This window comes from Lathyrus oleraceus, chromosome 6 (assembly GCF_024323335.1).
Source record: "Lathyrus oleraceus cultivar Zhongwan6 chromosome 6, CAAS_Psat_ZW6_1.0, whole genome shotgun sequence".
Classification (NCBI taxonomy): domain Eukaryota; kingdom Viridiplantae; phylum Streptophyta; class Magnoliopsida; order Fabales; family Fabaceae; genus Lathyrus; species Lathyrus oleraceus.
This window is the reverse complement of record NC_066584.1, coordinates 173,217,891-173,289,979: the sequence shown is the minus strand read 5'-3', so window position 1 is coordinate 173,289,979 and position 72,089 is coordinate 173,217,891. Positions and strand designations below refer to the sequence as shown.

Genomic DNA, 72,089 nt, shown 5'->3' with positions numbered 1-72,089 from the left:
GACTAACTAAATTTATAAGGTTAGAATGTAAGAATCGTAATTGAACCGATAATCCGTACAATTGTTCGTAGAAACACTTAAGGGCTATTTTAACTTTCAACTTAAGTTTTTCCGCACTTCAATTCCGTTGGGTAAGATCGAAAGTCGTCCAACGTCTATCTAAACTTAATTGTTTTTAACTATTTCAAAAACAGCGAAAGCGCTTTGTTTAGTTTATTAGGAGTTTTTAACTTAAGAAGAAAAGAGATTTTAAAACTATTTTCGGACGCGTTTATAAGTTTAGAGTCTGGTTCGTGAGAACCTCTTTTGGTTAAGAAATCCAGGTTATAATACTTTTCAACTTAGTCAAGATACTATATTTCTTAAAAATAGGTTTACTACTCTAATGCAATGCGCGCCTTTTTATAAGTGAAAATAAGAGGGTTTGATTAGGGAGTACAACTCGGTTCTGAATACGCGAAAGCGACAGTTCCTGTTAAATTAGTTCTTTTCAAAGTAGGAAACACTGCCCATAAGTAGCTCTATTAGCAAGTACTTGGGTTATTAATTGATAACGTGAATTACATTCGACCCTGTCTTTATTAATTAATCTTTATTCAACATTTTACTTTTCATTGCACACTCCAAAAACACTTATTTTGATTGCCTTTGATAAACACCATAACAATAGATAACGATAGATTGACACTTGGTCTCTGTACTCTGACGCGTTCGTATACCTGCGAAACACCGCATCAATAGTATCAATGATGGTTATGGAACCCATGAGAGTTTGGAGCGACAATCACTCACCTTTTGATTTTGTTTGCAGTCACACAGGTTTGCTCTTGCTGAGGAATTTATTATTGCTCCTCTTATTATTTTGTCTTTTGCTTCCTTTATTTTTTCTTGGACTGATCATTTTGAATTTACAGTCCACCAGGATGCCCTAACTTTTGCCTAAGTCAATCTTGTTTTCAAGCTTTTGACTTAGCGGGATTTTCTTTTGCTTTTAATTTTTCATTTCTCATATTCATTTCTTTTTTGTATTGGAGAAAATCCTGTGACATTTTCTTGCTTGATTTGTTGCAAGGGTCGTGATTGTCTCACTCCTTTTGTTGGTAAAGGATAACCATTGTGAATCTGTGATTCTCCACCTCTTGAGAGGGATATGATATGACTGATCCTTTGATGGAATGCCCTCCTTTTCGAAATTTAAACGCAAAGTCAAGATGACTGAAGACTACCTTACCCCCTGGTTATAATTTAGGGTTTTATATATAGAAAGAAGCTCCTACTCCATGGCCCAAAGGGGTTGACTAGGGATTATCTTCCTTATACCTCTAGTGTTTAGGGATTTGAAACAATACCTTACATCATCAGCAAGGTTTTGTTCAAAAGCATACAGATAACGATCTCACGCATTTTATTTCATCATTCTACTTTTATTTTGCTTAAGAAAAAGTTTTATACTCATAAATCAAAATATGAGTGAACACTAATGAATTTAATCAAAACATGCACATTTATTTTATTATCATCATCATCTGAAAATCAGACAAGTTTTACAAATGAACAACAAATAACAAACAAGAAAAGATTACAAATGAGACATGATTGAATAATATGATATTGCTGATATGACTAAAACTGATATTCATCCATGGAGGTAACCGAATCTAAACATTCTCCACCAATAACTGCATTCACCACCTGTCCATTGTAATCTGGCAACAGGTTAGTCCTGACATTGGGTCGTGCCTCAGAGAAAGACAAAATGTCTTGGTCAATGAGCTTTTGTACCCTATATTTGAGAGGCCAATAATCCTCGGTAGAATTTCCTATATTCCCGGTATGGTAGGCACACAAGGCATTAGGATTATGCTTTGCATGATTAGAGAAAATGTCATGTGGGATTTCTTTTGGCACAATTGCCCATACCTGGACAAGATATGGCACAAACTATGAATAAGGTATAGGAATCTGATCATACTGATGTTTCCCATTCCAATTATTATTCCCACGACGATTTTGACATTAACCCTTATTCTTCTGAGGTTGCTGATTCAGAGGAGCTTGAGCATGTGGAGGTTGCTGGCACTGAGGTTGGTACGATGGTTGTTGATATTGGGCAGCGATAATGTACGGATAAGGGTAGTATGACACATAAGCCATAGGAGTTTGAACTTAAGCATAAGCACTTGCTATCACAACACTTCCCTCAACCTCCTTCTTCTTAGAAAAACCTTGAGATTTCTTGGTCATTGTTTGATTATCAACGCTAGCAATCTTCCCCATTTTCATCCCATTCTCAATACGTTCTCCAATGGTTACTATATCGACAAAGTTGGACGATGAACTACTAAACATCTTCTCATAGTACATACCTTGAAGAGTGTTCATGAATATATCAACCAATTCAGCATCTGTCAGTGTAGGTCTAACTCGGGAAACCATTTCACGCCACCTCTGAGTATATTCTTTGAATGTTTCGTTGCTCTTGCAGGCTTGATTTTGCAGCTGTAACCTAGTGGGAGCCATATCTAGGTTATACTTATATTGCTTTAGGAAAGCTTCAGATAAGCCCTTCCATGATCTGATTTTACTACGCTCCAAGCTCATGTACCAATCTAAGGATGCCCCAGATAGGCTGTCCAAAAAGCAATGCATAAAAAGCTCATCATTGTCAATGTAGGATGTCATCTTCCTACAATACATGATAACATGTCTTCTGGGACAGCTCAAACCCTTTTATTTTGGCAAGTCTAGTGCTTTGAACTTCTGTAGGAACTAAGCATAAATCCTTAACATCCATACTAAAAGTGGAGAAACCCTTAATGGCTCTTATCCTTTCATCCAATAACTGATAGTCTTCTTATTTGCTCTGATCTATACCAAGAGCATTCTGACTAGTAGGCTGATGATTAGTCTAATGATTGGGGAGTTGAACACCCTGAGAAGTTTCCTGAGCAAGGACTAGAGGAGAAGTAAATTGGGGATACATCATTCCCGGATTAACTATTTGACCAACAATATGACCATATTGACCCCCATATGGAGCATAAGGTGCCCCCAAGATAAACAAGTGGAGGTGCAACAACATAAGATACCCCAGGATAAGAAGGAGGTATCTAAACACCTTGGTTCAAATTCTAAACAGTAGGTCGAGCAACCTGAGGAGGAACATGAAAAATCAAGGTGAGGGCATGTGTACTCATCTTCGTTATCATCGGGAGTTTCCACAGTAACTGGCACAGAGCTCTGAAGAGCCTGCCCCTGGTTAGCATCAACCACCTGAGAGGAGTGAGTAGTCATGCCCTAAGGATAAGCAACGAAATTCCCATTGGCAGTAGGCACAACAAAAGGTTGATATGGCATACAAGCATTCCCATTAGTAAATTTGGGAGTAAAATTTGGAGGCAACCCCCAGGGGTAGACTGCAGTATGCCTGCTAGGATCAGGCTGACAGATTGGCTGACTCACCACAGGTTGGATCATAGTATCAATAATAGTAGTGACAACAATAATAACATCAACATTAAGATTGGCAGAGGTGGCATAGTAGTAGCTTTTTGAGTTTGAGGGTACTCCATTATAGTGTTCATATTACCCTGGAAAAGATCCATGTTGCCTTGTAACTGAGCCAAGGTCTCCATGTATGTAGCATTCTCCTGTTCCATATCTTCCATAATTCTTGATTTATTAGCCTGCATGAAGTACTAGTGTCGAAGAGTCATCGTCTTTCTGGTTAAGGGAAGGACAGGGTGAGTTTTTTCTGGTTGATAGGCATGAGATGAAAATGAATAAGTGCACATGTTATGGATGGAATGAAAATAATAATGCAACATCCATATATTCAAAGCATTATTGGTGCGATAACTCAGGTTCAAAAGTCCAGCATAAATATAACAATGCAATAATGATATGCAATAATGTATGATAAATGCCCCAATAAAACAGATAGGAAAACTGCAAAATCTTCATGATACTCCAGATAATATGTCCATACTTCTCGCCGTAGGTTCAAAGGTCTGACATTATGCGAGAACAAAGGTATGTAGAGTTTATGGTTTCTTGCAGAAAAACCCATATCCCCCTCACAGGTGTGTACTATCCTTCAAAGGTGATCCTAAAAAGGTTCCTAGAGTCAATGAACCATTTTGAGATACCATTGCTTGAGACGACTGACTCATCAGACAATGATGCTCTCAAAAGGATCTACTCTAGGTGTGATGTCTCATGTTAACCATAATCGAGGACTAACTTCAAGGAGGTCAAAACACGATTGTAGTTACATAACTATCCCGTGTTTGGGCTCAAGCTTGGGTATAAAGCTTTTCTCTAATATAACATAGCCCAAACCCAACAGAGAGTATAACAGGTAATATCCAGAGTATATAGAATATAAATATAATGATAAAGCGAGTAAAACATAAAGATAAACACCTAAGGCAAGCAAATAAAGAAATTAAAACTAGGCTCGACTCCTACTTGCAACGAAGAAGTATCCCAAGAAGCAAGCAATTCCTAGCAGAGTCGCTAGTTGAAGCTAGAAGAAGCACAACCAAACGTATCGCACGCTCGAAGATACAACAAAGTCGCCATCGAACTTTATTTATTCTCGAAGGAAAGGGAAATCATTGATAAAACTCGGGGGAAGAGAAAATGGGTAAGAAATTCAGTTATGCAAGGGGAAAGTATTAGCATCCCTCACATATGTTATACTTAACGGGAACCGTTTTGATTGTTCTATGCTCGAATGGGTGTTACTATCTAAAGATTACTCGCAAAAGAATGAAGGGAAAAAGAAAGAAATAGATAGAGTGCTCGGTGAGGATTAGGGCCCTCATGCCTACGTATCCTTATAGTGAAATAAGGAATTCAGAGCTCTGTAGTTCATATAACTCTAGGTGGCAGACGAAAGAAGAGTGATAACGAATATGGTTTGAACTATAAAATAGTATTGTTTGAACCCATATGGTAAGTATATCTGAACCAATGAGAAAAAACTGGCATCAAGCCAAAACAAAGGGTATTTTCCTATTTAAGGACTTATAAGGACACAAAATAAAATGTATGTCTATACAACATACACAACTCTTGGATCAGAGGTTCGAATTGTTTATTAGCCCAAAAGTATGTATGGAACTCAAAGAAATAGTGTATTTGGTTTAAAAAGAAAGTATATCACTAGGGATGAATGATTCAAGGTATTGAAGGATGGATGATGAAAGGTTTGGATGATGCCATAAGGAAGAAGAAGAAATAATAATAAATATGGATGAAAGGAGAATTTATAATTAATATGCTCGCCAAGGATTTGAACCCTTGTGTCTACGTATTCTCATCATACAATGAGAAAGTTAGAGCTCCGTAGTTCGTGAAACTAAGACGGAACAAAGAAAAAAGTAAATTTCCAGGGTATACAACCCTATAAGGCAAAAAAAGGAGTGTCGGGGTCTATAACCTTACATGGAAATATGAAAGATTGTCAGATTCTATAACTCTACAGGCAAGAAGGAGTTTGCCAAGGTCTACAACCCTATAAGGCAAAGAAAATGGATGCCAAAGTCTATAACTCTATAGGCATAATGAAGGGTTCCTAGAGTCTATAACTCTATAGGCAAGATAGATTTTTCCAAGGTCTACAACCTTATGGGGTAAAGAAAATGGATGCTGTCGCTCCCCGGATTTCCCGAATCCAAGTACAAACGCGAAAAGAGGTGGCGAGGAAAAAGAGTAGAGTCGCCAGCTATGTACTTTTATCCCAAGAGGAGGGAAAGGTAGTACTGCATAACCAAGAGGGAACGGATAAAACAAAGTCTCGAACCAAAGAAAACTGAGTAAGGGGGCCGGTTACGTGAAGGGAAGGTTATCGCACCCCTTCACGCCTGTGGTACTCCACATGATCCACGATTGCTATTTATGTCTAAAGTGTGTGTATAAAAAGTCCTATATGCGATGCGAAAGAGAGAAAATCAAAGTCGGGAAAAGAAAGAGTTATTGCTCGCACAGGCCCTACCCTGCTGCATACGTATCTCAAGAAGGATTGAGAATCAGAGCACCGTAGCCCGGCTAACCTATTTTTGTTTTTTTTTGTGATGAATGACGTTACTACACAATCTACCGGATGCTCGACCTTTGGAGACTTACTCACCTGTAGTAGAAGGAGTTAACGGGTTCTTAGGAGAAGAAAAATCAATGAGTTTGTTTGTGTTTTAGGAATGCTCATGCAAAAAGGAAGTCCTAGACGAAGGAACCGTGCTACCTTAATTGACATGCAAACGAGAGACTATATGAAGCCTAGCAATCCTATGGGGAGACGATCACACCATACAAAACAAACATGCATAAAATAAACACGCCAACAAGAGGGGTCATATCAACCTTGACAAACAAGCCATGGAAAGGTAATCAAATGGGCTCTTAACCACTGACATTGAACGTCAGGGTGAGCAGATCAAGCGGGTAATGAGGATAAGACCTCATAGCTCTTAACCCTGGACAGGGTGAGCTCATGACAAAAAATGGGGATTCAGAAAGGTGGAACCCTCTCCACTGACTGACCGGACAAAAGATCTTGGGCTTTTGTTCTGAAGCATCGACACGTAGTGTGATCTTAAAGAACGACACACTGAATAACTGGGGATTGACTACTAATCCCTTTTATCCGTCAATTGCCTCTTCATGGAGGTCTTTAGCACTGGTGCCTCTTCTTGGAGGTCTTTGGGCACAAAAGTAAACAGACAAAAACATTGCCTCCTATCGAGGTCTTCCAGCTAAGAAAGCGGTAAAATACGGGAAATATGTAAAAGGGATCAAGAGATCTACCACACGGATAAAGATCCGAAGTAACAACAACTAAAGAAATAAGAAACCCAGAGATCTCTCAGGCTAGCACCATCAAAGAAAACAAGTCAGCAAAGCAATCAGAATAAATCTCCAAATGGTATCCCACAAATAAAGTGGAATACCAAGCAAGCTATCTCTTCAAGAGTCATGTGAGCCCTCACAAAAAAAACTCAACAAACAGGTTAGAGAAACAAGATGGGGTGCAATCAAGAGTTGCACCAAATAAGAGAATCACATGAATCATGCCATTAAAGTTCACAAAAAGCTCACAAAAAGCAACCAAGGGTAGGAGGCCTAAACCTCTTGTCAAACAAATGCATTAAAAGGGTATCAAAACTCAAAGTCAGGGGGCAATGACCCACACATCAAGACATGACATACCTACTGATTGGAGAGATCGATTGAAATTGAATTGCACCGTTGGCTTTGCAGAACAATCTTAGGGTTTATATGAGAGGGAATTGGTTCTTTGCAGATGAGTTCCCTTCAGTCTCTGGAGGTTGCTCTGAATTAGTTAAAATCTCTCTAGGATTTTGTTCCAAGGAAACCTCAGAGTGTTTCCAGCTTTCACCAATTCTCCTCCTCCTCTTTTTTCTTTACTGAAATTTCAGAATTTATAACTTGATTGTGGGCTCAAATGAGAGAGGTCCAAGTCCAAGATTTTTCTGTTATATATTTATTTTTTATTATTTTTTATTTATTTTTTATTTTTGTTTATTTATTATTTTCTTTTTCGTTTTTTTTTATTTTATTTATTTTTTTTCGTTTTTTTTTTTTTTTTTTTTGTTTTTTTTGTTTTTTTTTTCTCTTTATTTTTTTTTCTCTTTATTTTTTTTTTCTTTTTTTATTTTCAAAACGCGTGGGCTTCGCCTGGCGAGCATGACAGTTCAGGAAATTCCTCTGAGCGCAGGTGATTCTGGTGGCTTTTCTTGGGACTCGCTAGGCGACCCATTCTGCTCGCCTAGCGAGCATGACAGCTCATGAACAAACTTTTGCTCCTTCAAGATTAACGTTTTGAAAGTAACTCAAGTTATTCCCTAGCCATTTCCTCTTTAGTTGACCAACAATTGACTTCTGGCTTCATAGTTGAATTTTGAATCGTACTGAGCCCATTAAGCTTGATCCTTTAAAGAAAACCTCTAGTTGATGCGCAATCTCCCTTGTGTTGACTGATCCTTCAGATAGAACCCACAAAGTGACTTGGATAATATCCAAGCTTCTTGGACGACAAACTCTTGGAGCTAATTCTGATTGACATGGTGAAATGCAATATGAAATGTTAAATGACCTAAAATGAATGCATGAATGAGGAGGGCAAATTTGAGGTGCTACAGCTGCCCCTATTCAATCAACTGTGAACCTGAACGGATGAAAGCAGCGACTATCAGACTTTCAAGGTAAACGAAGATTGAATACCAAAAGAACCGGAGAATTTGCACTCTGTAGGTGACGAATCAAGGAAAGCGAGGCCATTTACTGATGGCGGCTTCAAAATAAAATTTGATATTTACCGATATCAAGGAAAGCGAGGCCATTTACCGATGGCGGCTTCAAAATAAAATTTGATATTTACCGATATCAAGGAAAGCGAGGCCATTTACCGATGGCGGCTTCAAAATAAAATTTGATATTTACCGATATCAAGGAAAGAGAGGCCATTTACCGATGGCGGCTTCAAAACAAAATTTGATATTTACCGATATCAAAGAAAGCGAGGCCATTTACCGATGGCGACTTCAAAAGCAAATTGATATTTACCGATATCAAGGAAAGCGAGGCCATTTACCGATGGCGGCTTCAAAACAAAATTTGATATTTACCGATATCAAAGAAAGTGAGGCCATTTACCGAAGGCGGCTTCAACAAAATTTGATATTTACCGATATCAAAGAAAGCGAGGCCATTTACCGATGGCGACTTCACTGGGGAGGAGCAAGTGAAACAAGACCATACATTTACCGATGACTGGGACGGAACTCGATGTTTACCGACATCGAACAAGGATGTTTATAAGTGAAACAAGACCAGACATTTACCGATGACTGGGAAGGAACTCGATGTTTACCGACATCGAACAAGGATGTTTATAAGTGAAACAAGACCAGACATTTACCGATGACTGGGAAAGCGTTACACGACCAGGCATTTACCGATGACTGGGAAGGAACTCGATGTTTACTAACATCGAACAAGGATGTTTACCGACACCAAAGAAAAAATACGCTTATGAAACGAAACCATTTACCGATGGCGAAAATGAAACACTCGATATTTACGGATATCGAATCTGCTGGGGAATCTTAAATGACAAAACCATTTACCGATGGTTAACAAGCGGCTGATGTTTACTGACATTGAATCAATGATGTTTACCGACACCAAAAAGGGAAAGGACACACACGGGTGTTGACAGAACGATTTTTTGTAGACATCGTGAGAGACATCCCATTTACTGATGGCCACCGATTGGAATTCGACGTTTACCGACATCGAAAGATGATGTTTACCGACATCAAAGAAAATCACAGACATTTACGGGGATCAACACGACACTTACCGGTATCGCAAGGATGATATTTACATATGTCAAAGTAAGGCAGACACTTACTGGTGACTAGATCGGAAGAGAATCAAACTTTCCTTTCATGGACTGGTGAGAAAATAAACCTCACTGGGATTATTGATTCTGAATGTTGCCAAGAGCAACTGCTGCAAATGTGCTACACTAATGTTGAAAAATGATCCGTCTCTTCCGGAGATATGATCCAATCTGGTTTAATACATGTATGCATATGTTTGAGTTTTCTATGGCGTAATGCTCCATACTGAATGGAAATGCTACGCGATTTGAGAATGCGAATGCAAATGATGATTACTACATGCAAGATGCAAAGGGAGGAAAACTCCTGCTGGGAAAGCAAATGATCACTTTACTGAGCACACAATTTCTGATACGATCTTCCAACTCTGTGGGGACATACAACAATTCTGCTGAGGATACCATTCTCGGAACGGTAGAGAAACCAACTCAACTGGGGAGTCACTTGTTGGGAAAACACCAAACTCTCAACCATGCTGGGGAAACAAATTCTGAGCTCGACTTAGACGACCCAACTTCTTACACGACTGGACAGTGTTGAAACAACAGGGTCTTCCTTCGAACAAAGATAGTAACCTGCAAAACTCTCAACCATGCTGGGGAAACATCTGCTTTAGCCATCAACCAAAGATAGTAACCTGCAAAACGGCAAGACATACATGCCCCAGGGGATCGTATGGACAAAATATACTCAAGTGTACTCAACATTCAAATGATTTTCAGATGTTTTATCTTTCTGCACGTCATTGTCTAGCCTTCATGTTATTCGATGCAATGTTTATCAAAAATTCGGACGTTTTTTGCAAACAAAACAGTAAAAATAAAAACAAGAGAGCAATTTGACTGAATAACGACTTTTATTGATTGAAAATGACCTATAAAGGCGAATACATCAGGAAGCAATTCCTAGGAAGAGGTAATTACGCCAAAAGAGAAAATAAACTATCCTATTGGCAATGTGAACACGGCATTCCACTATTTTCCAATTCTGTTATGACTCATAGATCTTCAATTTCCCCCAAATTCTTCGCTTTCTGAGAAGAGTGATTGGACCGATCATATCCTTCTAGATGGTAGACACTGAAACGCGATGAAGTACAGATAACTCAGACTATAGTCTTCGCTTTAATCCCTCTTTTGCCTAGACCGCCTTTTCAGGTTTTCAATCCACCGGGATACCCATTTTTGCCTAAGCCGCCTTTGCAGGTTTTCGACTTACCGGGTGTACATATTATTTTTATTCTTTATCCTTAACTTTTGCCCGAACCTTTTTCTTTTCTTTTTCTCTTGGTTCGCCGGGATGCCCTTTTTTGCCTGGACTCTCTTTCTTTGTCCAGCGGGTCAGTTTATGCGAAGTATTTTTTGACTACATCTGAGTTCACAGGAGACAGAAAATCTTCACCATCCATAGTTGTAAGCATCAAGGCTCCACCATAAAAGACCTTTTTAACAACATATGGACCTTCATGATTCGGAGTCCACTTGCCCCTGTTATCTGTACCGGGAGGAAGGATCCTCTTCAAAACTAAGTCACCTATCTGATAGCTTCGGGCACGCACTTTCTGATCAAAGGCCTTCTTCATCCTTCTCTGATATAGTTGTCCATGGCACACAGCTGCTAATCGCTTTTCCTCAATTAAATTTAACTCATCAAACCTGGCTTGAACCCACTCAGCCTCGTCGAGTTTTACATCCATTATCACCCTCAAAGAAGGGATTTCAACTTTTACTGGCAAGACTGCCTCCATGCCATACACAAGTGAAAACGGAGTTGCCCCGGTTGACGTACGCACTGAGGTACGATACCCATGCAAAGCGAAAGGCAACATATCATGCCAATCCTTGTACGTCACAACCATCTTTTGCACAATCTTCTTAATGTTCTTGTTTACCGCCTCTACAGCACCATTCATATTTGGTCTGTAAGGAGAAGAATTATGGTGTTCGATCTCAAAGTCTTTGCAAAGCTCTTTCATCATCTTGTTATTGAGATTCGAACCATTATCAGTGATGATTCTCTCAGGAACCCCATAACGACAGATAATTTCTTTCTTAATGAATTGAGCAACCACTTGTCTGGTAACATTGGGATAGGAAGCTGCTTCCACCCACTTGGTAAAGTAATCAATCGCAACTAGGATGAAGCGGTGTCCATTAGAAGCAGTAGGTTCAATCTTTCCAATCATATCGATGCCCCACATCGCGAATGGCCAAGGAGAATTCATAATATTCAGAGGGTTTGGTGGTACATGCACTTTATCTGCATAGATCTGACATTTGTGGCACTTCCGAGCATATTTGAAACAATCAGATTCCATGGTTATCCAGTAATAACCGGCTCTTAACAACTTCTTGGCCATTGCATGACCACCAACATGGGTACCAAAAGATCCCTCGTGTACTTCCTGCATTAACATGTCTGCTTCGTGTCTAACCACGCATCTGAGTAGAACCATGTCAAAGTTCCTCTTGTACAACACATCATCCTTGTTCAAGTAAAAGCTTCCAGCTAGCCTTCTCAATGTCTTCTTGTCATTCTTTGACGCCCCTTCAGGATACTCTTGGCTTTTGAGGAAATTCATAATATCATAAAACCACGACTTCTCATCAATAACAGACTCGGCTGCAAACACATACGGAGGCCTCTCGAGTCGATTCACAGTAACGTGTGGCACATGATTCTGCCAATGGACTTTAATCATGGAAGACAATGTGGCTAAGGCATCAACCATTTGATTTTCATCTCGGGGTACATGATACAACTTTACTGTCTTGAAGAAAGTCAGGGGGATCTCTTGAGTGGTATACTAAATTGAGGTCATCAGATGTCAAGAGCTGGCAGGATCTGGGGGATGCGTTCTTTAAACAGTACCAGTTCAATGCTGACATGGCTCCTAGTCGTACCCAGCTGCAGGATATGTCTCAGAAGCCGAATGAAGGGTTTAAAGAATATGCACAGAGATGGAGGGAGTTGGCTGCCCGAGTTCAACCTCCGTTAGTAGATCGGGAGATGTCTGATCTGTTCATGGGTACCCTTCAGGGGACCTTTGCTGAGAGAATGGTGGGTTGTCCCGTCACGGGCTTTACAGATATAGTGGTGGCTGGTGAAAGAATCGAAAGCTGGCTGAAAATGGGGAAAATACAGGGAGATGCTTCGTCGTCTGAATCGAAGAAACCCTTTGGTAACGGTCAACGAAAGAAGAAGGGTGACGCGAGCGCTGTGTATGCCCAGAGGGGACACGGTAGGGATCGTTACTACCAGCACACTACTGTGGTAACAATTCCTGCTGATAATCAACAACAGCAACAACAACAACCGCAACAACAATGACAGCCATTTTAACAGAGGGCACAACGGGCCGGGTATCAGGTGAGAGGACGAATGACTGATCGTCAGTTTGATAGGCCGCCTGTGACATATGCTCTCCTATTAAAGAAGCTGATGGATCTTGGGTTGGTTCAGCCAAGGACGTTGGCTCCGGTGAGACCAGATCAGAGGCCTGCAAGCTATGATGAGAACGCCAAGTGCGAATTTCATTCTGGTGCCCCTGGACACAATGTGGAGAATTGTAAAGCCTTCAAGCATGTGGTCCAGGATCTGGTAGACTCTAAGGCCATCAATTTCGCACCATCGCCGAATGTTAATGTTAATCCCATGCCGGCGCATGGTCAGGTGGGGGTGAATGCAATTGCTGAGGATTCAGATCACGTCTGTGCAGTGGGTGAAGAAATTGACAGTGACTACGAGCTGGATTCGTGGATAAAACCGTGCGTACAAGGGATGGAGATCCAGAACTGGAGGGCCGAAAAGATCATCACTGTCACTCTACGTGAAGAGTAATATTTCTGTTTTTCAATTCTGTCTGCATGAAAACCATGCGTTTTGCCCGAAACGTAATGGTTCATTGTAAGGGCCACCTCATGTGTTTCATTTTGCAATGTTTGCATCTTCAATAAAAGGATGTTTTTCGCATTAAAAGCGGTGTTCCCTATTTTTCATTTATTTTTGCAGTTTAAAACAAAAAATAAAAATGGCAATGTTTGTTTTCATTTTCCTTTTGATTTGCTTCACTCCTGTTCTAAAGCAATGCATGAATCAACATTCATGCAGATGCGATCATTCTCCGGATCTCATTGATAACAATCCTGTTACACCCTCATATGACTTCGACAATCCGATCTATCATGCCGAAGAAGAACGCGAAGACGATTGTGAACTGCCGGAGGAATTAGCCAGGTTATTGAAACAAGAGGAGAAGGTGATTCAACCGCACGAAGAGCAAGTCGAGGTTGTCAATCTGGGTATCGAGGAGGTTAGAAGAGAAGTGAAATTCGGGGCCACTTTGGAGGTAAATGTCAAGAGCAGAATGGTAGCCTTGTTGAAAGAATATGTTGATATCTTCGCCTGGTCCTATCAAGATATGTCAGGGTTGGATACCGATAGTGTTGTGCACAAGTTACCATTGAGAGCAGACTGTCCTCTAGTGAAGCAAAAATTGCATAGAACTTGACCTGAGATGGCCATGAAAATCAAAGAGGAGGTTCAGAAGCAGTTGGATGTTGGTTTCCTCACTGTCACTAATTATCCGCCTTGGGTCGTGAACATTGGCCAGTCCCGAAGAAGGATGGAAAGGTGAGAATGTGTGTGGACTATCGGGATTTGAATAGAGCTAGCCTGAAGGATGATTTCCCATTACCTCACATCGATGTGTTGGTAGATAATACAGCTCAATTCTCGGTGTTTTCCTTCATGGATGGCTTTTCTGGCTATAATCAAATTAAAATGTCGCCAGATGATATGGAGAAAACAACGTTCATCACACCATGGGGCACTTTTTGTTATAAGGTGATGCCATTCGGTCTCAAGAACGCCGGTGCCACGTATCAGAGGGCTATGGTGACTTTGTTTCATAATATGATTCATCATGAAATCGAATGCTATGTTGATGACATGATAGCAAAGTCCCAAACAGAAGAGGGGCATCTGGTAGATCTGGCCAAGTTGTTTGACCGGTTGAGACAATTCAGACTGAGATTGAATCCGAATAAGTGCACTTTCGGAGTGCGGTCCGGTAAGTTGCTGGGGTTTATTGTGAGCGAAAGAGGATTTGAGGTTGATCCTGCTAAAGTAAAAGCAATACGAGAAATGCCTGAACCGAGAACAGAGAAGGAGGTTCGTGGTTTCTTAGGTAGATTGAACTACATTTCACGGTTCATATCTCATCTAACAGCCACGTGTGAACCCATATTCAAGTTGTTGAGAAAAGATCAAACGGTCAGGTGGAATAATGATTGCCAAGCGGCATTTGAAAAGATAAAAGAATATTTGCAGGAGCCTCCGATTTTGATGCCTCCTGTGGAGGGACGATCGTTAATTCTGTACTTGACGGTCCTCGAGGGGTCTATGGGGTGTGTACTGGGGAAGCATGACGAGTCTGGTCGAAAAGAGCATGCAATTTACTACCTTAGCAAAAAGTTTACCGACTGTGAAACAAGATATTCACTGCTCGAGAAAACTTGCTGCGCTTTGGTATGGGCTGCTCGCCGACTGAGGCAGTATATGTTGGTTCATACCACTTTGTTGATTTCCAAGATGGATCCGATCAAGTATATATTTGAGAAGCCAGCATTGATCGGACGGGTTGCGAGATGGAAAATGATTTTGACTGAATATGATATCCAGTATACCTCTTAGAAAGAAATTAAGGGGAGTGTATTGTCTGATTACCTCGCCCAGCAACCCATTGAGGATTATCAACCGATGAAGTTTGAGTTCCCTGATGAGGACATCATGTTTCTTAAATCGAAAGATTGTGAGGAACCAATCCTGGAGGAGGGGCCTGACCCTGAATCCGAATGGATTCTGATGTTTGATGGGGCCGTTAACGTGAATGGTAGCGGGGTTGGTGCTGTTTTGGTTACGCCGAAAGGATCCCACATTCCTTTTGCTGCCCGGCTAACATTTGAATGCACCAACAATGTGGCTGAATACGAAGCTTGTATCTTGGGGATCGAAGAGGCGATTGATTTGCGGATCAAAAACCTTGTTATCTATGGAGATTCAGCTTTGGTTGTGAATCAGGTTAACGGGAAATGGTATACGCATCAATCTCATTTAATTTCATACCGGGACTATACGAAGAGATTGTTGACGTTTTTCACCAAGGTGGAATTACACCATGTGCCGAGAGAAGAAAATCCGTTGGCAGATGCTTTGGCTACTCTGGCCGCCTTGATTAAGGTGCAGTGGTGGAATCAGTTCCCTAGTGTTAAGGTGGGACGTCTGGATAGACCGACTTATGTGTTTGCTGTTGAGGCAGCGCCTGATGATGGAAAGCCATGGTATTTTGATATCAAGCGCTATCTGGAAACCCAAGAGTATCCTGAGGGAGCATCCAAGAAGGACCAAAAGACTCTGAGGAGGTTGGCCATGGTGTTCTATTTGAATAAGGATGGGGACAAGAGGAATTTCGATTGGGTGTTGCTTAGATGTGTCGATGACAAAGAAGCAAGCCAATTGATGAAAGAGGTGCACGAGGGGTCATTTGGTACCCATGCTAGTGGGAATGCAATGGTGAAAAATTTGTTAAGGGCTGGATATTATTGGATGACAATAGAGGCCCAGTGTTTCAACTTCGTGCGGAAATGTCATAAATGCCAGATTTATGCTGACAAGGTGCACGTGCCTCCAAACCCGTTGAGTTTGATGTCGTCTCCGTGGCCGTTTGCTATGTGGGGCATTGATATGATTGGGAACATTGAGCCTACGACTTCGAATGGGCACCGGTTCATATTAGTGGCTATTGATTACTTCACCAAGTGGGTGGAAGCGGCCTCTTATGCTAATGTGACAAAACAGGTTGTTGCCAGGTTCCTCAAGAGAGACATCATTTGCAGATATGGGGTTCCCGAGAGAATCATTACTGATAATGGTTCTAATCTCAACAATAAGATGATGGCAGAACTATGTCGGGAGTTCAAAATCGTGCATCACAATTCTTCTCCTTATCGTCCAAAGATGAATGGGGCGGTCGAGGCGGCCAATAAGAACATCAAGAAGATTGTCCAGAAGATGGTCGTGACCTATAAGGATTGGCACGAGATGTTGTCGTTTGCATTGCATGGGTATCGAACCTCGGTGCGTACCTCTACTGGGGCAACGCCTTTCTCGCTTGTGTATGGGATGGAGGCCGTGCTACCAGTTGAGGTCCAGATTCCGTCGTTGAGAGTCCTGATGGATGTGAAATTGGAAGAGGCTGAATGGGTAAGGATTCGGTACGAAGAGTTGAGCCTGATTGAGGAAAAAAGGCTGGCAGCCATTTATCATGGGCAGTTGTACCAGCAGCGAATGAAGTGTGCTTTTGACCGAAAGGTACGACCTCGTGTGTATCACGTAGGAGATATGGTGTTGAAAAGGATCCTTCCTCCTCAAAACGATCGTAGGGGCAAGTGGACACCCAATTATGAAGGTCCATTCGTGGTTAAGAAGGTTTTCTCTGGTGGAGCCTTGTTGTTGACGACCATGGATGGCGAAGATTTTCCATCCCCTGTGAATGCGGACGCAGTTAAAAAATACTTCGTATAAGAGACCTGCTGGACGAAAAGAATAAAACAGTCCATGCAAAAATGGGCATCCCGGCGAACCGAAAAAAAAATGAAAAAGGTTCGGGCAAAAATTAGGGATAAAAAGGAAAAAAAATTATACGCCCGGCAAGTCGAAAACCCCACAAGGGCGGCTTGGGCAAAAAAGGGTATCCCGGTGGACTGAAAACCCGAAAGGGCGGTCCAGGCAAAAGAGGGAATGAAACGAACAACTGCGTCTAGTATGATCATTTGTGCTTTGGTTAAGACACTTGGATAATCCCTAGAAGGGATCGGTCGGAAGCGTCTTGTTCAGAAGGCAGAAAGCACGGAGAGTCTTGAGGACATATGGGGTGTAATCGAGTTGGAACTCGATGAGATCACGGTTTCTCATTGCCATTAGGATAGATTTTCCTTTTATGCGCAATTACCTCTTTTCAGGGATTGCTTCCTGTGTATTGCTCAGTTATGAGCCACATTTTTCAATCAATAAAATGCATATTCAGTCAAATAATTTTTGTTTTTGTTTTCATTACCGCTTTGATTGCAAAAACATCCATTTATTTTGATAAAGAATCTTTGCATTTTGAGATATGGAGATCCCTTCCAATGCATGTTCATAAGATTGAAAGCCTGAAATCTTATTCGGAAGGTTGAGTGACCCAGGTGTTGAAATTTTGGCACGCCTGGGGTACGTTTTTATCTAACGATCTCTTTTGCAGGAGCTGTTGGTTATTTTCACTCACTTGCGGGTTGTGATGTGAAACGTTTTGACAAAAGATCCCCGTGAAGTCTAATCCGGGACGAGGAATGGAAGAATGGTGTAAATACGGCAAAAGGATTGCGACGATCCTGGAGAGTTAATCAAGAAGACTCTTCAAAGTCTGAGGACTGGAGAGTTAGCCCGAATCTGAGGAGATCGATTGTCTCGGAGTAGGGAGAATTGCGAGAATCCTAGGTGATTAATCAAGAAGACTCTTCAAAGTCTGAAGTGGAAAATTCACATTGTGATTAGATGGTGAATGCCAGTGTTCGACAAGTCGACAGGTGTTCCATGTCAAAATTTCGTACCTCCCCAGCGGTTTGAGATTGTTATCTCCCCAGCGGGTTCGAGATCGGTGTTTCCTCAGCAGCCAGGACTGAAGTTTGTTGTTTCCCCTAGCAGGGTTGAGAGTGTTATTTCCCCAGCAGGAATGAAGTTTGTTGTTTCCCCTAGCAGGGTTGAGAGTGTTATTTCCCCAGCAAGTCTGAAGGTTGTTGTTTCCCCAAGAGAGGTGTGCGTTGGTTGTTTTCCCTAGTGAAATCCCCAAGCAAATCGGGTTCAGTGGAGGTCGTCCCTAGTAAAGGTTGTCCTTTCCCCAGCAGCAGTGCTATTCCCCAGCAGGTTGGAGATTGGAGTGGTATCAAGCTCCTCAGCAGAGTGCCTCGAGCTCCCTAGTAGAGTCCCCTGAGGGGGATACTTTTTATGCATTCATCATTTAGAAAAGCATAGCATATTGCAAAGCTCATTGCGTAGCATTTCCATGGTTATGGAGCATTACGCTGTAAAAAAGGAAGAACTCATGCATATGCATTGCAAGCATAAACTAGTCTCAAGTCGTGGTTACCGCTTGAGAATTGGTTTAGCTGGTTGGTGAAGATGTTACTCGGAGGAGTTTAGCATCATGACGTTGAATCAACAATGTTCCCCAGTAGTGCGATATTGGCGGAAGATTTTTGTCGTGCGAGATGGAAGTAAAAATCAAATAAGTTTTGGGGTCCAAGAAAAGCAAAAAAAAAAATAATGATAATCCCCAGCGGATGTAGCATTCAGGCCAAAGTTTCCGACATTCAGGTCGAAGTACTTGTGGCATTCAGGCCAGTTTTCTGATGTTCAGATCGAAGAAGTTTCCGACGTTCAGGTTGAAGCACTTGTGGCACTCAGGCCAGTTTTCCGATGTTCAGGTCGGAGAAGTTTCCGACAATCGGGTTGAAGCACTTGTGGCACTCATGCCAGTTTTTCGATGTTCAGATCGAAGAAGTTTCCGACGTTCAGGTTGAAGCACTTGTGGCACTCAGGCCAGTTTCTCCGATGTTCAGATCGAAGAAGCTTCCAACGTTCAGGTTGACGCAGCTTGCGGCATTCAGGCCAGGTTTCCGGTGTTCAGGCCGAAGTGGGCATTCAGACCAGATTTTCCGATGTTCAGATCAAAGAAGTTTCCGACGTTCAGGTTGAAGCACTTGTGGCACTCAGGCCAGTTTTTCCGATGTTCAGATCGAAGAAGTTTCCGACGTTCAGGTTGAAGCACTTGTGGCACTCAGGCCAGTTTTCCAATGTTCAAATCGAAGAAGTTTCCGACGTTCAGGTTGAAGCACTTGTGGCACTCAGGCCAGTTTTTCCGATGTTCAGATCGAAGAAGTTTCCGACGTTTAGGTTGAAGCACTTGTGGCACTCAGGCCAGTTTTTCCGATGTTCAGATCGAAGAAGTTTCCGACGTTCAGGTTGAAGCACTTGTGGCACTCAGGCCAGTTTTTCCGATGTTCAGATCGAAGAAGTACTTCAAAGAGCCGACTTTTCAAAGATATACTTCACTGGGTCCATCTTAGAAATCAACAAGGTAGTATGGTTCAACATATACTGTCTTAGTCGGTGAGCAGCGCATGCCAAAGCACAACAAGTTTTCTCGAGCAGCGAATATCTTGTTTCACAATCGGTAAACTTTTTGCTAATGTAGTATATTGCATGCTCTTTTCGACCAGACTCGTCATGTTGTCCCAATACACACCCCATCGAATTCTCTATTACTGAAAGGTACATTATCAGAGGCCTCCCAGGAACTGGAGGTATAAGAATTGGAGGTTTCTGCAAATATTCTTTTATCTTATCAAAAGCTTTTTTACAATCATTGTTCCACCTGATTGCTTAATATTTTCTTAGCAATTTAAATATCGGTTCGCACGTAGCTGTTAGGTGAGATATGAACCGTGCAATGTAGTTCAGCCTCCCTAAAAACCCACGAACCTGTTTTTCCGTTCTTGGTTTAGGCATTTCTTGAATAGCTTTTACTTTCGCTGGATCAACCTCAATCCCTTTCTCACTGACAATGAAACCTAACAGCTTTCCAGATCTCACTCCAAACGTACACTTGTTTGGATTCAGCCTCAGTTTGAACTTTTTCAATCTTTCAAACAACTTTTGCAAGTTTACCAAGTGCTCCTCTACTGTCTAAGACTTCACAATCATATCTTCCACGTACACTTCAATTTCTTTGTGTATCATGTCATGAAAGAGAGTCGTCATAGCTCTTTGGTAGGTAGCACCGACGTTCTTCAACCCAAATGGAATTACCTTATAACAGAACGTGCCCCAAGGTGTAATGAATGTCGTCTTCTCCATGTCTTCTAGCGCCATCTTGATCTGATTATAGCCAGAAAATCCATCCATGAAAGAGAAAACCAAGGACTGAGCAGTGTGTAACATCTCAAAATTTGCCCTCCTCTTCTTGGGACTAGTTTGACATATTGCATTTCATTTTAGGACATTAGGCATTGCATTTTTGCATATCATCTGAAAATAAGGAAGTCATCCTCCAAGGTCTTCTCAGAAGATGGAGATATTACATGATTCAAGCCTGAGGGTTTCTTTAAATTGATCATCAACCATCTGAGGGTTTGTACTTCAATTAGGGTTTCCTAATTCTTCAAGGAGGTTGAGAATTATCTTGTGTGCAAGGATATGTCACTATCATCATGGTTATGTCATCATCCAGGGTTTCATTGTGCTTTCTCAAGTTTCCATTGGATTAGGGCTTTGACCTCTGGTCATCCCTAATCAATGCATTCTTCCAATCAGGGTTTCTCAAAGAGATGAGGTTATTTCTTGGGTTGAGGATCATATGGTTATCTCAAGGAGCTTACAGGAGCTAGGGGTTCATTTCTGAGCAAATTCCTCAAGTGGTGGAGGCTCAAGCTGATCAGAGCATGTCAAGGTCATCTGAGGACCACAGAAAGTCAACTGTGCAAGAACTGAGGGCTATGAGGTGGAGAAATGAGTTTCAACATCTCAAGCATGTTCAAAAGAGGTCCATTTGTCATTTCAAACATCTATCTTGAAGAATTTGAAGTCAGGACAAAAGTTTCCAAAAATGGAAAGTGACCTATAATTGAAAGTTTCCAAAAATGGCAAGTTTTTGGTCCACATTCTACTTGACTTTTCAACATTATAGAAGCTTCAAATGGATTTTTGGTGAACAAGAAAGTTGAAGATCTTTCTCTCCTCTTTTCAAAAAGTCCAAGATCATGATCATCTGATGATTGGTTGAGGAGTTATGGCTAAATGATCACAAAGTGTACATGGAAGTTCAACATGGCATAACTTTTGATTCAAAACTCCAAATTGGTCCACTCTTTTTGCAAAATGCTTGTCTTGACCAATACTTTCCAAATCAACCATTGCCTTGCATGGAAAATGCTCATGTGATCATGTGTTCATTCATATGCATTTTGGAGGGAAAATGGGGAATTTAAATTTGGTGAATCACATGTGCAAAATACCACTTCCATTGTGTTTATTAGATGATTTTAAGTGGATTTGAACCATTGCATGGCACTATTCACGTATGGTTTATGCATGCTACCTCATTATTCATTTTTTGCAAAACACTTCATAATTCATTAATTTAGATTAACCAAGCTTAATGTGGATTAGCAAAGTCATTAGCATACCATATAAATAGATAATCATAACAGAATTTGCTCATAATCACAATTCTAGATCTAGAATTCATCTTTCCCTCCAAAACTCTCTCCTTGGATTTCAAATTTTCTTCACACAACCACAAGATTTCTTCATATATCCTTCATCCTCATGGAATTTTGAGCAGGAATCATCCATAATTCGTGGCATTTGAGTTGGTTTTTAAGGAGATTGGATGCATGAACATGTTAATGGAAATTTGAAATTAAGCAAGATCTAAGAGGATTCAACCATCAATTCTGACTCAAAGCTTCAAGGCAAGGTTATTGGAGCTGATTTGGATCATTTAGAGGCTTGAACACGTGCAATTCCATCACTGCCATTCCAAGTAGGTGGATTTTCGACCTTCACTGCCATTCCAAGTAGGTGGATTTTCAACCTTCACTATTTGCTATTTCATGTACATAATCTTGTAGATCTTGTGATGCTGATCATTCTGATATAGTTAGAATTAATTTTGGTTAAGTTTTGATCAAGTTATGATGAATTAAAGTTTGAGTGGTGAAACTTCTTTTGATCGATTTGTAAAATGCATGAGGAACTAGGCTTAGATAATAGGATATCTGTGATCCTCGTGAAGAGACGATTCCAATCATATAAATATCATGAAATTCTGCAAAATTTGACGGTGGCGCTCCGCTTGGCTGGTCGGAGAAGACGGTGGAAACCACCATCCGCCACCGCCTGCAATGGCCTAGGGTTTCAAGCTCAAAACGGCCGCGTTTTGGCCATAGTTCCTTCAACCGAGTGAACGTGAGTTCGATCCTGGCAGTGCAATCTTTTGCTATTTTATTTGATTTCTTCATGGACCTGGTGCGCTTGAGTTCGATTCCCAGCGAGTGCATGGTTCTGATTTATTTTGAGCCCACATTTTGAACCTCAGGCGCATGAGTTCAATTCCTGGATGTTGCATTTACCAAATTTCATTTCAACTTCATTTTTTTGAATTGTTATTCCTTACTATTTTCATTTTATTCCAATATTTTTCATCAACTTGCAAAAATCATAAATAATAATAGGTTAATCCGATTTGGTCCAGATTTTTTTTTAAATGTTTGTTTGGATGTCTAGTATTTTTTGATACTAATTGCATGATTTTTTCTTTTCTGGATTTTTAATGATGATTTTTTGTTTGCACATGATGTTATATTGACATGTTGGATTCATTGTTTTGTAATATGCTCATGATTTGTCCAATTGGCTTGAAATTTGACATGCTTGTTCCTAACATGTGACTGGATTTTTGAGAATTGGTTTGGCATTTTTATCTTGTTCTACCACTGTTTTAGACACATGGACATTTGGTGTGACAATTTGTGTCACAATATTTGATGTTGCATTTGTACATTTTCATTCATATGCCATTTGATCTCTTCTGGAGTTGATTTTTTGTATGATGTTCATTCTTAACATGATAAGCTTGTATAAAAAATTTCATGATCATTGGATACATTTCTGTTTTAATGTGGATTTTCTAGTCTTGATGTCCAATTTTGATCACTTTGTTTGCCTTTGATTTATCTTGATCATTTGAGGGCTTTGTCTTATGATTTGAACTTGGTCCTTTTGATGACACTTTCGTATTTGATTGAATGTGCTTCATGTAAAGTTTTGACTTCTGTTTTGACTATTTGACTTGCCTTTGACCCTAGTCTTTGTACTAGTGGTTTGTACTCACCAATTGTGTTTGTGTTTCAGGTATCTAGCACTAATGGTTGGTTTGCTCATTATTTGAGATGCAAGTTGTTTTGTTTACTAACTATTGTTGTGTTGTAGGTCCATTGATGTGATGAACTCACTTGAGTGCTTGCATTGTGTAGATATTGGATAGTTCCACTGTTGTTGACTGGTGATTTGTCTGAATGCAATATTAACTGTTTGATTTTTGTACAGGTACATTAGCCACTTGCTAGCTAGCTTTTGCTTTGCTTTGGAGTGTGGTTGATACACCACTGAGGTTGTTTAGCCTTCTCACTCCATGTAGTCTGGAAGTCCTGTCACTTTTTTGGCAGGCATTTGGCTGAAGTCCTCCTTAAGAGGAAATGTTTGTGCTTGTTTATATTTGTGCTAAAGACCTCTAAATGAGGCATGTTACTTGTTAAGTCCTCCTAAGTGAAGAGGCAATTGACAGATAGAAGGGATTAGCAATCAATCCCCTGTTATTCGTTGAGTCGTCCATTATGCTCGCACTACATGCTGATGCTCTTGGACATAACCCAAGATCTTGTACAGTGTCAGTCAAGTGGAATAGGGTCCCTCTTTCTGGATCCCCACGATTTCTTTGATTTGAGCTCACCCAGACCAGGGTTAAGAGCATGAGGTCTAATCCTCATTTCCTTTCATCAGCTTCACCCTAACTCTCAATGTTAGCGGTTAAGAGCTTCAGCATACCCCTACAGTTTTGGCTTGTTTGTCGAGGTTGATATGACCCCTTGACTAAAGCCCAACCATTTGTCTGAGCCTCTTGTTTGTATATAGAGTGTGATGATTGCTTGTGTGTTTGCTTTTGGTATGTTTGTTTACTGTTTGAATTTACTTGCTTCCTGTGCGAGTTAGGTTCTAATTAGATACCTCAACCTAGGGCCATTGTGGATTGCATGACAACTATTAGGCTCGAGTCAGTCTCCCTTTTAGTTTGTTATTCTCCGGTCTCTGGTTAGGAGAAAGTTTCTCCCCTGTTAAGGGGAACTACGTCGACCTGATTCTCATACCAGATGAGATACGTAGGCAGGAGATCGTGCGAGATCTCTCCAGGCACCCTTTTCTTTTTCGGTGTTGTCGCAACCCGAAAAACACGGTATGCGAAAAAAACAACCGGCGAGAAAAGAAATGACACAAGAGTCGCCACCGTGCGTTATTTATCCCAAAGGAGGGAAAGGAAACGCTCGAAGTAAACCTGAAGAGAGGAAAGGAAAAGACAAGGTCTCGCAACCAAATCTTGGGTTCAGGAGTCGATTATGCGAAGGGAAGGTATTAGCACCCCTACGCATCCGTAGTACTCTACGGGATCCACTCTTGTTGTTTCTTGTCTAAAGGGTGTGTGTTTATCTAATGTACTATTTACTAAAAGGGTCAAGAGAAAAATGACTCGCACGGATGTCGCATCCACTGCATACGTATCTCATCTGAATATGAGAATCAGAGTCTTCGTAGCTCGGGTACCTATGGGTTAAGGGTAATTGTGCTCGCTAAGACATCGCGTCTTATGCCTACATATCTCATTGGGAATGAGAATCAGAGCATAATGTAGTTCAAACTAAACTACGGGAGTAAGGGTCTCGATTGCAACTAGGGCAAGAGAAAGGGAAGGTCTCGATCGCAACGAGGGCGAGAGAAAGAATCGCAACAAGGGCGAAAGAAAACAAGGATTAATTGTTAGTTGTTAGTCAAACTCGACAAGACATCGCATCTCGTGCCTACGTATCTCATCTGAACATGAGAATCAGAGTTGCCGTAGTTCGGCTGACACGCACGCCAAACAAAACAAAACACAAAAGCAGGCAAACATGGAGCCTGAATGCCAATCACTGGACTTACATCAGCATCCGAACCAAAACACACACAAAAAGGCAAACGTGGAGCCCGAACGCCAATCACTGGACTTACATCGGCATCCGAACCAAAACACACACAAAAAGAAAGAAAAGTGTGCCCGGAGAGATCTCGCACGATCTCCTGCCTACGTACCTCATCTGGTATGAGAATCAGGGCGACGTAGTTCCCCTTCATAGGGATTGCCATCTGAATATGGACTTACGAAAGGAGGACACCAGTTGTGTCAAAGGAGAGTGGGCAATGTGTTCACATCCTAGCAGTAGGTGTCGCAGCTCGCTGAATCGAGTCTTAGGCAATTACCTCTTTGCAATAGAACGGACTACATGCCACAGGATCGGAGACGCTCGGAAAGGTCTAGAAGTGGGGGAAGCTCTGCCCTAGGGTTGTCATGCAATATGTACTTAAGTGTTAGGATTTACAAATGGGAATATCTACCTAATGTTAGCATGCAAAGAGATATGGGAATCCTACCTATGTTATCATACAAAGGGTTCTATCTAATGGGTGCTACCTAATCGGAACAAGAATTGACGAGTGGAGCAAGGAGAAGTGTTAGGGATAAGGGTTTGATGGCGATGCATAAAGCAATCGACTTACAAGGTTGATGGCGATGCATAAAGCAATCGACTTACAAAAGGGTGGATGAATACGTGCTGGTTCTGTTAGGTTTTGAAAAATGATTACTCGACGTTGGATCGAGGTTTTGATCTTGTTTTGAAATGGTTATTGAATGTTCATTTTAATTCTTGTATTAACAGATGAATAAAGAATGAAAGAATAAATATTATACATTTCATGGGAGAGGGGTACATTTGTTATGAATGGGGGTTGTTCATGGCAAACAAACAATAATAATACGTGCCTCATACACCATACAAGTAGGCCACAGTTAATCAGACAAGTAAGATATAAACAAGTATATAATCGAATCAAATAATCAAAGAATGAAATAATGAAGCATTAAACAATGTATGAGTGTAAGTGCGAAGGAACCGACTCATTGTAAGAAAGCCCAAGAGTAAGCTATGTGAGGTTGATGGCGATGCTTAAAAAGCAATCGACTTACAAGGGTGTAAAAATGGGCTCGATATTAAATCGAGAAAAGTATGATTTTTATAGTTTAAAAAAAAATGGTTTTGGACTAAACTAAAATACAACAACTATGCATTATTAAAAAATGAAATCATGAGTATAATAAACATAAAAAAGATATTAATCAACATACTAAAAGAATAAAAAATGCTAAAGGAAGATAAAATCAAATAACAAGCAAAAAGTACCACACATGAGTATTGAACCCTCCCCACCTAATATTATGCAACTACCCTCTCTCCACTAGGCCATTCAACACTATCTGCTATTGAGGTACTCCAAAAATAAATGAACTGGACTAAAATAAAAAGATTTAAAAATAAAATAAAAGAAACAAAATACACATTTTTATAGTTTTTTTTTGTATTAAAAACAAAATAAATTAAATAATAAAAGAAAAAAGAAAAAAAAACGAAATGAAACAGTGTCGTCGTCCTCGTCTAGCTCCCTCGCTCTCTCTTCTCCCCTCTCAGCTTACTCCCCCCAAAACAAAACCAAACCCTACTAACAGTAATCAAATCTAAACATCAAGAAGAAAACAAATGCAACTGACACAAGGAATCCCTAAACCTAGTCCACGAGATCCGACTCGAATCATCCATACGGAAGAAGAAAAAACAACATAATTTGCATAGAAAACAATCAGGTTTGGAAAGTAGTAGATAAGCACACATTTATGCATCTGAATAGGGAACGACAAAAGGGCGAGAATTCTACCAGATTGGGGTGTCTTGGAAGTGAACGAACAGGTACGTGACCCTCCTTCTGCTTTCTCCTTCGTTGCGCTTCTCTCAATCGGTCTCTTTTTCTGAGTTGGGGATTTAGGGTTCTTGGTAGAATCTTTGTCCGCCTCCAATTTTCTCTGTTGTGCTCTTCAAAATCGCCTCCTCTCTTACTGATTTCTCTCCTTTTATCTTTCTGTGAATTAGGGTTTCAAAGGTGCCTTTGGTAATCCAGAAGAGTAACTCTGCAAAGCACTTTTGATGTTCAGAAACTGGATTGACCCCTTTGATGTATGGATTTGAGACAGGTAATCTGAGCATCTGAGCATTCCTCTCTGTTTTTGTTTTAATTCCCATTTGGGAATTTCTGGATTTTGAATTTTACTGCTTTGAGTAACTCTCCACTTTTTACTGCAGTGAATTTTTTAGAAAACTCAGTTGGTTTGGTTGAGGTTCAATGGCTTTGGAGGTGCAAGTTTGTTCAAATGGAATTGCTCCAAATCATTTGCTCTAAGTTCAGCCATCACGCCATGACCTTATGGAATTCAAGTTTTGATTTGGCAGCTGCAGGACCATGATGATAGGATGCTAGTACAAGGTGTGTCAAGGTGAGTTCAAAATCCATGTGCATTGATTTGCCAAATCAATCATGTATGTACCATGTTTGATCATGTGATTAGGGTATTTGGTTATTGATGAATGCAGGACCAATTCAGCAAGGTAAAGATTGGTTGTCAAGGCAAGGGATCCAAGTCATGGTATAATGGTCATGAATATGAAAATGAGCTAAGTTACTTGGAAATGAAGAAACAAGGGAAAACACAACCAACATGGTTGTTGGATGATTTAGATTGTGGTCTGTTTAGCATGGCAGTCTGTTTTGCCCTTAGTATTTGTTGATGAACTTAGGAAGTAGTAGTAATGCTATTAATCTCCCCATTGATAAGGCAATCGAGCAAAAGTGGATATATGTTGAATTCTTTAATAAGATGAGCAGCAACTGTGTAAGAATTGTCAAGATTCTCCATAAGGCAAGTGACTGTTTTGCAAGCTAAGGACCTGACTGCTTGAGAATCTGCCTGCAGACCAACTTGAACAAACGGCATATACTGCGGAATCAAAGTTGCACCAAACTCAAACTCGCCAATTGATTGGACCAGTGCAGCAAGCCAGAAGACATCTGAGTAAGGGTTGCCAGTGTTGTCATTATACTTTAATAGCTGTAAAACAAATTCGATAGCCTCTCTAGGACTTTTCTTGTCAGCGGCTCTAATCATAGCTACGGCATGTGGAATGGCCTCCATGCATTACCTCAAGAACAAAATACTCGGCAAAATCATGAAAATCATTTGGCTTTGGGAGTCCAATGTCAGAATCAAATCTTCGACTCTTGTAAAATTTCACCAAATGGAGTAGACCAGAAAAATCAGTTTCCTCGGATGCCGAATTCGCCAATGCAAATGCTGCTTCAATTCTTACTCTCCAAAAAGCCTTGGAGTCGGTAAGAAAACTTGCACTCTTTGTTGCTCAATTCTGCAACACACCTTGTTCCTGGTTCTAAACTGGTTTGCTTGTGCACGCTTGGAATTGCAGGTTGTTGTACTGGACTGCATTGTAGCTTGGGATGTTATTGTATGCTGCAGTTTGTTGTTTGATGGCAGGTTGGAGGCTTTGGCTAGGTGATGTGGTAAGCCATTTACATCTGGTGTTAGTCTGAGCATGATATTAGTTAGGTTAGATGTTGGATTGATGCAGGTTCCTTGAATGATGGCAGGTCAGGGGTAGGTGGTTGTCAACTGAAAAGAAAAACGCAACTTTTGAAGATGGTTAGCTGAGAGTGAAACAACAACAGTTCCAGCCAAATCTAGCGTTTTCTGGGTTTCATCACTTCCAAGATCACTGCCAAGAACTGCAATTTCTGCGTTGCTAACTTTAACAATGCTAGTGACATATATTGGCACGTGAATTTGGCCTCCAATAGCATGATCATTTTCACTACCAGAATCTTGAAGCGCCGTCTCAAAAACAAACACATAAGTTCCTATGTCCACATTATCTGGGAAGCCCATGACATGAAGTCCACTACTTTGATCATACTGGAGTTCCTTGCCCTCGATAACAGCCGAATCTTTAGCATTGGTATGGAAAGCTCGGACAAGCTTAACTGTAAGAGGCGGTGCAGCTGAACCAAGTACTGTATTCACCGTAACCTTGAGCTGATCTTTCTTAGACAATGAATAAACTGTTGCAGGAAGTGACAGCACTAATGGGACGGGAACCCTTTTGCTCTCCAGAAGAGCTAATGATTCAATTTGATTGAAGAAGTCCTTGGCACTTCCTGGAAGTCCAATGCCTAAAAAATATTTTGCTAAACCCAATATTTTATCCCCTGGAAGATCTATTTTTTTCAGAAGTTACAGCAGCAAATGATGTACTCCCTCGAACAACTGAAGAAGATGTGGAAAGAGAAACCCGACGCTCGCGACCACTGCCAAACTTCTCATCAAAATAAAATGTTCCATCATCATATTTCTGGATGCTGTCAAAGAGCTTCAATATATCACTTTTCACCGTATTTACCCTAGACTGATCAGTTTCAGAAGATGCTAATGAGATGACTCCAGCCAGTGCTTCAAGTGCTAATCCAGCAACATAGGTACTAGATTCTGGATTATCAGAACTGTAGCGCCATCTTCCATCACTTTGACTCAAAGCCTTGATTGAATGGAATGTCCCATCAGCATCAGCAAGAAGCACATCAACATCAGGTGCCTGATCCTTCATAAGAACCAAACTTCCTATTGTATAGTACGTGTCAACCAAAGCACTTGCATCATTGACAGTAGCTTGAAGTCTTGAAGCAATATCCTGGAAAACACCCCTATCAACCTTGCATTTTAAAATGCCATTGACCTTTAAGGCATAGAACAGATCCTTCAGAGAGGATGACGACCCCAGATTTTCCACTACCTTCTGACAAGCGGTTACGCTCACATCAGGCTTATTCTCAAGCGCAAGTATCTCAAATACTCTTAGAGCCTCATATGCTTCTTCTAAACTTGAAGAGGATCCATCGAAGAGTTGTAAAGCGGCGGAACGGTGAGAATCGGAGATTGGAGTTGGATTCGTGACGGCGTTGCAGATCAAAATAGTGTAAAATAGTATGAGGAATTTGGGTTGACTTTGGTCAAAGTTGACCAAAAAGTCAACTGTTGACCAAAGTCAACAATTGGTCAAAGTGTCAATTTTTGTGTATTTTTTGTATGGAATCAAATGTAATGAAATAAAATTGAAATGGATTAACAAAATGGTTTGAAGTTGGTTTCACAATTGGTTTAATCATAACTTGAATGTTTGACTCTTGAAAAGAAAATAACTTGACTGATAATGCACATGAACAAACACCATGACTTTGGACCAAGACCAATCCTCATGTAAAAACCAAAGTAAGGTTAGGCCAAGCACGCTAAACAAACATAAAAAATTCAGGACCAAAATCGGGGTATGACAGCTGCCCCTATTTAAACGTCTTCAACTAGAGAATATGAAGCAGGATATTCTTCATATGATCATAGTGGGAGATGGTTAAATACCAAGAAGACCCAGATTTTGATCCTGAATCCCTATGAAATAATTAACCATGCCTGTCAGAAACGGTAAAGAAGCAATCCCAAAAGAAGAATCCGTCTGGTACGGTGAAAATCGGCCTGAGTACCGAAACAGAAAGTTGACCTGGATACCAAAATAAATGGTAACACAGGAATACCCATGGCCCGAACGCCGCACATTAGTCTGAACACTAAGCATCGGAGTATGAGAGTATCAATGTTGGTCTGATCACCGAAAATCTGGTCTGAACACCACTTCGATCTGGAAATCGAAAAACTGGCCTAAATGCCACTTCGATCTGGATACCGGAAACTTCTTCAATCTAAAAATCGGGAAAGACTGGCTTGAATTCCACTTCGGTCTGGATACCGGGAAAACTGGCCTGAATGCCACTTCGGTCTGGATACCGGGAACTGGCATGAACGCCACTTCGGTCTGGATACCGGGAAAACTGGCCTGAATGCCACTTCGGTCTGGATACCGGGAACTGGCCTGAATGCCACTTCGGTCTGGATACCGGGAACTACTTCGATCTGAAAATCGGGAAAGACTGGCTTGAATGTCACTTCGGTCTGGATACCGGGAAAACTGGCCTGAATGCCGTAAGTTCTTCGTCCTGATTGTTGAGAACTTCTTCGGTCTGGATACCGGGAACTGGCCTGAATGCCACTTCGGTCTGGATACCGGGAACTACTTCAATCTGAAAATCGGGAAAGACTAGCTTGAATGCCACTTCGGTCTGGATACCGGGAAAATTGGCCTGAATGCCGCTTCGGTCTGGATACCGGGAACTGGCCTGAATGCCACTTCGGTCTGGATACCGGGAACTACTTCGATCTGAAAATCGGGAAAGACTGGCTTGAATGCCACTTCGGTCTAGATACCGGGAAAACTGGCCTGAATGCCACTTCGGTCTGGATACCGGGAACTGGCCTGAACGCCACTTCGGTCTGGATACCGGGAAAACTGGCCTGAATGCCACTTCGGTCTGGATACCGGGAAAATTGGCCTGAACGCCACTTCGGTCTGGATACCGGGAAAATTGGCCTGAACGCCACTTCGGTCTGGATACCGGGAACTTCTTCGATCTGAAAATCGGGAAAGACTGGCTTGAATGTCACTTCGGTCTGGATACCGGGAAAACTGGCCTGAATGCCGCTTCGGTCTGGATACCGGGAACTGGCCTGAATGCCACTTCGGTCTGGATACCGGGAACTACTTCGATCTGAAAATCGGGAAAGACTGGCTTGAATGCCACTTCGGTCTGGATACCCGGAAAACTGGCCTGAATGCCACTTCGGTCTGGATACCGGGAACTGGCCAGAACGCCACTTCGGTCTGGATACCGGGAAAACTGGCCTGAATGCCACTTCGGTCTGGATACTGGGAAAATTGGCCTGAACGCCACTTCGGTCTGGATACCGGGAAAATTGGCCTGAACGCCACTTCGGTCTGGATACCGGGAACTTCTTCGATATGAAAATCGGGAAAGACTGGCTTGAATGCCACTTCGGTCTGGATACCGGGAAAACTGGCCTGAATGCCACTTCGGTCTGGATACCGGGAACTGGCCTGAACGCCACTTCGGTCTGGATACCGGGAAAACTGGCCTGAATGCCACTTCGGTCTGGATACCGGGAACTCTGGCCTGAACGCCACTTCAGTCTGGATACCGGGAACTCTGGCCTGAATGCCACTTCGGTCTGAATACCGCCTCGGTCTGAACACCGCCTCGGTCTGAACACCGGAAAACTGGTCTGAATACCACCTCGGTCTGAATACCAGAATACTGGTCTGAATACCACCTCGGTCTGAATACCGGAATACTGGTCTGAATACCATAAGTTCTTCGTCCTGATTGTTGAGAACTTCTTCGATCTGGAAATCGGAAACTGGCCGGAATGCCGCATTGGTCTGACTACCGCCTCGGTCTGAATACCACCTCGGTCTGAATACCGGAAAACTCTCCATGTCTATCAGCATCGACGAAGATAACAAAACAGTGATACGTGAGTCGGCACGCATGCAAAAGACCTATGCTGGGGATAATAATCGAAAGATTGACCAAAGAGTGCATGAGATATATTATCTATAGCCGTCAAAACGTAGATAATACACTCGCATGGAAGATTATCCATAACCGGGTTGCAGGTTGTTAAATGAATAATCGACCGAAAAGAAAGGCATCAGGGTACCAGGACTAGGCATGCAAAAGATGACCAATCAAAAGTGGATAAAGTTGCTAACTCGGAGCAAATACCCAAAAGAAAGGGGAAGACCCACTGGGGACAATACTACTTGATCAAGGCAAGTATCCAAAGGGGACAAGACTATCAATACCACAAAGAGGGGATTACATCTACCGGTTTGTAGGCAGAAAACCACAGAAAAGTAACCAGTCATCGACCAGGATGAGCACAAAGGGTTAACTCTGCTAGGGGATGAAAGTGGGATTTTACAACTACCAGTTAGTAGGTAGAAAACCACAAAGATAGGACTTACAACTACCGGTTCGTTGGTAGAAGCCAAAAATTCCGCTGAGGATGAGATGAATGAGTGCCGGTTAGTGAGCAACCATTCATTTATGCCCCAGAGAAGTACAAGAGACAGCGAACAAGAAGCCAATTTAGGATCGATCCAAAAAGGCAAACTGAATCAAGACTCATCCTAATGAGGAAAGAACTCAATAGGGAAAACCCATCCCATTAGGGAGGGAACGGAAGCAACCGTCATCCACGAGGATGTATCTCGGTGGGGAGCGCAGAAGGAATGGTGGACATTTTCTGCTTAAGGGGTCGACTCTATATGGAGAGATCAGACATGCCCACATATGCTAGGGGAATTGAACCAAGCTTGCAAAATGATGCCAACTTCGGGGAGTAACACTGCTGGGGATACCCACTTAACTAAGGAGTCACTTGTTGGGAAAACACCAACTTCTCAACCATGCTGATGAACCCAATTCTGAAGCCGATCCAATGGCGCGATGCTAAACTCTTTCCAACAACCCAATCTCGGCTGGTCACCACGGCCTAGGGCTAATGGATATGTTTGCAATGTTGATGCATGAGTTTTTTTCTTGTTTTACACAATGCCCCATGATCATGGAAATGCTATGCACTAATGATGCAATATGATATGCTTATCTAAATGATGAATGCATAAACACACGTCTCCTCCAGAGACAACACCGGGGACCTCCAGGAACTGTGCTGAGGATCTTATAACCACGTCAACTTCCACCCTGCTGGGGAAAGACAAACCTTGTTGGGGATGCACTCCATCGAACCCGAACTGCTTGGAGATTACCCTGCTAGGGGAGGCAACCCATTCTTATCTCTACTGGGGATGATTTTCTCCAAACCCGATCCTCTTGGGGATCTCACTGAGGGAAAACCATCAACACAAACCCTACTGGGAAGGCAGTAACCTTTAGGCTCGCTGAGGAGACACTGATCTCAAATCTGTTAGGGAGGTAACCCTCTCACACCCACTGGGGAAATACAGCTTATTGGACACGGAACACCTGTCGAGTCGCTGAACAGCGGCATCCATCGTCCACCCACAGTGTCGGCTTTCCTCTTTTGAGAACACCCAGACTCGCCTAGACTCTTCTGATTCATCCCACGAAGATCGAATTCCTGGGATTCATACAAACTTTCCAGTCTTTAGACTTTGAAGAGTCTTCTTGATTAGCTTTCAGGATCGTCGTCGCAACTCTGTCACGGGCTTTTCACCGTTCGTCTATCCATTGCCCCTGGTCGGGCTCTGCAGGGATCTCTTTTGTCAAAAGGTTTCATACCACTACATGCTAGTGAATGAAGATATCTAACGGTACCTGCACAAGAGATTGTTAGATAAAAGCGTGCCCCAGGCGTGCCAACACTTCAACACCTTGGTCACTCAAACTTCCGAATAAGATTTCCAGATTTCAATTTATAAGCACGCATCGGAAGGGACCTCTATGTTTCAAAATGCAACTATTCTTATCAAAACAAACGGATGTTTTTGCAATCAAAGCGGTAATGAAGACAAAAACAAAATTATCTGACTGAACACGCATTTTATTGACTGAAAAAGATAGCACAAAACCGAGCAACACACAGGAAGCAATCCCTGAAAAGAGGTGATTGCGCCTAAAAGTGAAAAAATCTACCCTAATGGCAATGTGAAACCATGATTTCATCGGGTTCCAACTCAGTTACACCTCATATGTCCTCAAGACTTTCCGCACTTTCTGTCTTCTGAACAAGATGCTTCCAATTGGTCTCTGTTGGAGATTATCCAAGTCATCATGAGCACAAACGATCATGCTAGACGCAGTTGTTCGTTTCATTCCCTCTTTTGCCTGGACCGCCCTTTCGGGTTTCAGTCCACCGGGATACCCTTTTTTGCCCAAGTCGCCCTTGTGGGGTTTTCGACTTGCCGGGTGTACAGTTCTTTTCATTTATTATCCCTAACTTTTGCCCGAACCTTTTCTCTCTTTTTTTTTGGTTCGCCGGGATGCCCTTTTTTGCCTGGACTCTTTTATTCTTTTTGTCCAGCGGGTCTCTTTTCACGAAGTATCTTTTAACTGCGTCCGCATTCACAGGGGATGGAAAATCCTCATCATCCGTGGTCGTCAGCAACAAGGCTCTGTCAGAGAAAACCCTTTTTGACCACGAACGGACATTCATAATTGTTTATCCACTTGCCCCACGATCGTCTTGAGGAGGAAGGATCCTTTTCAACACCACATCTCTTCCATGCTACCCATGAGGTCGCACTTCTCGGTCAACAATCACGCTTCATTTACTGGGTACAACTGCCCCATGACAAGTAACTGTCAGCCTCTTTTCTCAATCAGGCTCAACGCGTTATACCGAGTCCTCATCCACTCGCCCTTTTCTAACTTCTCATCCAACCGAACTCTTTACAATGAAATCTAGCCTCCAGCAGGCAAGATCACTTCCATCCCATACCGCATGAGGAAGGCGTTGCCCCAGTAGATGCACGTACCAAAGTACGACACTCAGGATACCAACTTCGTACTCAACCACTATCATTGGTGCGTTCACATGTTATCGGGGAAGCACTAGCTCACTCTCTTTAAACTCTCCTCATCAGACATCAAAACCCGTTCGGATTCGGGGTCAGGCCCCTCCTCCGGGATCGGTCACTCTCAATCTTTCGATTCGAGTACCTCGAGATGTCCTCATCAGGGACTTCAGACTTCCTTGGTTGACAATCATCAGTGGGCTGTTGGGCGAGATAACCATACAATACCCTCCTCTTGGTTGCTTTCTGGGAGGTATACTGAATATCGTATTCCGTCGACATCACTTGCCCTCTCACAACCCGTCCGTTCGATGCTAGCTCCTCAAGCACATACTTGATCAGATCCATTTTGGACATCCACAAGGTGGTATGAACCAGCATACACTGTCTCAATCGGCGAGCAGCCTATGCCAAAGTACATCAAGTTTTCTCGAGCAGTGAGTGTATTGTTTCACAGTTGATAAACTTTTTGCTTAGGTAAATTGCGTGCTCTTTTCGATAAGACTAGTCATACCGATTCAATACGCACCTCATAGACCCCTTAAGGGCTGTCAAGTACCAGATTAACAGTCGTTTCTTCCCCGGAAGGTATCAGAATCAGAGGTTCCTGCTATTCTTTTTTTTTTTTTTTTTTTTTTTTTTTTTTTTGCAGGATCAACCTTGATTCCTCTTTCGTTCGCAACATGCCTCGGCAGCTTGCTGGACAGCACTCCATAAGTGCGCTAATTCGAACTCAACAGTATGAGTTATCTCTACCTGTCAAACAACTTGATCCACCGGATGCCCCTCCTCTGCTTGGGACTTTGCCATCATGTCATCAACATGGCATTTGCTTTCACGATGAATCATATCATGAAACAAAGTCACCCTAGACTTCTGATACTTGGCACCGGCCTTCTCGATACTGAACGACATCACCTTATAACCAGAAGGTGCCCCTTGTGTGATGGACATGGTTTACGTCATATCATCTGGCAACACTTCAATCTGGTCTCGGCCAAGAAGCCATCCATGAAGATAAACTGAGCATTATAATCAACCAATACCTCGTTGTGACGTACCGGGAATTCATCTTTCAGATTAGCTCAGCTCACGTCTCGACAGTCCACACACATTCTCATCTTTCAGCACCGGTTTTCGCTTCCCTGGAGGACAGTCTTCTCTCCATGGTAACTCGTGCCTCCACAACATTGGTATCCTACCTTGGTGTATCTAGATACAACCAGGCGCACATATACCATCATGTTCTTGACTTGCCTCTGAAGCGGCCTCAATATTCGCTTTCTGACCTCGGCGGTGCTTGGAGCAACAATTCTGAGCACTCCTCATGCGGTTGAATCACCTTCTCTTCTGGTTTCAACGACCCGGCTAATTCCAACAAATCACAATCTTCTTCGCCTTCTCCTTCGGCATGATAGATCGAATTGTCGAAGTCATACAAAGGTGTAACCAAATTGTTATCGATGAGATCAGGAGGGTAATCACTTTTGAGGTTGGAACGAGACAAGTTCAAAAGAAAAACGAAAAACATTGCCATTTTTTTATTTTTTTTAAACTGTAAAAAATGAAAAACAGGGAACACCGCTTTTAATCACAAAAACATCCATTTATTACTGATGCAAAACGTTGCAAAATGAAACACATGAGATGGCCCTTACAATGGACCAGTACGTTTTGGGCAAAACGTATGGCTTTCATGCAAACAGAATTAAAACAGAAATACTACACTTCCGGATGAGCGGCAGTGATGCTTTTGGAGACCTTCCAGTTGCCTAGTACGCACGATTTTATCCACAGCTCGAGCTCGCGGTCACAGTCAATCTCTTCACTCACTGAACAAGCATGATCAGAATCCAGCATTCCTGCACTGACAAAGATGTACGATGGACGACGTCCTCTGTTTGGTCTAGACGACTCTTGATCTGGATAACCGATCCCAAACATGTCTGCCTTCACCACTATGTCAATGATCCTTCCCCAACCTCGGGCCTCTTGGTTCTTCACCACCTCCAGAGCTTGTTTATAAGAAGAAATGGACAGCTTCTTCTCTTTCTCGACAACAAGAGCGCTCTCCACCTGGACGGTTTCGATTGCTTGACTGGGTATTTCAAGTTTTCCAATGTCCATTTCTACTTCTTTCATCCTCTGGGTCGTGTCTCCCATCAACACACACCCCTCTGTGGCAACGGCCGCACAACAATTATCAATAATAGGGGAAACTCCATCCTGCACCAGAGCTTTTGGGACCACAGCCATTGGAACCTTTAGCTGATCTTCCTCAGTCACCCCCATTCCTCTCTTGTCCTTTTTCACCATCTTCAGCTTTATAGGACCCTTCCTGGGTACAGGGTTGACATCCCCCTCCATGATCCGTGCCAAATTGATGATCTTGGAGTCTACCATGTCCTGGACAACATGCTTGAAAGCCCTACAACCCTCAACACTGTGCCCGGGTGCCTCAGAATGGAACTCGCACCTGGCATTCTCATCATAGTGTGCAGGCCTCTTCTGTTGTGCTATGGGAATCAAAATCCTTGGCCGGACTAACCCCAAATCTCTCAATCTCCTGAACAAAAGGGTATAAGTCACAGGTGGTTCCTCAAACTGACGATCCTCCTTCTTCTTCCTCACCTGGCTCTTAGCTCTCGGTGCCTTCTGTTGAAGTGGTGGTTGTTGTGGGGGTACAGGTGAGTTACCAACAAGAGTGGTTACAGCAACAGCATAAGGATGATAACGATCCTTACTGCGTTCTTTCTTTGCTGGCACACCACTTGACTCAACCTCCTTTTTGAGCGGACCACTGTCAGAGAGTTTCTTTGCTACCGAGCCAGAGGGATTTGTTACATCGGATGATGGAGCCTTTCCCTGAACTTTCTCCTTGATCATCCAACTCTCAATCCTTTCCAATCTCTCAGACATGGCTTTCTGTCCCAAGGCAAGCCCTTGCACGATACTGAACAATCCCCTCATCATCTCTTTCAGTTCAAGGATGTCGGCGTTGGGAAGATCCATCAGCTTGGATTTGTTGAGTCTGACTGTATGTCTGAATGGAAGAGCTATGCGCACCGGTTAACACCTACAAAACAGCAAATGGGTTAGTATGACTCACGCATGCAATGTCTATCCGTACCAGGAATATTCCTTTGATTTTGGTTTCACAGAGACAGATAATTTTTCATCAATAACATTCTGACATCTGGATATCTCTCAACCAGAATCTTAATCAAAAAGTGGACCCTGAGTACAGATAGACACGAGTTAAATGCAGATGAATGCGATGCAAATGCATGAATGCAAGTCACTGCGCCACCAAGTCCTCTGAAGACCCATTCTCTGAACTAGTCACAGTCATCGGGACTAAGTCACCATAAATCCGCCTTGGGGAATTCCGAAATAAACGGAAACGGAGATTACATCACTATCATCATAGGAACATCCACTGAACGGATGACAGTCAGATCCTCTGAACAGGACTTTCCAAAATCAACCCGGGGGTCCGAAATAAACGGAACCCATTGATAAACCACGGACAGAACTCCGGCGTCCCAGAAATAAATGCCCATAAATTTGGCTGAACCAAAGTCACCATCACAGCACCACTGGCAGAAACCGTATCTGTAGAGATCAAACCCTCCCCCTCACTGGTAGGTTCTAAGAACAGAAGTTTGTCAGCTTCAGCCCTTCAGTCGAGAATAATACGTTTACCACTGAAGGTTTGGCATTATTACAGGATAAAAGACCTCTGCTGACTCCCCTCAACAGGATATCCTAAAGCAAGTTCCCAGTCTCGGGGTCCTCGGATTGATCAGCGAGAATGCGCCCACCAGGGCTAACATAATCACGTCTCGGAGGAGAGGCCTCGACTGAGTTCTCGGAAAAAGGTCACCAGAGTCGACAATTTCTAGAGGAACATCATGTCGTTACGGAACATCCGTAGGACAAGATATATCCAACAGAAACCTCATCTGGAATGTGGGTCTCATGAACGACTTAACGTAGCAACATACCACGCAAGCCTCATGACTATCCACTCTAACACCTATGTGTACACTCAAGCCTGGGTAGTGGGCTTATCTCTCATAGAACAGTCCCAACCCAACAAACAAACAACCCACAGATACAGCAAGCATATGTACATGAACGCGATAAGGTAAAGCAGGTAAATGCTGAAAATAAATAACTGTACAAAAGAATAAACACCCAACAAACAAGAAACCTACAAAAGCTAGGAGGGACTCGCTTAGGGAAACCGATTCCCCAGCAGAGTCGCCAGCTGTCGCAACCCGAAAAATACGGTATGCGAAAAAAACAACCGGCGAGAAAAGAAATGACAGAAGAGTCGCCACCGTGCGTTATTTATCCCAAAGGAGGGAAAGGAAACGCTCGAAGTAAACCTGAAGAGAGGAAAGGAAAAGACAAGGTCTCGCAACCAAATCTTGGGTTCGGGAGTCGATTATGTGAAGGGAAGGTATTAGCACCCCTACACATCCGTAGTACTCTACGGGATCCACTCTTGTTGTTTCTTGTCTAAAGGGTGTGTGTTTATCTAATGTACTATTTACTAAAAGGGTCAAGAGAAAAATGACTCGCACGGATGTCGCATCCACTGCATACGTATCTCATCTGAATATGAGAATCAGAGTCTTCGTAGCTCGGGTACCTATGGGTTAAGGGTAATTGTGCTCGCTAAGACATCGCGTCTTATGCCTACATATCTCATCGGGAATGAGAATCAGAGCATAATGTAGTTCAAACTAAACTACGGGAATAAGGGTCTCGATTGCAACTAGGGCAAGAGAAAGGGAAGGTCTCGATCGCAACGAGGGCGAGAGAAAGGATCGCAACAAGGGCGAAAGAAAACAAGGATTAGTTGTTAGTTGTTAGTCAAACTCGACAAGACATCGCATCTCGTGCCTACGTATCTCATCTGAACATGAGAATCAGAGTTGCCGTAGTTTGGCTGACACGCACGCCAAACAAAACAAAACACAAAAGCAGGCAAACATGGAGCCTGATGCCAATCACTGGACTTACATCAGCATCCGAACCAAAACACACACAAAAAGGCAAACGTGGAGCCCGAACGCCAATCACTGGACTTACATCGGCATCCGAACCAAAACACACACAAAAAGAAAGAAAAGTGTGCCCGGAGAGATCTCGCACGATCTCCTGCCTACGTACCTCATCTGGTATGAGAATCAGGGCGACGTAGTTCCCCTTCATAGGGATTGCCATCTGAATATGGACTTACGAAAGGAGGACACCAGTTGCGTCAAAGGAGAGTGGGCAATGTGTTCACATCCTAGCAGTAGGTGTCGCAGCTCGCTGAATCGAGTCTTAGGCAGTTACCTCTTTGCAATAGAACGGACTACATGCCACAGGATCGGAGACGCTCGGAAAGGTCTAGAAGTGGGGGAAGCTCTGCCCTAGGGTTGTCATGCAATATGTACTTAAGTGTTAGGATTTACAAATGGGAATATCTACCTAATGTTAGCATGCAAAGAGATATGGGAATCCTACCTATGTTATCATACAAAGGGTTCTATCTAATGGGTGCTACCTAATCGGAACAAGAATTGACGAGTGGAGCAAGGAGAAGTGTTAGTGATAAAGGTTTGATGGCGATGCATAAAGCAATCGACTTACAAGGTTGATGGCGATGCATAAAGCAATCGACTTACAAAAGGGTGGATGAATACGTGCTGGTTCTGTTAGGTTTTGAAAAATGATTACTCGACGTTGGATCGAGGTTTTGATCTTGTTTTGAAATGGTTATCGAATGTTCATTTTAATTCTTGTATTAACAGATGAATAAAGAATGAAAGAATAAATATTATACATTTCATGGGAGAGGGGTACATTTGTTATGAATGGGGGTTGTTCATGGCAAACAAACAATAATAATACGTGCCTCATACACCATACAAGTAGGCCACAGTTAATCAGACAAGTAAGATATAAAAAAGTATATAATCGAATCAAATAATCAAAGAATGAAATAATGAAGCATTAAACAATGTATGAGTGTAAGTGCGAAGGAACCGGCTCATTGTAAGAAAGCCCAAGAGTAAGCTATGTGAGGTTGATGGCGATGCTTAAAAAGCAATCGACTTACAAGGGTGTAAAAATGGGCTCGATATTAAATCGAGAAAAGTATGATTTTTATAGTTTAAAAAAAATGGTTTTGGACTAAACTAAAATACAACAACTATGCATTATTAACAAATGAAATCATGAGTATAATAAACATAAAAAAGATATTAATCAACATACTAAAAGAATAAAAAATGCTAAAGGAAGATAAAATCAAATAACAAGCAAAAAGTACCACACATGAGTATATGCAACTACCCTCTCTCCACTAGGCCATTCAACACTATCTGCTATTGAGGTACTGCCAAAAATAAATGAACTGGACTAAAATAAAAAGATTTAAAAATAAAATAAAAGAAACAAAATACACATTTTTATAGTTTTTTTTTGTATTAAAAACAAAATAAATTAAATAATAAAAGAAAAAAGAAAAAAAAACGAAATGGAACAGTGTCGTCGTCCTCGTCTAGCTCCCTCGCTCTCTCTTCTCCCCTCTCAGCTTACTCCCCCCAAAACAAAACCAAACCCTACTAACAGTAACCAAACCTAAACATCAAGAAGAAAACAAATGCAACTGACACAAGGAATCCCTAAACCTAGTCCACGAGATCCGACTCGAATCATCCATACGGAAGAAGAAAAAACAACATAATTTGCATAGAAAACAATCATGTTTGGAAAGTAGTAGATAAGCACACATTTATGCATCTGAATAGGGAACGACAAAAGGGCGAGAATTCTACCAGATTGGGGTGTCTTGGAAGTGAACGAACAGGTACGTGACCCTCCTTCTGCTTTCTCCTTCGTTGCGCTTCTCTCAATCGGTCTCTTTTTCTGAGTTGGGGATTTAGGGTTCTTGGTAGAATCTTTGTCCGCCTCCAATTTTCTCTGTTGTGCTCTTCAAAATCGCCTCCTCTCTTACTGATTTCTCTCCTTTTATCTTTCTGTGAATTAGGGTTTCAAAGGTGCCTTTGGTAATCCAGAAGAGTAACTCTGCAAAGCACTTTTGATGTTCAGAAACTGGATTGACCCCTTTGATGTATGGATTTGAGACAGGTAATCTGAGCATCTGAGCATTCCTCTCTGTTTTTGTTTTAATTCCCATTTGGGAATTTTTGGATTTTGAATTTTACTGCTTTGAGTAACTCTCCACTTTTTACTGCAGTGAATTTTTTAGAAAACTCAGTTGGTTTGGTTGAGGTTCAATGGCTTTGGAGGTGCAAGTTTGTTCAAATGGAATTGCTCCAAATCATTTGCTCTAAGTTCAGCCATCACGCCATGACCTTATGGAATTCAAGTTTTGATTTGGCAGCTGCAGGACCATGATGACAGGATGCTAGTACAAGGTGTGTCAAGGTGAGTTCAAAATCCATGTGCATTGATTTGCCAAATCAATCATGTATGTACCATGTTTGATCATGTGATTAGGGTATTTGGTTATTGATGAATGCAGGACCAGTTCAGCAAGGTAAAGATTGGTTGTCAAGGCAAGGGATCCAAGTCATGGTATAATGGTCATGAATATGAAAATGAGCTAAGTTACTTGGAAATGAAGAAACAAGGGAAAACACAACCAACATGGTTGTTGGATGATTTAGATTGTGGTCTGTTTAGCATGGCAGTCTGTTTTGCCCTTAGTATTTGTTGATGAACTTAGGAAGTAGTAGTAATGCTATTAATCTCCCCATTGATAAGGCAATCGAGCAAAAGTGGATATATGTTGAATTCTTTAATAAGATGAGCAGCAACTGTGTAAGAATTGTCAAGATTCTCCACAAGGCAAGTGACTGTTTTGCAAGCTAAGGACCTGACTGCTTGAGAATCTGCCAGCAGACCAACTTGAACAAACGACATATACTGCGGAATCAAAGTTGCACCAAACTCAAACTCGCCAATTGATTGGACCAGTGCAGCAAGCCAGAAGACATCTGAGTAAGGGTTGCCAGTGTTGTCATTATACTTTAATAGCTATAAAACAAATTCGATAGCCTCTCTAGGACTTTTCTTGTCAGCGGCTCTAATCATAGCTACGGCATGTGGAATGGCCTCCATGCATTACCTCAAGAACAAAATACTCGGCAAAATCATGAAAATCATTTGGCTTTGGGAGTCCAATGTCAGAATCAAATCTTCGACTCTTGTAAAATTTCACCAAATGGAGTAGACCAGAAAAATCAGTTTCCTCGGATGCCGAATTCGCCAATGCAAATGCTGCTTCAATTCTTACTCTCTAGAAAGCCTTGGAGTCGGTAAGAAAACTTGCACTCTTTGTTGCTCAATTCTGCAGCACACCTTGTTCCTGGTTCTAAACTGGTTTGCTTGTGCACGCTTGGAATTGCAGGTTGTTGTACTGGACTGCATTGTAGCTTGGGATGTTATTGTATGCTGCAGTTTGTTGTTTGATGGCAGGTTGGAGGCTTTGGCTAGGTGATGTGGTAAGCCATTTACATCTGGTGTTAGTCTGAGCATGATATTAGTTAGGTTAGATGTTGGCTTGATGCAGGTTCCTTGAATGATGGCAGGTCAGGGGTAGGTGGTTGTCAACTGAAAAGAAAAACGCAACTTTTGAAGTTGGTTAGCTGAGAGTGAAACAACAACAGTTCCAGCCAAATCTAGCGTTTTCTGGGTTTCATCACTTCCAAGATCACTGCCAAGAACTGCAATTTCTGCGTTGCTAACTTTAACAATGCTAGTGACATATATTGGCACGTGAATTTGGCCTCCAATAGCATGATCATTTTCACTACCAGAATCTTGAAGCGCCGTCTCAAAAACAAACACATAAGTTCCTATGTCCACATTATCTGGGAAGCCCATGACATGAAGTCCACTACTTTGATCATACTGGAGTTCCTTGCCCTCGACAACAGCCGAATCTTTAGCATTGGTATGGAAAGCTCGGACAAGCTTAACTGTAAGAGGCGGTGCAGCTGAACCAAGTACTGTATTCACCGTAACCTTGAGCTGATCTTTCTTAGACAATGAATAAACTGTTGCAGGAAGTGACAGCACTAATGGGACGAGAACCCTTTTGCTCTCCAGAAGAGCTAATGATTCAATTTGATTGAAGAAGTCCTTGGCACTTCCTGGAAGTCCAATGCCTAAAAAATATTTTGCTAAACCCAATATTTTATCCCCTGGAAGATCTATTTTTTTCAGAAGTTACAGCAGCAAATGATGTACTCCCTCGAACAACTGAAGAAGATGTGGAAAGAGAAACCTGACGCTCGCGACCACTGCCAAACTTCTCATCAAAATAAAATGTTCCATCATCATATTTCTGGATGCTGTCAAAGAGCTTCAATATATCACTTTTCACCGTATTTACCCTAGACTGATCAGTTTCAGAAGATGCTAATGAGATGACTCCAGCCAGTGCTTCAAGTGCTAATCCAGCAGCATAGGTACTAGATTCTGGATTATCAGAACTGTAGCGCCATCTTCCATCACTTTGACTCAAAGCCTTGATTGAATGGAATGTCCCATCAGCATCAGCAAGAAGCACATCAACATCAGGTGCCTGATCCTTCATAAGAACCAAACTTCCTATTGTATAGTACGTGTCAACCAAAGCACTTGCATCATTGACAGTAGCTTGAAGTCTTGAAGCAATATCCTGGAAAACACCCCTATCAACCTTGCATTTTAAAATGCCATTGACCTTTAAGGCATAGAACAGATCCTTTAGAGAGGATGACGACCCAAGATTTTCCACTACCTTCTGACAAGCGGTTACGCTCACATCAGGCTTATTCTCAAGCGCAAGTATCTCAAATACTCTTAGAGCCTCATATGCTTCTTCTAAACTTGAAGAGGATCCATCGAAGAGTTGTAAAGCGGCGGAACGGTGAGAATCGGAGATTGGAGTTGGATTCGTGACGGCGTTGCAGATCAAAATAGTGTAAAATAGTATGAGGAATTTGGGTTGACTTTGGTCAAAGTTGACCAAAAAGTCAACTGTTGACCAAAGTCAACAATTGGTCAAAGTGTCAATTTTTGTGTATTTTTTGTATGGAATCAAATGTAATGAAATAAAATTGAAATGGATTAACAAAATGGTTTGAAGTTGGTTTCACAATTGGTTTAATCATAACTTGAATGTTTGACTCTTGAAAAGAAAATAACTTGACTGATAATGCACATGAACAAACACCATGACTTTGGACCAAGACCAATCCTCATGTAAAAACCAAAGTAAGGTTAGGCCAAGCACGCTAAACAAACATAAAAAATTCAGGACCAAAATCGGGGTATGACAGGTGTGTGTTTTGCTTGACAGCTAGTAGGTCCGAGTTCCAGAGTCCCTTTTAGTTTGTCAGTTGGAGAACCTTTGGTGTTCGCTGGTTAGCGATTGTTTATTTGTTTGGAGTCGGATGTAAGCCCATTGATTGGCATTCAGTTTCCTTGTGCTGTTTTTTTGGAGTCAGATGTAAGCCCAGCTATTGGCATTCCGTTTCCTTGTTTGCCTTTGTTTGGAGTCGGATGTAAGCCCAGCTATTGGCATTCCGTTTCCTTGTTGAGTGTTTCTTTTGACGTCTCAGCGTCTCTGTGTTGTGTTTTGTTTCGGCGTGCGTTAGCCAAACTACGACAGCTCTGATTCTCATTCCAGATGAGATACGTAGGCATAGGATGCGATATCCTAGCGAGCCTGTTCCCCTTTTCCCCGAACTACGTCGACTCTGATGTTTGTTTCTGATAAACTATGTAGGCCCAGGATGCAACATCCTACCGAGTCCGCTTCCTCCATCTTCTTTCGCCTGTTTTGTTATTCCAGTGTGTGCATTCTTTGAGCAGTTTATCAGCAACCTTTTCCTATTCTTTTGAGCGTGGATCCCGTCGAGTACGGCGGACGTGAGGGGTGCTAATACCTTCCCTTTGCGTAACCGACTCCCGTGCCTTGCAATCTCTGGTCGTAAGACCATTCCTTTCCCTTTTTCAGGTTTACTTCGAGCGTTTCCTTTCCCTCCTTTGGGATAAATAACGCACGGCGGCGGCTCTGTGTTTTTTCTGCCGGTTGTTTTTCGCGTTGCGACACAGTGTTGTCGACCAATACATCAATGTGAGGTAATGGGAAGTCATCTTTCAGACTGGCTCTGTTTAAATCTCGGTAATCGACACACATCCTGACTTTACCATCCTTCTTCGGCACGGGTACGATGTTGGCCACCCAAGGGGGATAATTGGTAACTGCTAGAAAACCTGCATCCAACTGTTTCTGAACCTCCTCTTTGATCTTGACAGCCATATCAGGACTAGTTCTGTGAAGCTTCTACTCTACTGAAGGACAATCTTCTCTGAGAGGTAGCCTGTGCACCACAATATCTGTATCCAAACCAGGCATATCTTGATACGACCATGCAAAGACATCGACGTATTATCGCAGCATTTCAATCAGCCCTCTCTTGACCTTTTCTTCAAAAGCAGCCCCTATCTTGATCTCTTTCTTTGCGTCCTCAGTACCAAGGTTAATGACTTCCAACTCTTCCTGAGGAGGTTGAATGACCCTTCCCTTTTGTTTCAATAGTCTGGCCAATTCTTTGGGGAGTTCACAATCTTCTTCACTCTCCTCTTCGGCTTGGTAAATGGGATTATCGAAGTCATACTGAGCCATAACAGAACTGTTTTTAATGGAATCCGCAAGATCAATTCTGCACGAACGATGTTTCATGCTTTATTTTAGAAAAGAGTTCAAGAAAGTCACAGAAAAACAAAAAAACATTGCCATTTTTATTGTTTTGAAAATGAAAGTAAAAACAGAAAGACAGTGAGCACAAATTTGATTGCAAAACGTCCTTTATTGATGGTAATCATTGAAAATTCAAAACATGATGTGGCCCTACAATGAACCACTACGCCCTGGGCAGAGCGTAGGGCTTTCATGCAAAATGAAAAACAAAATAAAATTACTCTGTCTGAAGAGTAACTTGGACTATTTCTTCAGCAATCCAGTTGTTGATCTTCTCCCCTGGAGCACACGGGCGCACCCAATTATCCATATCACAATCACTGTCACCGTCTTCATTGCATGTTGCAAAGACATCCCCGTGATTCATCAATCCAGCACTAGTGAAAGTACACGACCCTTTCTGATCAAACTGTAAACAACCTTCATTCATCAATTCCTGGATACCTTCTTTCAATTTCACACAGCCATTTTCATGATTACCACAATCTGAACAATTCTTGTCACATCCCGGGAATACTCCCCCTCTAAGCAGATGTTCCTTCACTACAAACAACAAAGTCTGAACATCATTAATATTGACTACCAAGTTCAAATTTTCCCCATCTTCCACACCATTTACTATGGGCCCTCCATGCTGAGGCATAGGATTATTCACCATATTCGGAGTAGGAGCAAAGTTAATCGTCTTGGCATCAATCAAATCTTGAACTTTATGGTGAAAACCCCGACAATTCTCGATGTGGTGCCCTAGCGCACCAGAATGAAAATCACAACGGACATTAGCATCATAACCAGCGGGAATCCTTGTTAATGGAGCCATAGTGCGAAGTTCAACAAACTTTAACCTGAGCAGTTCAGTGAGTAATTCAGCATAAGTCATTGGCAACGGATCAAAATGACGATCTGGAATTCTTTGTCTTGGTTGGAATGGGCGTTGCTGTTGTTATTGTGGTTGTCGTCTTTGTGGTTGTTGAGGTTGGGTTGCTGGAATAGTCACAGCAACAACTTGACGGTATTGTTGTCCTCTGTTTCCATTTCTCTGATTATATATAGCATTTGTCTCACCCTCTCTCCTTCTGGGTGCCCCTGAAAATGGTTTCTTAGCACTTGAAGAACTTGAAGAACCAGGGTCTTGGATTTTTCCCGCTTTGATAAGACTTTCAGTTCTTTCTCCGCAAATCACAACATCCGAAAAACTACCAAATGGGCAACTTCCCATACGATCCATGAAAACACCTTGTAGGGTTCCAATGAACATATCTGTCAATTCTCTCTCCAACATTGGAGGTTGTACTCTCGCAGCTAGCCCGCGCCACCTCTGGGCGTATTTCTTGAAACTCTCACCAGTCTTTTGAAACAAACTCTGCAACTGGGTTCTGCTCGGAGCCATGTCCATGTTATGCTTGTACTGCCTCAGAAAAGCTTCACCTAACTCTCTCCAGCTTCTGACAGATTCTTTTCTCAAGTCCATGTACCAATCCAAAGATGCTCCAGACAAGCTGTCTTGGAAAAAGTACATCCACATTTTTTCATCATCAGTATAAGCGGATATCTTCCGGTAGTAAGCTTGCACATGAGTTCGGGGACAAGAAGTGCCATTGTACTTGTCGAAAGATGGCGCCATGTTAGTAACATCAAAGCCCAAAGAATTCTGGAACTCCATGGCGCGAATCTTTTCAGCAAGGGCGTCGACCTTTCTATCTCTCTCTTCCGCCTTTCCAAATTCATCATCATCACGGGGAATAGTGAACATATCTTCATGCTTGTCAACCAAATGAGAAGGATGGTGAACTGGGGCACGTGCCGCTCGAGCATTAGCATCCTCTGTAATGATGGGTTGTCCATCGATTCTAATACCACGCAACTCGTCACCAGTAACATAGTTGTTGACAGGGCCGGTAGCAGCAGCGGTGTCATTGACAGGGGCTCCTTCTGGAGGATTCTGACCGACAGGGGGAATCACAGTTTCTTGTCTCTGGGCCAAGGCTCAGAGTTCCTCTAGCCCTTGCACTACCCCTTGCATCATATTCATGAACTGGGCCATGTTGGTCCTCATCTCTGCTAGTTCTGCTTGAACTTGATCCATGATCTTCTCTTGATTCTGCCTTATTGCGTAACGGTGCAGACGATGCTCAGCAATCCTGCCTGAAACGGGAACCAGAATGAGAAATCCTCTTCCAAAACACCTGTAATGATGCAAGAATGATATGTGTATGATGCGTATGATGCGTATGCTATGTTTTATCATTTCTCAGGTATTCAAGAGTCTCGTCCACCTTTGAAAAATGGCAACCTGTACTCGTAAGCGGAACATAAACAACAAAGAAGCAACATACACTAGACGGCAAGCAAAAGTGAGACATCAATAATCTCATCTATAAGCATAAGAAATAAGATTCATACAAATGTAGTTCAAGCAAAGATTCAGTTCATCAGTGTAGAACAAGGAATCCCATCCAACAATCCTGGAGGTGATCTTCAAAATAAACAACAAGACAAACTAGGGAAGTCGTCCTTCAAAAATGAGAGTCTTCAAATACTGGCACTGATCCATCAATCGGTGACCCTGAGTTCAACAACTTCTTTTTGTAATTGGCTTCCGCTTTTTGTAATCTCAAGCGTTCAAGGTGTTCTTCATCCAACATTGTTTCTATCTCATCATATGACCTCTTTTTGTTTCCTGATCTACTAGCTCTTTCACCTTGCACTCCTTTGAGTTTATGAGCCAAATTCAGCCTATCAGCTTTAGCTTTGTAAAGCTCCATTTGGATCTCTTGTTCATTTTCTTTCAACTGGCGATTCTCCATTAAGGCTTGTTTGTAATACTCAGCAGGCACACTCTCAGAAAGGATCAAAGGCGGTTGCTCCTGTAATGGTTCCATCCGGTCATATGGTAGCAACAAAGTTCCAACTCTTTCCTTGACCCACTCAGTGTAAGCAGGCATAGCAATTGCAAACTTCCTCCCTAAAACAGATCCATCTTTTATACCAATATTCTCCCAAGCTCTTCCCACTTGCTCCAATCTTGTCGAATCGCTCCGTTTCTCAAAGTACACACTTTCGGCTATCTCGACATCTTGCGGCCTTTCGTTCATGACAAAACCCAACTGACGGAGAGAAAGAACTGGGTTGTAGTTGATGCAACCCCTAGTCCCTATGAGTGGAACATTGCGAAACTCTCCACAACTCATAATGACGTTGCGCACATTAATCCTATAAGCTTGCCACTTGATATCATAAGATGTAAGCGACATGATCCTCTGAGTCCATTTGTGAGTATTCTGAGTATCCACAAACGGTCCATTGGTTGGTAGAAAAGACAAGAACCACTTGAGTAGCAACGGGAGACAACACCTGATAGCTCCACACTTACCATGCCTGTTGTGTATCGCATAATAGGTGTTAGCTAACAAGGTAGGCACCGGGTTTCCTCCAATGAAAATAGTGATTGCTGCCAGGTCCACGAAACTAGGCATACTAGGGAACAAAATAACTCCATAAATCATGACAGCCAACTGAGCGTTAAAAGCTACCCAATTTCCTTTCTTTGCTTCTTCCTTAGCCATTCTTACCAAGAACTTCAAGGATAAGCCCACAACATCACCGCTTGGTTTCCAATTATCGCTCACTTCCTTGATGCTCAAGTAAAGAGCCTTAGCGACAACTTTGAAATCCACCTCCTTTGGCACATCCTGGAAAGGTACTCGATTTTTGATTCGGACATTCATAAGGATGGAATACTCTTCAAGAGTTGGTGCTAACTGGTAGTCCTGAAAAGTAAAGCAACGAAGCTCCGGATCATAGAACTGTAAGAAAGTCTGCAGAGGTATCGGATCAACCACCATCTTCAACAATGCCAAGATATCCCCATACTGATCATCAAAAACTTTCTGATTACGGTCGGTCACGAGATTACCCAATTCTTCCAAAGATGTCAACGACTCACGGTAAAAGCTGTAGGTGCAAGTCTTCCTCTTCAACACTTGAATGGCAACCATCTCCCGGTGTGAACAGACTCCTGAATAAACCTAAAAAATGATATGCATATGCGGGTTAACTTTTTTTCTTTTTTATGCATTATTTTTTGAAAGTAAACATGCTATGATGCAAAATGATGAAACAATGGATGGTTGGTTGTGTATCTCAAGGAACAGGATCAAAACTTCAGCATGAATTCGGAACCGGGAACCATAGAACATAGTCATCAACTTAGAACCCAGACTTCAGAACCAACGGTCACCAACAAGAACCAAACAAAAGTCACCAACAGGACGCGGTCACCAACTGAACAAGTCACCATCAGTACCTGTAAATGATTCATTCCCGCCCCACTCACGGGTGTAATCTAGGCCAGGGTAAGGTCAAGAGAAACGTAGGATAAACAATTCTTTCAAGAATATCATCATATGCACACCAGGTGTATGCAACGATAATACCCCATCAGAATCTGAACTGCTCGTGATACCATGTTTCGCTAAGTGGCGCCATACCACCCGCTTCCCGTGAATCACTCTATTCCTAGGTGTCCTAAAGTTCACTCATAGCCTGTGTATTGGGCCTTTTACCTCTTGTGACTCCCACCCAACAGCGAAACAGATACACAGCCATCACAGTATGCATGAAACAATAAAGCGCACATAGGATGCAATGCAAGCAGATAAGTATGCAAAGCAATAAATGAATAACACATAATAGACAATAAACAAACGCTAGGAAAGGCCCACTAGGGAAAATAAGTCCCCAGCAAAGTCGCCAGCTATCGCTCCCCGGATTTCCTGAATCCAAGTACAAACACGAAAAGAGGTGGCGAGGAAAAAGAGTAGAGTCGCCAGCTATGTACTTTTATCCCAAGAGGAGGGAAAGGTAGTACTGCATAACCAAGAGGGAACGGATAAAACAAAGTCTCGAACCAAAAAAAACTGAGTAAGGGGGCCGGTTACGTGAAGGGAAGGTTATCGCACCCCTTCACGTTTGTGGTACTCCACAGGATCCACGATTGCTATTTATGTCTAAAGTGTGTGTATAAAAAGTCCTATATGCGATGCGAAAGAGAGAAAATCAAAGTAGGGAAAAGAAAGAGTTATTGCTCGCACAGGCCCTACCCTACTGCATACGTATCTCAAGAAGGATTGAGAATCAGAGCATCATAGCCCGGCTAACCTATTTTTGTTTGTTTTTTGTGATGAATGACTTTACTACATGTTGAGTGTAGTTTTAAGTGTCGGGTTTTTGTTATCGTCTCCACAGGGATTGTGAGATATCGCCGCGGTTCGACAGTTGTTTCAATTCTTAACTCGTAGTAACAAGGGGGTTTTGGTTTTAGTCACAGTATCTTGCATAAAAGTGTAATAAAATACGGTAAAAGTTTTGGTTTTTCTATTTGAGAAATATTGTCAAAGTTAGGGTTCGACGATCACTTTACATGTATATGTTCGATCAACAAAACTTATAAACTCCTTTAGATGACAAACTATTTCACAAAGTCCTCCCAATGTGTTTATCTCTAACACACATTGTGGGTTTTCCCATTTTGATCCATTGTTTATCTCTAACACAATCTATCAAAACGACAACTTTTTGGTTCAACCTTATGGTGAACAAAATCATTCATTACTATCTCTAGTTAACAAACAAGATTGGATGAAAACCTAGGTAAAGAGTTGGTAAACATCTCTCGATCATAAACCAACACAAAGAGTTTTCAATAAAACAAAGTTTTCACCATATATTCATCATTAAAGAGTTTACAAATGAAGATCATCCGATTTACACACAAAGCTAATGATCATTACATCTAACCTTGACAAAATGAAGAACTTAGCCACTCATTTTCATGGTGGCTTGCACAACAAGTCTCGGTTGAAGGTTGATCAACATCCAAGTCGAAGAATCGAGATTGGATGGGAATCCACCTTCATTTTGTAGAATAATGTTAAGAGATGAAGAAAAATGGGTTTCTAGGTTACAAAATATCTCTAGAGCAATGCTGAAAATATCTAAAAAAAGTACAAAGTATGGAAGTGTAAAAGTATGGCTCCAAAAAGTAGCCCCTGCTACTTATAGTGCTGCTACTGAGCTGTCATGCTCGCTAGGCGAGCTGAAAGGTTTGCCTAGCGAGCCCCTAAAATAGGCACCAGAGGCACCTGCGCCCAGAGAAATATCCTTTGCATGATTTGCATGTTCGCTAGGCGAACAAAACCTTCGCTAGGTGAAGCCCACTCTTCAACCTTCGCTCCAACGAGCTTAGGAGGTTTTGCTACTGGAATTGCTCGCTGGGAGCTCGCTAATGGCTCGCCTAGCGAGTGAGTGTTGGCTGCACTTTTGACCAAGTCTGGGCGTGTTCGATACCAACTTCGCTGGCTGCTCGTCTAGCGAGTTTGTTGATGTTTGCTACTGTAAAATACTGGAGATGTTCGCTGGATGCTCGCTGGGTGCTCGCCTAGCGAGCACTTCGCCACAGCACCCGCCTAGCGAGTGTGCTGATTAATGATTTCTTCTCTTGGTCCCTTTGCCAACTTTCTTTTGCCTTCATTTTCTATTATTTCATGCCTAATTCCTGCACAATAACGCACAAATCAAAGGTACCAAGATCGTTTAACATTGTATTGCGATTCATCTAAAACAAAGGCGGTTTCGAACGCTTTAGCAATAAAAAGGAGTGAAAGATGCCCACATTTGATAGCTCAAATAAGCACTTTTGGGCATCTAACAAATCTCCCCAACTAGATTCTTGCTTATCCTCAAGCAAAGTATGCCTCTTGAAGGAGAAGAGGATTTGCTTTAAGAAAAAGGTTTCTCCGAAGTCGGATAAAACGGCTCAAACACAAGAAAATCAACCAGGCATAAGTTCCCAATGGTTAGAATAACATAATGCACAAGAACTAAAACTTAATAGCAATGCGAAATATGTATCTATCCACGACAATATTATCTTGAATGAATCACCCTATCTATCCTCTTCGAAAAAGGATTGAAGAAATTACGCGTTTGCAACCGCGGGGACAATCTCTCTCTCCAAAAAATAATGAAGAAATCAATTCATTTCATACAATGTCTAACAAGTATAAATGGAAATTCGGAAGCGAGAAGATTACTAAGGACTTTTCCGGTTGTAGCTTGGTTAGGTTTACAAACAAGGGTCATTTCTAAGGCCATTGAAAACGAAAGTGCCGATGCAAAAGAGACATTCACTGTACATTATTCACACATCTCAACTTCGTTCCATTTGTTTCTCATTTGAAACCTTCACAACTCTTATTTCACAACTCAATTTTTGTTTTTCACTATTTTTCTTCCAAGCAAGCATTCATTTTCATTTTTTCTATTTTTTCTTTTCTTTCACATCATATTTACAAAACAAATGTTTCTCTTTTCTATATATTTTTTTTTGCAATGCTTGCTCAGTTTTTCAAGAGTTGTGGCACTTACCGATTCTCTTTTTCGTTCTCCCTAACTTATTTCTTACTCACCCTAAGTGAATGCTCTTGACTTTTTACGGCAAAAGAACAATTATCAAAATTTTCCGGGTTTCAAGAAAAAAGATTTTTGACATCTCGCTTTATTTCAAGTTGAGATTCAACTGTTTAAGCTCAAAGGGGTTAACGAATACTCTCTCTGCTCACGGGTAAGTTGTATTTGGAACTGGTTGTGCTCATAAGAAAACAAGCGCCTTGATCATTTCTAATTGCTTCCACAAATTCACAATAATAAAAGACCAAGCATGAATCAAATGAATCAACAAAGTTTATTAGAATCCAGCATTTAAGTGTACAATGGAGGTTTCCTCACAATTTGTGGTTCTAAGTCCTAGATGAAACATTCATTCAATTATGTTACAAAAAGAACAATATTCAATTACAAAAAAGAGTAAAGTTCTTAATGCATTCTAAAATTCTAACCGGAGGTAACCATGTACCTTAGCATTATTCACTTGTTTATTTTTATCATTGCCATCCAAGCTCGGATGCACCTTCATTGGATACTTCTTTGAGGAGCAACCAATCTAGAAGGTTTGACACTCAACAACCAAAAATTTATTAAACAAAAAGAAATTTAAACCAAACACACAAATTAAAAACATAAACAATACTCATTACTTAAAAAATTTAAAAATGTGCATGGGGGACAAAACACCCCAAAAGTACATAACCAAAATCAAAATACAACAAATCTGAAAAATACAATAAAATAAAACAAACTTAGCCCTCAAAGGACTCAAAACCCTCATCACTACCGGCTTCAGAACCGGTAGCATCATCATCATCATCATCGTCATCATCCTTAGCACCACCTGAAGCACCAGCACCAAATACACCGGCACCCGCCCCCTCTCCAAACATAGGCCTGTCCACAAGCCAACTAGCGTTCTGCAGAAACTGCTCACGCGTCATCATCGAGTGATCACGGAAGGGGTCACATGCCTGCAACTGCAACAGTTGCATAAAGTCGTGCATGTCAACCATGGCGCGCTGAGTTGCCGCCATCCAATCCCAATTGTAGTTGCAGACAGTCTGCTGGAAAGGATCGGATCCATAAGCTAAAGTACCAGGACCATCAGAAGTCCCAGTATTACCAGTAGCTGCACCACTTCTTAAGTTCTTAGGCTTGCAAAACTTGGCCACATATTTATCATTGATGGCCGGCGGGATCCTTACTTGACTCCGGGAGGGTAGCTTCACCTTCGCATGTTGGCACAAAGCCATGATTAGACACGGGAAAGCAAGGGGGCAGTTAACTCGTGCCCCCGACTTTAGCCCGCTCTCAACCACGGACTTCATCTCCAAAGCAATTACCCTCGCCACATCAATTTGAATATTCGTGAAGATGCAGTGAACCATATGTGCCACTGGGATCGGCACGGTAGAGGTGTGAGACTTGGGTTTTATATTTGTGAGAACCAACATGAGTATCAGCTGAGCCATGGGAATCATGTCTTCCCTATGGTATCTCATCGGAACCCCAGATGGGTTCAGCTCAACTGATTTCCCTTCAAAAAGCAGGGCAGCAGAAATTGAATCGGTATCCCGGTGAAGCCTCAAATCCCTATGGTAAGTGTCTCTCTCATTCGCTCCCAGATGGAGCGGTTCACCCAAGACACGGTTAATTGTGTCCCGATCGAATGCAACCTGACGGCCAGACACCCGTGTTGTCCATGTGAAGGGCTCGTCGTCGTTCGGTAGTGCGTTCGCGTAGAACTCACGCACTGTTTCGATGTCATAATGCTCAAGGGGAGAAATTAACCGGTCCCACTTCTTGCTATGAATCAACCCGGCAAATCTATGGTATTCGCCCTTGGGGTTGATTATGAATCTTTTCTCCGGCATAATCTTTCTCTTCTCCAAAGTCATATATCTAGCCGCATGCTTTGGCCCGACAAATTTGTCGGTGTCGAATTGTATGGGCACGGTACGGGAAGTGCTCCCGAACTTTCTCTTTTTAGGCGCGCTTGATTTGGATGCCATCTGCAAAGACATAGAGAGGAAACAACACAAACACAAAACATATTAGAAAGCAAAACAGAATATCCAATTACTGTCATGTTCGCCACTGATTCGCCTAGCGAGGTGTTAGCGAATCTTGCGGGTTTTGGGTTCTGCCTTTTTAACACTGAAATTTCAGAAAAACCCAAGGTCTCATGGTAACTATTTCAGAACAAAATGATTTATCATGAAAGGCATCGTTCTAAGGTACATGCAAATCTACATCCACATGCAAAACCTAATGTACCCATTCCCCCAAATTCACCCTAAATGACATATACATCAGAAATTTACAAAGTTAAAACATAAATAAATGGAATTAGGGAAAACCTTAGTGAAAGAGATTGATTGAATTTGAAGTGCACAATGAGGTTTGCAATGCAATGTAACCGTTTAGGGTTTGAGTGAGATGAAAAGTGAGAGAGTGATTGTGAGTTCTGGAGTGAGTTTGATCCTTTATCAGACTAAAAAAAACAAATAACAAGTGTTTGGGCCCAAATGAGTGGCCCTGTGAAACAGAAATAAAGTGCTGCCACGCAGCGCTCGCTGCTGCTTCGCCTAGCGAGCAGATAGCGAATCAACTCGCTACTGCCTTCGCCTAGCGAGCTGCTAGCGAGCATGACAGCAATTTGTTTTTTCATAACAGCAGGTAAAGCACATTCAGCAAGGTTTTTCAAAATGGACACCAATACAACATAACAGAAAACTGTAAATACTTACAATGTTGGGGTGCCTCCCAACAAGCGCTTGTTTAACGTCGGATAAGCTCGACGGTTCGATGCTCACAGAGGAGCATCCAAGGAAATAGCACAGCTCCCGCGATCCACATGACCGCCGAGATAAACCTTCAAACGTTGGCCATTTACCGTCCAACTCTCCTTCTTTTCCATGTCCTCAATGACAATAGCTCCATATTCCTTGACTTCTTTGACCCGAAATGGCCCGGACCATTTTGATTTCAATTTTCCGGGGAATAGCTTCAACCTGGAATTGAACAATAGGACCAACTGTTCGGGCACAAAATCCTTCTTTCGAAGCTTTTTGTCATGATATTTTTTTACCTTTTCTTTATACAACCAACTCGAGTGATATGCGGTATTGCGCATCTCTTCCAACTCAAGCAGTTGCACTTTCCTTTTCTCACCGGCCAAATCCTTATCAACATTTAATAATTTCAGGGCCCACAATGCTTTGTGCTCCAATTCAACCGGCAAATGGCAAGTTTTACCAAACACCAATTGAAAAGGAGTTAGCCCAATTGGAGCTTTGAAAGCGGTACGGTATGCCCATAACGCTTCATCCAATTTTTGTGACCACTCTTTTTTTGAATTTGACACAGTTTTCTCAAGAATTCTCTTAATCTCACGACTAGAGACTTCGACTTGACCATTAGCCTGTGGGTGATACGGAGTTGTCACTCTATGCGATACACCGTAATGTTTTAAGACGTTTTCTAACGGTGCATTACAAAAGTGTGACCCTCCGTCACTAATCAACACTCGGGGGGTTCCGAAACGGGAAAATATGTTTTTCTTCAAAAAAAATTATTACCGTTTTCGCATCCGCCCGAGGTGAGGCAATCGCCTCAACCCACTTTGAAACGTAATCAACAGCCACAAGCATATACTCGTTACCATAAGAGGGTGGGAATGGTCCTACAAAATCGATACCCCAACAATCAAATACTTCAACCTCTAGGATGTTTTGGAGAGGCATCTCGTCTCTCTTACCAATCCCACCGCTTCTTTGGCAACTATCACAACCTTGCGCATGGGCATGTAGGTCTTTGAAAATAGTGGGCCAATAAAATCCCGACTGAAGGACTTTAGTGGCCGTTCTTACCCCATTATAGTGTCCGCCGTAAGGCGAGTTGTGACAATGCCAAAGGATGCTCTGCGCCTCATCGTCGGTAACACGCCTTCTCAAAAGGTTGTCACCACCCAACTTAAACAAATATGGGTCATCCCATACGTAGTACTTGGCATCCGAGAGAAATTTCCTTTTTTGGTTCGAAGTTAGGTCGGGACGCACCAAACCACTAGCCTCGTGGTTCACAAAGTCCGCAAACCACAACCTAACTTGAACTTTAAAAAGTTTTTCATCAGGAAACTCTTCTCGGATTTCTTTCTCTGAAGTTGTAACCTCCACATTAACTAAGCGAGATAAATGATCCGCCACCAAATTTTCCGATCCTTTCTTGTCTTTGATTTCAACATCAAATTCTTGCAACAAGAGGATCCAACGGATGAGCCTTTGCTTCGAATCCGGTTTGGTGAGCAAATATTTAATCACCGAGTGGTCGGTATACACTACGACTTTGGACCCTATAAGATAAGACCTAAACTTTTCAAGCGCATACACTATCGCAAGTAATTCTTTTTCAGTGGTGGCATAGTTAATTTGAGCCTCATTAAGAACTTTACTTGCGTAATGTATCGCATGAAATTTTTTCTCTTTTCTTTGGCCTAATACCGCTCCGATTGCATAGTCGCTCGCATCACACATGAGCTCAAAATTTAAATTCCAATTTGGAGCGACTATAATTGGAGCGATAACCAACTTTTCCTTTAAAATCTCAAAAGCTTGCAAACATTCATCAGTTAAAAGAAATACCTGGTCCTTGGCTAGCAAATTACTCAAAGGCTTAGCTACCTTTGAGAAGTCTTTGATAAAGCGCCGATAGAAACCGGCATGCCCCAAAAAGCTTCGGATTCCCTTCACATTCACCGGAGGAGGTAACTTTTCAATCACTTCAACTTTAGCACGATCAACTTCAAGCCCTCTTGAAGAGACTTTATGGCCAAGCACTATCCCCTCGGTCACCATGAAGTGGCACTTCTCCCAATTAAGCACAAGATTGTTCTTCACACACCTTTCAAGAACCGTTTCCAAGTTTGCCAAGCATAGACTAAAGGAACCACCAAATACTGAGAAGTCATCCATAAAGACTTCCATTGTTTTCTCGATAAGGTCGGCAAAACTAGCTTGCACACATCTTTGGAAAGTCGCCGGTGCATTGCATAACCCAAAGGACATTTTACGGTATGTGAAAATTCCAAAGGGACATGTGAAAGCCGTCTTTTCATGATCGGCCGGGTCAACCGCAATTTGGTTATACCCGGAATAGCCATCTAAGAAACAATAGTATTGTTGCCCCGGGAGTCTTTCTAACATTTGATCCATGAACGGGAGTGGAAAATGGTCTTTTCGAGTTGCGGTATTCAACCGCCTATAATCAATGCACATACGCCACCCCGTTGCAACTTTGGTCGGGATCAACTCATCCTTATCATTTCGAATCACGGTAATACCACCTTTCTTCGGAACCACATGCACAAGACTAACCCATGGGTTATCCGAAATCAGGTAGATCATTCACGCATCCAACAACTTAACAACTTCCTTCCTAACAACTTCCTTCATAATAGGATTTAAGCGGCATTGTGGTTGAGCTACCGGCTTAAAATCCTCTTCCATTAAGATCTTGTGCATGCAATAGGAAGGACTAATTCCCTTGAGATCGGAAAGAGTCCAACCTATGGCTTCCTGATTCTTTTCCAACACTTTGATCAAACGGGCTTCTTCATCTTTTGTCAAAAGATTGCTTATGATAACCGGCTTTGCCTTGGTCTCGTCGAGGAATGCATACTTGAAAGTAGAAGGTAACATTTTCAATTCAATAGGCGATTTTTCCTCATTAACCTCCTTCTTCAAGTCTTCCTCCTCAACTTCCCACGGTTGTAGTTCGTTTAAACTATCAAGTTCCCTTAAGCATTCATCAAGAGCTTGCTCTTCTTCAACTGTGAAAACTTCAAAGGAGTCATCAAGAGCTAACTCCATAGGAGATATCTCATGAATATGCTTAGAAACTTCAAACGTTGCCTCTTCAATCGCATCAATGCAAAAACTATCACGTCTATCATTTGAATGCTTCATTGCTTCGAATAGGTCAAATGTAACTTCTTCATTTTGGACCCTTACCTTCATCAAACCGTCGTCAACGTCTATCATCATGCGCGCGGTTTTCATGAACGGTCGGCCAAGAACGAGCGGAGCATCATCATCTTCTTCCATATCAATCACAATGAAATCGACCGTGAAAAAGAATTTGTCGACTTTAACCAAAACATCTTGGGCTACGCCATGAGGATGGGTAGTCGACTTATCGGCCAATTGCAACGTCATCCGGATGGACTTAATTTCAATGTTGCCAAGCCTCTTCACAATAGACAATGGTATAAGATTAATGCTTGACCCCAAATCAATTAGTCCCTTTCCGACATAGACATCACCAATTTTAACCGGCAAAGTAACTCGTCCCGAATCAACCTCTTTTTTCGGAAGCGTCCGTTGGATGATCGCACTACAACTAGCATCAAGGACAATCGTCTCCGGTTCTGTATACCTCCGCTTTTTTGTAAGTATGTCTTTCATGAATTTGGCATACTTGGGCATTTGCTCCAGTGCTTCGGCAAACAGAATGTTGACTTGCAGTTGTTTGAAAATATCCATGAACCGGGCGTAATGCCGTCCATTCTCCCCTTTAGATGGAGCATGTGGATAAGGAAGGTTTTGGATTGGAGTAGCGTTCACTACCTCCTTTCCTTTAGCAACTCTAGAACTTCTCGCTCTTTTCTTTTTCACTTCCTCCACCATTACTTCATCACTCTTATTTTTCTCAATTTCCACACTTTCTTTCTTTTCAACTTCACCATTCTTTTCGTTCTTTTCAACTTCTTCCTCACTCCACTCCCCCACTTCACCATCAATATTATCCTCTATTATTTTATCCTCATCATTTTTTTCTTCCTCTTTTTTTTCACTCTCATCTCTTTTTTTATTCTCACTAATCAACTTCCTTCCACTTCTCGTCGTTATCGCTTTACAATGCTCTTTAGGATTAGTTTGCGTGTTCGCCGAAAAAGATGGACCGGGTTGTTGTTCTGCTAGTTGCTTAGCAAGTTGTCCGACTTAAGTCTCGAGGTTTTTGATTGCCGCATCGTTACTTTTTTTATTAGCCATTGACATTTGCATAAATTGTGTCAATGTCTCTTCTAGCTTTGAAGTCACGACCGGCGGTTGTTGAGGTTGGTAAGGATTTTAGGGAGGGTTTTGACGGCTAGAAGAACCACCCCCATAACCTTGGTTATGGTAATAGTTACTCCTAGGTTGGAACCCTTGATTCCCTTGGAAGTGTTGTTGTTGATTTTGAGGATGTGGTTGATAAGGTTGTTGTTGTTGTTGTTGTTGTTGTTGTTGTTGTCTCGGTTGGTAGTCTCGTTGGTTCGCCATGTAGTTTACTTCTTCGAACCCGGGAGGTGGACAAAATCCGGTGTCATGCTCACCTTTGCAAAGCTCACAACAAGCTATTTGTTTAGCTTTTGAAGGTTCTCTCAACTCTTTTATTTGTTGAGTTAAGAGTTCCACTTGTTGTGAAATGAGTTTGTTTTGGGCAAGAATAGCATCGTTCGTCCCAAGTTCAAGCACTCCCGGCTTCTTCAAAGAGTTGCCTCTACTTTGACTTTGGAGGTCATTTAGAGGCATTCGGTTAATAATATCTGTAGCTTCTTCGGCGCTTTTAGACAATAAAGAACCACCCGAGGTAGCATCCAACAAAGTCTTGCAATTCGGTTGAAGGCCATTTTTGAAAATGTGGATTTGAGTCAATTCGTCGAAACCGTGCCCTTTGCACTTCCGAAGCATGGATTTGAATCTTTCCCATGCCTCATTCAATGATTCGTTGGTCCCTTGTGAAAACACGGAGATGGCCATCTTGGATTCCATGAACCGGTTGTGGGAGAAAAATCTTTCGATGAACTTCTCTTCTAACACGTTCCAATCTGTCATGACGGAAGGTGTTTGATCTAAGTACCAATCTTTTGCTTTGCCGAGTAAAGCGTGGGGAAATAATATTTTGAACAACGGTAGCTCTTGAGCTTGATCAACTCCGACCACCAATGTTATCTCATAAAATTTGGTGAGAAAAGCAAAGGGATCTTCATGGTCCATTCCGGTGAATGGACTTCCATATAGTAAATTAAGAGTTCCCGTCTTCATCTCGGCTTGCCTTCCCGTGTGGTTGGCAAACTGAGCAGTATTCCTTGGACTGTTTACACATGGAGTGGAAATGGGCGGTGGTTGTGGTGGTTGATCCATGATAGGTATGAATGGTGGTGGATGTGTGGTAGAAGAACTTTCTCCTTGTTCTTGTCGTTGTCTAGCTTGTTGCCTCCTTTGTCTCGTTTTGCTATTCAGTCTCCTGGCGGTTCTTTCGATCTCGGGATCAAAAAGAAGTTCGTCCACAGGAATCTGCCCTCGCATAAAACGAAAGCTGCACACTAAACCAAACAAATTACAAGCACAAGTCAAAAATTCGAAAGCTAAAAATTAATAAACTATTGCGATGCTCGCAATATCAATTCACAATCCCCGGCAACAGCGCCATTTTTTTGAGTGTAGTTTTAAGTGTCGGGTTTTTGTTATCGTCTCCACAGGGATTGTAAGATATCGCCGCGGTTCGACAGTTTTTTCAATTCTTAACTCGTAGTAATAAGGGGGTTTTGGTTTTAGTCACAGTATCTTGCATAAAAGTGTAATAAAATGCGGTAAAAGTTTTGGTTTTTCTATTTGAGAAATATTGTCAAAGTTAGGGTTCGACGATCACTTTGCATGTATATGTTCGATCAACAAAACTTATAAACTCCTTTAGATGACAAACTATTTCACAAAGTCCTCCCAATGTGTTTATCTCTAACACACATTGTGGGTTTTCCCATTTTGATCCATTGTTTATCTCTAACACAATCTATCAAAATGACAACTTTTTGGTTCAACCTTATGGTGAACAAAATCATTCATTACTATCTCTAGCTAACAAACAAGATTGGATGAAAACCTAGGTAAAGAGTTGGTAAACATCTCTCGATCATAAACCAACACAAAGAGTTTTCAATAAAATAAAGTTTTCACCATATATTCATCATTAAAGAGTTTACAAATGAAGATCATCCCATTTACACACAAAGCTAATGATCATCTACATCTAACCTTGACAAAATGAAGAACTTAGCCACTCATTTTCATGGTGGCTCGCACAACAAGTCTCGGTTGAAGGTTGATCAACATCCAAGTCGAAGAATCGAGATTGGATGGGAATCCACCTTCTTTTTGTAGAATAATGTTAAGAGATGAAGAAAAATGGGTTTCTAGGTTACAAAATATCTCTAGAGCAATGCTGAAAATATCTAAAAAAAGTACAAAGTATGGAAGTGTAAAAGTATGGCTCCAAAAAGTAGCCCCTGCTACTTATAGTGCTGCTACTGAGCTGTCATGCTCGCTAGGCGAGCAAAATGGTTCGCCTAGCGAGCCCCTAAAATAGGCACCAGAGGCACCTGCGCCCAGAGAAATATCCTTTGCCAGATTTGCATGTTCGCTAGGCGAACAAAACCTTCTCTAGGTGAAGCCCACGCTTCAACCTTCGCTCCAGCAAGCTTAGGAGGTTTTGCTACTGGAATTGCTCGCTGGGAGCTTGCTAATGGCTCGCCTAGCGAGTGAGTGCTGGTTGCGCTTTTGACCAAGTCTGGGCGTGTTCGCTACCAACTTCGCTGGCTGCTCGCCTAGCGAGTTTGTTGATGTTTGCTACTGTAAAATACTGGAGATGTTCGTTGGATGCTCGCTGGGTGCTCGCCTAGTGAGCACTTCGCCACATCACCCGCCTAGCGAGCGTGCTGATGAATGCTTTCTTCTCTTGGTCCCTTTGCCAACTTTCTTTTGCCTTCATTTTCTATTATTTCATGCCTAATTCCTGCACAATAACGCACAAATCAAAGGTACCAAGATCGTTTAACATTGTATTGTGATTCATCTAAAACAAAGGCGGTTTCGAATGCTTTAGCAACTAAAAGGAGTGAAAGATTCCCACATTTGATAGCTCAAATAAGCACTTTTGGGCATCTAATACTACACAATCTACCGGATGCTCGACCTTTGGAGACTTACTCACCTGTAGTAGAAGGAGTTAATGGGTTCTTAGGAGAAGAAAAATCAATGAGTTTGTTTGTGTTTTAGGAATGCTCATGCAAAAAGGAAGTCCTAGACGAAGGAACCGTGCTACCTTAATTGACATGCAAACGAGAGACTATACGAAGCCTAGCAATCCTATGGGGAGACGATCACACCATACAAAACAAACATGCATAAAATAAACACGCCAACAAGGGGGCTCAAACATATGTGGGTAGGGCTTTAGTCAAGAGGGGTCATATCAACCTTGACAAACAAGCCATGGAAAGGTAATCAAATGGGCTCTTAACCACTGACATTGAACGTCGGGGGTGAGCAGATCAAGCGGGTAATAAGGATAAGACCTCATAGCTCTTAACCCTGGACAGGGTGAGCTAATGACAAAAAGTGGGGATTCAAAAAGGTGGAACCCTCTCCACTGACTGACCGGATAAAAGATCTTGGGCTTTTGTTCTGAAGCATCGACACGTAGTGTGATCTTAAAGAACGACAAACTGAATAACGGGGGATTGACTACTAATCCCTTTTATCCGTCAATTGCCTCTTCATTGAGGTCTTTAGCACTGGTGCCTCTTCATGGAGGTCTTTGGGCACAAAAGTAAACACACAAAAACATTGCCTCCTATCGAGGTCTTCCAGCTAAGAAAGCGGTAAAATACGGGAAAGATGTAAAAGGGATCAAGAGATCTACCACACGGATAAAGATCCGAAGTAACAACAACTAAAGAAATAAGAAACCCAAAGATCTCTCAGGCTAGCACCATCAAAGAAAACAAGTCAGCAAAGCAATCAGAATAAATCTCCAAATGGTATCCCACAAATGAAATGGAATACCAAGCAAGCTATCTCTTCAAAAGTCATGTGAGCCCTCACAAAAAAAACTCAACAAACAGGTTAGAGAAACAAGATGGGGTGCAATCAAGAGTTGCACCAAATAAGAGAATCACATGAATCATGCCATTAAAGTTCACAAAAAGCAACCAAGGGTAGGAGGCTTAAACCTCTTGTCAAACAAATGCATTAAAAGGGTATCAAAACTCAAAGTCAGGGGACAAGGTCCCACACATCAAGACATGACATACCTACTGATTGGAGAGATCGATTGAAATTGAATTGCATCGTTGGCTTTGCAGAACAATCTTAGGGTTTATATGAGAGGGAATTGGTTCTTTGCAGATGAGTTCCCTTCAGTCTCTGGAGGTTGCTCTGAATTAGTTAGAATCTCTCTAGGGTTTTGTTCCAAGGAAACCTCAGAGTGTTTCCAGCTTTCACCAATTCTCCTCCTCCTCTTTTTTCTTTACTGAAATTTCAGAATTTATAACTTGATTGTGGGCCCAAATGAGAGAGGTCCAAGTCCAAGATTTTTCTGTTATATATATATATATATATATATATATATATATATATATATATATATATATATATATATATATATATATATATATATATATATATATATATATATATATATATATATATATATATATATATATATATATATATATATATATATATATATATATATATATATATTTTATTATTATTTTTCAAAACGCGTGGGCTTCGCCTAGCGAGCATGACAGTTCAGGAAATTCCTCTGAGCGCAGGTGATTCTGGTGGCTTTTCTTGGGACTCGCTAGGCGACCCATTCTGCTCGCCTAGCGAGCATGACAGCTCATGAACAAACTTTTGCTCCTTCAAGATTAACATTTTGAAAGTAACTCAAGTTATTCCCTGGCCATTTCCTCTTCAGTTGACCAACAGTTGACTTCTGGCTTCATAGTTGAATTTTGAATCGTACTGAGCCCATTAAGCTTTATCCTTTAAAGAAAACCTCTAGTTGATGCGCAATCTCCCTTGTGTTGACTGATCCTTCAGATAGAACCCACAAAGTGACTTGGATGATATCTAAGCTTCTTGGACGACAAACTCTTGGAGCTAATACTGATTGACATGGTGAAATGCAATATGAAATGTTAAATGACCTAAAATGAATGCATGAATGAGGAGGGCAAATTTGAGGTGCTACAAATGCCATATTCTATAACTCTATAGGCAAAGAACTGAATTGCCAAGGTTTATAACCTTAAAGGCAAAGGAAGGCCTTGCCAAGGTCTATAACCTGATAGGAAAGAGAGATTGCAAAGCTCTATCACCTTAAAGGAAAAAGAATGAATTGCCGAGGTCTATAACCTGATAGGCAAGAAAGATTGCCAAGGTCTATTACCTTAAAGGCATAAAGAAGGCAACTAATTGAAGGAGGGTGTACAACCACAAAGTGTTGGACACTAAAGAGAATGTGACCCAAAGAGAGGGTGTGATTAGTGATCCAAAGAGGAAAGAGTGATTGATGTACCTGAAGAAGACTTTGTCAATTACTTGATTTGACTTACACTAAAGTCTATGAAAGAAGGCGAATGATTTAAATAGCTAGGGCATATGCTCCATATGTAAAGGCACTCTAGACAAGGGTAGGAGAGACTTCATCTCATCCTTCTTCGTTGCTTAAGGCTCATGGCGTGTAACTCTCATTGTAATTAACAAGTAGCTGTTAGGAGATTCTGATTATCGATCCTGATGATGTAATGTTAATTGTTGTAAGAGGAGACTTGACAATCATTTGATTCGTATTATATTAAAGTCTATGAACGAAGGAGAATTCTTTGAATAGCTAGGGCCTACGCCCCATACACAAAGACACTCTAGACAAGGGTACGGGAAACTTCATATCATCATTCTTTGTTGCTTAAGGCTCATGGCATGCAACTTGAATAAAGATTGACAAGTGTTGAGGAAGATCCTCTTGATGTCGGGCCTTGAACAGTGCTTCAATCTTCATAGTCTTTCATAAGAAGCTTGACTTGATAGGACCTTGTATCTGAGATGAACCGAGGTATATAATTGGTCTTGAAAGCCTGGACAATGCCTTGAACTGGAATTGACTGGATTAGCTTGATGGTGAAGCAGGCAAGGAGCAATCTTATAAAGTGATCAAAATCACTTGACTGGAAGGGGGCTTAAGCAACAATGTAAGGATAGACTAACCAAAAATTACCTTGGTCAATTCATCAAGGTATGAATTAGGAAGTATAAAGTCCTAAAGATCAAAGATGTTATTATGCATAAATTCTACCAATAGAACTAATCTTAATTAATTTCTATTTGAAAAAAAGTCCAAAGCTTATGTTCAATTTTCAACACATTAATATCTAAAAGAAATTAAGTGTTCATATTTTTTTAAAACAATAATAATTTACAATTAATGGATGAAAAATGAATTAATCATTAATATTTTCCATAAAAATATTTGCATAAAATATGTATTTAAAATTTATAATAAAAATAAATCAAATTAAATGAAACATAAGCAAAAAATAGAAAATAAAATAAAATAACATGGGGGGGGGGGGGGTTTAAACCAAGCAGAATGGGGCTTTAACAAGCCACAATTTGGCGTAGGCCCATACGAAGGCCCAAGGCTTACTTGAGTTTCATCTAGAGGGGGTAAATGTGAAATTCAAGGGTGTGAATAGCCAATGGATTGGGCCTAAGGCCCAAGGGAATCTAATACATGTGCTCAAGAAAGTTCAGGTCATTCAATTCAAAAGTCAACGTGTTTCCAAGCTTCACCGATCTCCTTATGTCTCTGGCGTGCCGATTTTTCCTCTGGCGGCGGCGAAAGTCGTATCATCACCTGAACCACATCGCTAAAACCATTTCTTCGCTCTAAACCTAATTATAGAGTGAATTTGTCATAAATCCCAGCCAATCCTCCTAATCGAGGTTTCTAGTGGAGGAACCCTAGATATTGCAACTGAAATTAAATGACGAATTAACATGGAATCAAATAATAAACCTAGGGTTATTGCTCCTTGAAAGGAGCTTTACACAGTGGTAACAATAAATCAGCAGAAAGATGGAAGAATAAATACCTCTGAAACAGAGGCTTGTTCCGACGAGATGATGGATTGAAGAAGATGAATCAAAAAGGCTTTGAATCAGGTAATAGGCTCTTATTTTCCTTGTTGTGGTTAATCTTCAATTCCTCCACTCTCCTTCTTCTTTTCTTCCCCGTTCTTCTGTTGAACTCACATGTGAGAGAGAGATACGAATGGGAGTGATTGAAATTGAGTATTCGTGAATCTTGTCGTGTGTGTAAAGACGATGATTGTTCAGAATGAGAATATGAGGTTGAGCTCCACTCCATTGAAGCTTCAATTTGGAGCTTTAATGGAGAATGTCGAAGGAGATTTTGTGAGGGTGAGGAGATAGATTCTGAGAGAGAATTGAATTAGGAGAGTGAAGATTGAGATTGAGAAATTATTGAGACTTGTGAAAAATAGTGACCCCCCATTGATTATGGATCACGATTAGCTTATATAGGAGTTGGATTTAACAGATATTAACTATATTAAATCTTGTTAGTTCAAATCAGTTAGAGGTTAGATTGTTGTTAATTACTTTGTTAGAATGAGTTATATTAGTTTGTTAGTTAAAAGTATGTTAAATCCGTTTGAAGTTAGTCAGTGAGTTATTTAATTGAATTTCGAAACTGTTAAGTCTGTTAGTTTTTTCATTGAGTTAATTGGTTTGAAAAAGTATTATTTATGTTAATATGTAGTTGTAGCTATTTTCACTTATGTTAGTTTTTTGTATTGTTGCTAATTAGTGAATAAAATGGACCTGTTTGGGAGTTGGTTCAGTTTGCTATGCAAACAAAAAAAGACTCATGTTTTATTATTAGTTAATAGACTGTTAATATATGTTAGATGAGTCCAGTAAGTTAGATAAATGAGGTGTTAGTTTTGGTTACTGATGTTAACTTGGTTAGTAAAATTATTTGTTAATTGGAGTGTCAAAATCTATTTTCTTTGCAAAAAGTTAGGGTTACTTGAGATGTTATGTTAGTGCAGGGCCATTTGGAAATGTTTATGTTAACTACTTCAGCTGGTACGAACTGGAGAATTTTTTACAAAAATAACCCACTTTTCCAGGAAATTCCCAAAATACCCCTAGTTTCGAAAAAATTCCCAAACTACCCCACTTTTAGGAGGAGGCGCCAATTAAATTGGTGACTCCTCTTAAATACTTGAATGGAGGCGCCAATTGAATTGGCTAGGGCAGGTGCCCTAGCGAATTGGATTGGCGCCCATGTGTATAAGTTGATAGGAGGCGCCAATTGGATTGGCACCTCAGTGTAAAATGCTTTTTTTTGGTAAATAGTATATGTGATAAATAAATTTGAAATTGGACCAATTGATATTAATAAAATTTACCATTTACACAAAAAAGCCTAATGGTGATGACCAGGATCACCTAACCGACCTCTGGTCCCACTTCCTCTAGCTACCCTAACTCGTGGCCCTAACCCACATTGATGATTCAGTACCAGTGTTTGAGCATCTGAGGGGCCAGGAGCATCACTACCAACTACAGGAGAAGGCATGTTGAGGTAGTCAGACAAGTCATCATAGTCTTCAATTAGTATCGATGGTGTACTGCCGTAGCTGAGCTCATGACCCATGCCAGAGAAGTTAGGTTGTGGTTGACTCATTGATGGGCGACCGGGACGGTTGAAGGGAGACATGGGTGTGAATGATGCGTCGAGGAAAGGTTGGAAATGTTGATGGGGTGTTTGGTAGAGATAAGTTTGTTGGATGTTTTGGTTTTATGATGTTTGGGCTTCTTGCCTATGGTAGGAGGAGGGGCGGTTGGTGTTGAATGATCATTGGGTGTTCTGGCTAAGGAGACTTTGGTAGGGTGATGGGGTGGGTGTGAAGCGATGTTGGGTCTCAGGTTGATGGTCAATTTGTTAGTGGTGGTAGGGGGTATGCTCTTAGTATTAGAGTTGGGTGTATGGCATGTGTTGGTTGAACGAAACGTTTGACGGACAGGGGGTTATGTGTATCTAATCTGACACTGTTGTTAGGGGTTTGATGTTGAGGTGTCAGGTGTGTAAGTCATCTGGCGTTGGTCGTACAAGTACATATCCTCGACGATGAACTGAAAACCAACCGATTTGTACCAAGCCATATAAGTACGACTTGGTTTTTCTTTAGTTGGCATGATTGCGTCAGTTAAGACATGGTCATGGCGGTGCTTCCATTTGCGACACTCCGATCTTGCGAAGCTTTGCCATGGATTGAAGTTCCATTGATCGTTAACTTTACGCAAATGCCATTCTCCTAGGATAGCTGGGGGATCTGGGATGTTTTGGGGCATATCGAACTACAACTTCACACGATCACTGTTGTGCATCTCCACAGTTGTGAACCGTATTATCGGTGTGCATGCAGTCCATACGGCCGCGTCTTCAGCGTTGACCTTATGGTCATGATCCAAATTAAGGTATGGACGCTAAATAAACTGAAATGTGAAAGAAGATAGGATTATAATCTAGGTAGAAGAAGTTAACAAAATATAACAAAATAATTAAGTTATTATCCTTACGTTTGTCGGTCGAAGGTGATCAAACAAATTACGATACTGAGTAATACAGTGTCTTGGACATCTGTTGTAACTCATACCACGTGCAGACCATCTACACCAAAAAGTCAAAAAATATTAGTTAGAGATAATAATCTTTAAAGAAGTAAGTAAATATATAGAAATTTAAACAACTTACTTTTGTGCATACGAAAATGTGAAAGGGTTGTTGTTGACGGGTGCTAGGGACGGTAGTCTTGACCAACCCCATGCTTGTAGCAAAACAACACATCCAGAAAATGTAGATGTGTCTTTGTGTGAGTTTTTGCACAAGGAGCTATAGAGATAGGCTAGACAAGCAGATCCCCAACTATAACTTCTTATTCTATCTACATGTCTAAGTAAAGGTAAATACATAATATGCATGCTAGAACCACTACGTTCGGGAAATAAAAACGAGCCAATTAACAGCATAATGTAACACCTAGTTTTTATTATTCGAGCATCTTCGGTAGAATGCTCATCTAAGTATAAACTATTATAGTACGACTTAAGGCGTGAAAGTAGTATACCTTGACCTCTTGCGTTATCATCTAACAAATCAGTTTCCAAGAGATCC

General features: G+C 41.6%; 2 pseudogenes; both read right to left on the bottom strand.

Annotated features, from left to right (window-relative positions):
- Positions 1 to 28,890: 28,890 nt before the first annotated feature.
- LOC127094610 (dolichyl-diphosphooligosaccharide--protein glycosyltransferase subunit 2-like) lies at positions 28,891 to 44,218 on the bottom strand (annotated as a pseudogene).
- A 162-nt stretch (positions 44,219 to 44,380) lies between these two features.
- On the bottom strand, positions 44,381 to 56,026 carry LOC127094609 (dolichyl-diphosphooligosaccharide--protein glycosyltransferase subunit 2-like; annotated as a pseudogene).
- Between the last annotated feature and the right edge of the window lie 16,063 nt (positions 56,027 to 72,089).